General features: G+C 40.6%; 2 protein-coding genes and 1 long non-coding RNA gene across 6 annotated transcripts in view; 1 reads left to right on the plus strand and 2 right to left on the minus strand.

Moving 5' to 3' along the window:
* Positions 1-3,158: 3,158 nt before the first annotated feature.
* PRDX4 (peroxiredoxin 4) lies at positions 3,159-14,259 on the plus strand. Of its 2 annotated transcripts, XM_043459399.1 has the most exons (8): positions 3,159-3,530; positions 6,997-7,114; positions 9,376-9,492; positions 10,182-10,304; positions 12,122-12,252; positions 13,222-13,256; positions 13,891-13,941; positions 14,149-14,259. In XM_043459399.1, the coding sequence occupies exons 1-7, from the start codon at positions 3,287-3,289 to the stop codon at positions 13,939-13,941; spliced, it is 819 nt and encodes a 272-aa protein (XP_043315334.1). In that variant the 5' UTR covers positions 3,159-3,286; the 3' UTR covers positions 14,149-14,259. The 2 variants fall into 2 exon arrangements, with proteins under 2 accessions (XP_043315334.1, XP_043315332.1); XM_043459397.1 differs by lacking the exon at positions 13,891-13,941 and having other exon boundaries at positions 3,160-3,530.
* An 11,668-nt stretch (positions 14,260-25,927) lies between these two features.
* Positions 25,928-56,248, minus strand: ACOT9 (acyl-CoA thioesterase 9). The gene is made up of 15 exons (XM_043457960.1): positions 56,059-56,248; positions 51,717-51,808; positions 49,644-49,689; positions 47,664-47,834; positions 47,383-47,420; positions 42,139-42,222; positions 41,638-41,741; positions 35,646-35,719; positions 29,039-29,106; positions 28,473-28,584; positions 28,230-28,320; positions 27,969-28,054; positions 26,969-27,056; positions 26,671-26,821; positions 25,928-26,231 (listed from the first exon to the last, which is right to left on the minus strand). Exons 1-15 carry the CDS (start codon positions 56,076-56,078, stop codon positions 26,143-26,145), a joined length of 1,314 nt encoding a protein of 437 aa, XP_043313895.1. The 5' UTR covers positions 56,079-56,248; the 3' UTR covers positions 25,928-26,142.
* An 8,774-nt stretch (positions 56,249-65,022) lies between these two features.
* Positions 65,023-72,089, minus strand: part of LOC122434521 — a 26,171-nt gene continuing 19,104 nt past the window's right edge. For all 3 annotated transcript variants that reach the window (XR_006267395.1, XR_006267396.1, XR_006267394.1), the window contains 2 exons: positions 68,012-68,198; positions 65,023-65,591 (listed from right to left, as the gene is read on the minus strand). This is a non-coding gene — a long non-coding RNA (uncharacterized LOC122434521). The remainder of the gene's footprint in view (positions 65,592-68,011; positions 68,199-72,089) is intronic.

Below are 72,089 nucleotides of genomic sequence, written 5' to 3' on the forward strand. Positions count from 1 at the left end.
GGATTCAGAGCAACCGCCACCCAGAATGTCAGCTACCAGGGGGTTCCGGTGAGGGGAGCACAGTTTGTGGCTGGGAGCTGGCCTACCTGGCCACTCTCGCCAGTGGGCAGGAGGTTCACTGGGGCCCCCTTTGGTGGGCAGCCCTTGTTGCCAACTTGGGCACCTCGGCTCAGGCCATAACAGAGGTGTCAGGAAATAACACTATCCCCAGGCTTTCTCTCCCAGTTTCTAATTTAAGAGAGCCAGCTCAAGGCCTAGAATTCACTAAGGCTTTGTGGCTGTTTGTCCAACGGTCAGCATGGAACACCGAAGCCGACCTCGGGGCATTGGTCTGAGCCGAGTCCCTGGAACTCAGCCCCGAACTCCCCGGGCCCCAATCCCCTTCCATGTGGAACAGGAGGCCAGAGGAGAAGATGAATTGGAGGTTCGAGAGCTACCTCGTCCGAGAACACCTACTCCTGTCTACAGACCACCTCAAAGTGAAGAAATGACAGACAACGTTATTATGGGTAAGGAGATGCTCCCCACTAACCCCCTCTACCACCCTCAGCAAAAGAGAGGTGACTTCCTCCTTTGCCCACAGGAAACAGGTCAGGAAACAAAAAGCAGAGCATATAATGGGTGGGACTGGGGAGAGGGATGAGTTTGTTTCCTATTTGCATCAAAAGGTTGTCTGGAGGGGTACAATATGTGAAAGCAACCTTAAACTATGGCAGGCTATCGGGAACAATAGAAGCTATTTACAAAATCAAGTGTATACAATAGCAAATGCTCAGCTGCACCAGGCGCCTTGGGAATCCACGTAGATTTTGACCCCAGGGAGCTGACAGTCTGAGGAAATAGAAACTGCTGGATGGCTTCTGTGGGATTCAGAAAGATGACAAGAGCTCACAGGAAAATAGAAGGGAGACATAAAAGTTACCGGTGGCTTACCTCTTTCTGGTGTGCACATTGTGGGTCTCCCCTCAGTTCTCATCTGCCATCTTAGCTAATAGGTGAGTGATGGGGTTACTTGTCAGATGGAACAATACCATGCCTGGGAGAAAGGGTTTTGTGGGAATGTAGCAAGTCTTGGTTTTAAAAGAGTAATACACACCTTGAGACAGTCTCAAATCACCAAACTGTGACTTTTCTGCTTGAGATTCTTTCCCACTGAAAGACAATAATTGACCTCAAGATACTGCTTTTCAGGTTAGACCTTTCTTATCCAAATTCTCCCAGGACTTAAGAGGGCTTACAACTGGAGTCATGGTGCCAATTCACCCAGCTCACTGCAGGAAAAGGAGAATAAGTATCTTTTGTGAAGTGAAAGTTGCTCAGTAGTGTCCAACTCTTTGTGACCCCATGGACTATACAGTCCATGGAATTCTCCAGGTCAGAATACTGGAGTGGGTAACCTGTCCCTTCTCCAGGGGATCTTCCCAACCCAGGGATCGAACTCAGGTCTGCCACATTGCAGGCGGATTCTATACCAGCTGAGCCACCAGGGAAGCCCTAAGTATCTGTTAGAGGTATAAAATCAGCTTCCCAGTTGGCTCAGTGATAAAGAATCCACCTGCCAATGCAGGAGACGTGGGTCCTATCCCTAGATCGGGAATAGTCCCTAGAGGAGGAAATGGCAGCCCATTCCAATATTCTTGCCTGGGACAAGAATTCTGTCCATGGACAGAGGAGCCTAGCAGGCGACAGTCCATAGAGTCACAAAGAGTCTGACAGGACCGTGCAACTGAGTGCATCGCGCCCGCGCGCACACACAGGCACACACACACACACACACAAAGGCATAAAATTTCAGAGGCATAAAGGTTACTTTGGGGAGGGGGTGACGGATGGTAGTGAGGCTCCCGTAGGAGAGATGGGCGCGGAAGAATAAGAGGGTCTAAGACAGTGCTGATCAGTCACCTGCAATGGCGGGAGCGCAGTCTCCCTCAAAGCTTTGTGGAAGAGATGGGCCTGGAAAGATGAGGAGCACCTAAAACACTGCTGAGGGCGAACAGGGATGGCTGGGAGAGGGGAGGGTGGTCTAGGAGGGCAGGAAACCCGCCGCGGCCATCACAAAATCACAAACTAAGTTGGGCTTCGCGGTGCGGCTTCGCTGAGCACACTAGGCTTGCCCGCAGGGCGCAGGCGCAAATGCCTCCAGGTGAGGGTGGAGAGTCGCGACGAGGGGCTGACAGACTGTAGGGGCCAAGGGCCTTCAGCACCTAGCCCATTGCTCTTTCTGGACAGAACTAGTTTGGAAAGGGTTGTCACAGGGAGTAAGGATATAACATGTGAAAGCAACTTAAAACTGGCAGTTGGAAACATTAGGTGTTATTCGCAAAATCAAAAGCTTACAGTGGCAAATGCTCACCTTGTGCCAGATGCCTTGGGAAACAAAGCTGAATTCCACATCGATTTTGACCCCCAGGGAGCTGACAGTCTAACAGAGGAAAGAGAAACTGTCGGATGGCTTCTGTGGGATTCAGAAAGAAGACAAGAGCTCGCAGGAGGCTAGAAGGGACCCCGGGGGGCGGGGGGGGGGGCATGAAGAGTGCGGAAGACTCCTGTAAAATGATGGGGTAATTGTCAGACGATGGAACTATACTGCGCTGGAAAAAAGTCTGGTTTTCCGGGAACTTTTCAAGTTAAAAAATAAGACACCTTTGAGGCAGGCTTAAGTCACCAAACTGCCTGTTTGCCTTGCCTGCTGGAGAAGAGTAAATGGTTAGGCCTTTCTTCTCCAAGTTTTCCCAGGATTTACAAACTTACAAGGGCTTCAACTAGGGGCGGGGGTGGGGGGAGTCGTGGCGTTGTTGGCAGATCACTTCAAGGAAAAAAACAGTACCTGTTAGAAATATAAAGTGCAACCCATTCAGAGATAAGTTAATTTCACTTTTTGAGGGGCGGGGGGGAATGGTGTGCAGTGGTGAGGCTTTGTGGAAGAGACAAGCGTAAAAGGATGTCTGAAGACGTGTGAGGGCGGAAGCGCGTGAGACCAGTCACGGCAGCTGTCGCTTCTCAGAGTTAGGCAAAGCGCCCTGCCTGGGCCTGCCCCAGGGCGCATGCGCAAACCCACGCAGGGGGATGAGTGGGCGGGGCTAGCGACCACGTGGCTGGGCCGGCTCCTGGAGAGCCCGGGAAGCGGGCGACTGGGGGAGCGGAGGGGCGGGGGGGTGAGGAGGCGGGGCTGGTCTCGCGAGGCCGCGCTTGGGCTCGAACGGGCGTTGAGCGCGCGGTTGTAGCTGCCTGGCGGCGGGAGAAGTAGCGTTCGAGCCAAGGGACGTGCGACTACACTCGCGTGGTCATGGAGGCACCGCCCCCGCCGCTACCCGCGATGACTCTGGCCCCTGGCCGGAGCCGAAAGCTGCTGCTGCTGCCTCTGCTGCTGTTTTTGCTGCGGGCCGAAGCTGTGCGGGGCTTGGAGGCTGAGGAGAGGCCCCGAACCCGCGAAGAGGAGTGCCACTTCTATGCGGGTGGCCAAGTGTACCCGGGAGAGGTGTCCCGGGTTTCGGTCGCCGACCACTCCCTGCACCTCAGCAAAGCCAAAAGTAGGTGGTGCCCCACCACGGCGGGATGACCGGTGGCACCCGGAGGTGGGGAGGGCCAGGGGACACATGTACCCTGGTTACGGTGGCTACCCGGGGGCCTGGCTTGGGCGGCACCTCCTGGGCTACCTCCGGTCCCGAAGGGGGAGCTTGGTTTTCCTGGGGGGGTGGAGGGATGGAGGGGGTTCCAGAGGTGTGAAGAAAGGGGTGGGTTCCACTGATCAGATTTTGGAGGAATTAGTGGTTACCCCAAAAGCCGCAGATGAGGGAGAGGGTGGCCCTGGTCCTGGGCTTGCAGGCGAAGAGGATGTTGTGTAAACTAGAACACTTCCTCAAACATCGCGAAGTGCCTGCAGCGCATCGCGTCTGTTTTCAAGTACGATTTCGGAGAATAATGCGCTGAAAAGTTGAATAACGATTCACAGAAAGTTTGGATAAACAGAAAAGTGGCTAAACAACGTTTGGCTCAGGAGAGGAAACGTTTCATTTTGTTGTTGCATCTTACAAAGAAAACTGTTAAAAGCCACCTTCCCAGAGACCTATAGAGTTAATGGGCATCCTTTGTGTTTCTCAGAAATGAAGAGCTTGTTACAGGGTGTATCTTGGAGGCTCTTTGTAGGGAAATGCGGAAAAGGAGGTTAGAAGTAATGCATTTGGGTTGATGATAAACCTCGTGGCAAATTTGTGTCCTGCCAGTTTGGCTTTTGATTATTTGCATTTCTGTCCAGTGTACACAACTAATGGCCACTTTCAGAAAAGACACGTCAGACTAAGTGGATACTGAGAAAATTGTGGCCTGCTGCATCTGGATGTTAAGATCAGCCAAAAAGAAGTGGGTAGGGACTAAAGGATAAAGAGCGTCCCTTGCTTGCTTTTAAATAACCTGCTTTTCCTACTGACCATCTGGCATTCTGAAGATGTGTATTTGGCTTTTGTGGTCCAGTTACAGCATGTTCCTTGGCCATGTTCAGTGAAAAAAAGCAATGCTTCGCAGTTATGCATCCCCAGTGTTAAATGGAATGTTGATATGCCTTAGGATGGAGTGGGAGTGATAAATGAGAAAAACTGTTGCCTCCTTAAACATCTGCAGTTCTTTCCTACTGCAAGTTATCTTTAGGTTTTTGTTTTTTAAAAAGCTAGTGTTACACATTCTTTTTTGTGTGTATGTGTTACACTTTCAAAATCATATTTCCAAGTCTCATTGCTTTTACTTGCCTCGGAAGATATTTTGAAATATGGCAGCCAGTTAAAGTGGCATTTACTGGCATTACATATATTTCCCATAACATGCCATCCAAGTCTGCTCATGGAACCTAATGGTAGTAATAAGACTTCCCTCTACCAGCAGACCTTTTCAAATTTTAGGTATTTGCTACATTTCTCTAATGTGTAGGCTCATCTAGAATTACAGGTACAAGGACCTTCACTCAAAACAGAATATTATGGAGCTATTAAGTTCATACTTTCAGATATTTTTAGTAACATGAATAATTATTCATGATCTAATGCTTACTTTTTTCACAAGTGGGATGCAACAAGATCCAAATTTGTGTTTAAAAAGACTAGGAGGAAGGACATCAAAATGTTAACAGTAGTTAAACAGATGGGTTATGGGGAAAGGGAATTTAAATATACTTTATACTGCTTTCCTTTTGCTTTGTTAATTATATGATTTGTATTTGGGACAATTTTGGGGTTTTGTTTGTAAGAACATTATTTTTTATTTTTATTTTTATTGGAGGCTAATTACAATATTGTGGTGGTTTTGCCATACATTCACATGAATCAGCCATGGGTTTACATGTGTTCCCCATCCTGACATGCGAATGGTTCCTTTGGGAATTCCATTTATAGATCTTAGCAAACTGAATTCTCTTTGCTCTATAAACTGATGACAGTTTTTTTTAACTAACACTGCAGTTCGTAAATCAAGAACCCAAAATTTCCCTCCCAAAAAAGAAAAAGAAAAGCCATATCTAGGTACAGTCAAGGATATGAAGGCATGCCTTTCTACCACCTCGCCAACACTGTTACCATTTAACAAACCTTTACCAATTTGTTAAGATAATAAAGCATTCCATCAGTGTCTGTAAAAAAGAAAGATCCCAAAAATCAAAATTTTCAGAGCAAAATTTTTCTGTTTTATTGGTTTTCCCAATATGCTAAAATCACTATGGACTATCATTGTAACACATTATTACAACTATAACCTCACACTTGAGTAATATTTTTAAGTAATATATATAAAGCATATATAGTTCCATATCCTTCTGCTATCTAATTCTCCCTCCTGGCCTTTACCTAATCAGATCAGGATGCTTTTGTGAGATAGGCTGCTGGCTCAAGATAAGTAATCACCTGTTATACATTAACTCCACAGAGAAATTAATCTTAAGTGTTTCTCTGTTTTCAGAGTTATCAAAAATGCTGGCTAGTATACAAAATATAATAAATTCTATTATAACCCTTACTTCCTAGGAACCTTAGTCAAACTTGGAAGCAAGTATTGACATTAATGTATGTAATGGTTCTGAAATTTTAAGTGCTATCTAAATGTGTTAACAGAATATCAAGGTACATTATTATCAGAGCATGTTGGCTAGACTTCCAAGCATACACTGACAAGAGAGCAGCATGAACTATTCAGTTTCCATTAGGTCACTTGTTCAAGAGGGTCTCCTCTTTCAAAGCCTGGAAAATAATCCTATGGTCTAGGATTTTACACTTCTGTCCTGACATATTTGCAGATTTCCTATTCCTTAAATGTAGCAGCAGGTCCTCTGTGTATATTCAAGAAACTGGACAAACACTTAAATTAATACATCTGGAAGACTGCCATTAGAGAACGGAAAATCTAACTGTTTGAAATGTGGGAAGCTGATTAACTTGGAGGAACTATAGCGAAGTATCCTGTAGGGTTTAGTGCAGGGATAGAATGTAGGGGGTCTGTGAGCATGAATAGGAAAAAGAATCTTTATTTTCACTGATCTCCAGCTGAAATATAGCAGTTCTTTCCATTATGAACATCAGCAGCAAACCACCTTAGCCTCAGTAGTACTCGTTGTCGCCAAGTAGAATCACATATATTTCATACCATTATTATGGATGCTGCAGGTATCCTGAAACATCATTTACACTCATTACAATCTTGAATAGTTACTAGATCACTGCCAAGTCTCAGAGCTTTAACGTGTTAAGAAAAAGGACACAAATATTAATATATCACCAGTTTTTTTATAGTTTTGATGATTGCACTTCAATGTAATATATTTCCTTTGAAATTCTAAATATTCTAAATATTTTACGCATTCAATAAAACTGCAGAAGTCCATCTGCATCACCAGACTGCTAAAAGAGGTCCAAAGATTCCCTCCGAAGCCTTGGTTTTTAGTGATGTCCTAAAGATGTCCTTCTGTCATCCCACCAACCTTCTCATCGTTTAAGAACATCATATATTTTTCTTTTTTAGTTTCCAAGCCAGCACCTTATTGGGAAGGAACAGCTGTGATAAATGGAGAATTTAAGGAGCTCAAGTTAACTGATTATCGTGGGAAGTACCTGGTTTTTTTCTTCTACCCACTTGATTTGTAAGTAATCCATATCATAGCAGCTAGTAATACCTCAGTCATTATTCATCTTTGCTCAGGAGCATCATATAGTTAGAAATTTCTTAGCACTTGTTCATAAAGGGCAACCTGAGATGAGTTTTTTTCAAGAAAGTAACATCTTGAATATATTTCAGAATCATAACCCATTGACCCCAATGTTGTATACTTATATATATATGATTGTGTTAACGTAGTCATTAGACAAAAACCACAGTTATATTCATTAAACTCTACTTACTAAGGCAAGGAAATGGACTGAGAATATTTTAGAAAGCATTTAAATAGCAAGACTTAGACCACAAATCTGTTTCTCTGTTAACGTGAATATTTATAAGGCTTTTTCTCTGGTGATAGCACTTAACTTTGGTTTTATTATTTTTGTTCTTTGCTGCATGTTACTTTCCTGTGATTTGAACATTTTCCTGAAAATATTGGATATGTTTAAGGAATAACACCTATTAACATAAAGTATGATTATGGAGGGGGTTCTCTTTAATTCTGACAGCACTTTTATAGGTAGAAAGTTGACTCAAAGTAAAGATTCTTGGAGTTTTAGTCACACTGAGGATTTAATTTTGAATTTTTCAAATTCCATGAAAATGCAAAGATACCAAAGAAAGTTATCCCAACTTTGATCTTTTCTGTTTGAATATGTTTTTTGGTTATAAAAAGTAAATAGATTATTCTGTCTGTGCCACTGTATACTAAGTTCCTTTCTCCATTAGGAGTAATCTAGAACTATGTAAATATATTTTAAATTTGTAGGGAGGATATACTTAAGCTCATATCTTTATGTCTATAGACTGGGGGCAGCAAACTTCTTCTGTACAGGGCCAGATAGTAAAAATTTTAGTCTTGAAGTGATCTTCATTGCAACTACTCAACTTTGCCATTATAGCATAAAATAGCCACAGACAATAATAAAGGGGTCTTGTACGCCATTGAAAGTTTATTTTAAAAAAACAAGATACACTAGATTTTGGCCTGTGGGCTGACGTTTGCTGACTCCTACTCTAATCCAAATAGAATTCTCATAAAAATGTGTACATTGAGACTGAAACAAACCATGAATCTGCATAATATGTAATCTTTTAAATTAGTAAGAACTTCCTTCTAGATTCTAATCAATTTGTACTATGGCTTGACTAACTAAAATGTGTACTATAACTTAACTTCTAATAGAAACCTGAAGTAGACATTTTAATATATATAAAATGATAGGCCTTCTAAATTCATGTTGCTGTAAAACCAAAAGGCAGCACACATATTAAATATATATGATGCTAAACCTGAATTTTGAAATTAGCCTAACATAGCACACAAATAAGCTATTTCTCCAGTATTATTTAAAACTCCCCAATGAATAAGACCTATCTTATTAAAGCATGATGTTAGCAATGGTCTTCTGGAGCAAGGAGCTAAGAGAGTTTCTGCTGTTTGCATGTAAAGCCAGCCAAACTGGACCTGGTTAGAGAAAGAAGAATCCTGGGACATTTGCCACAGTCTAGAAGGAAGAAAATCAGAATTGTAACCCTTCAGGTTTCTGCCAAAACTTTTATGTTGGGCCAGTAAGAGAAGGAAGTGGCAACCCACTCCAGTATTCTTGCCTAGAGAATCCCACGCACAGAAGAGCCTGGTGGGCTACAATCCATGGGGTCACAAAGAGTCGGACATGACTGAGCAACTAACACACAGTATATCTCTAGGTAACATTTCTTGGGATAACAGAAAGGAGGACAAGGGCCAATCATTCTTACCTTTTGGAAAATATTAAAAGTTCATTTTATAGGCCAGATTTCCAAGGACATAATCTGGATTAGAACTGTCTTCTTGCATGTGGCAGTCCTCCACTCGAACAACTGAAACATTTGAAAAGCCTATATTGGACTGTGGTAGGAACCTGTCCCCCTAAGTCTATGTTTTTCAAACCTTCTTGACCATGACACACAGCAGGAAGTCCATTTTTCATTGCTGCCCTGTATACTTACACATACATACAAGGTAACATTCAGTTTGTATGCACCAATATAAAGTTTATCAAGACATAATTGAGGACTCTATATTTTTAAATTAAATGATATTTGATCCAGTGACCATTTTTTAGACTCCTCCATCTTGAGAAGGTTCATATATAAAATTGTTCTTAATGTACATTTTTATATACTAAAGTGTTTATAAAAACAAAATCATTTGAAACTAAGGATGTGTGTTTTTTGAGAATAATGACTTTTTTTTTCCAGCACTTTTGTGTGTCCAACTGAAATCATCGCCTTTGGTGATAGAATTGACGAATTCAGATCAATCAACACTGAAGTGGTAGCCTGCTCTGTTGATTCACAGTTCACCCATTTGGCCTGGTCAGTATCTTAAACTTAACATTTATAGGGAACGAATAGACATACTCTTAAATTATGGGCAGACAACTCTTAACATGACAGGAATATAATTATTTATCAGACAGTTCAGGAATAAATTTATCTGAGAGCTGCTAGTTCAATGAAAGTAAAGTAAAAATGTTTAAAGATTTTATAGAACATTTCAAATTTTGGGAAAAGTTAAATTCAAAAGATACAGGGACTTCCCTGGCAGTCCAGTGGTGAAGAATTCACCTTCCAGTGCAGCAGGTACCAGTTCATTCGCTGATCAGGGAGCTAAGACTCCACATGCCTCACAGCCAAAAACCCAAAACATAAACAACAGAAACAATATTGTAACAAATTCAATAAAGATTTAAAAAATTGTCTGTACCAAATAATTATTTGTTTAAAAGATGTAATATCCACAGCAAAAACCACTGAATTCTATGATTATTATGATAAAGTGGATAACCTTAATCTGGAGAAATAAAATTTTTTTATATTTATTTTCTTAGCAATGATTAAATAATTTTTAGTTCATTAATCATGAAAAGATGTTCCACCTAATTGCACAAAATTTAAAATGACAAGAGATGCCATGCACATGTTTGTGTGCATATGCAAGGAGTGTGGACTATTTTAATATATGCTGTTTACTTAACCCTGAAAGGTACATTTTCTGTTAACAGGATTAATACTCCTCGAAGACAAGGAGGACTTGGGTCAATAAGGATTCCACTTCTTGCAGATTTGAACCATCAGATCTCAAAGGACTATGGCGTGTATCTGGAAGACTCAGGCCACACTCTTAGGTACCTTTCAGTAGTTGTACATGATGACAAATACAAATATATTTGTAATCCTACTTGAAATGGAATTAGAAGATACAAGGTTTGATCAAGAAATATTTGTTCTACTTGCAAAAATGTTGTAGATACCATTAAAAATAATTGGTGAGTCCTGACTGAAACTATGTGAGTGTCAAAGACTGTTAGAACTGGAAAATTCTAGAGGCCTTCAACCCTGTCATTTTACATAAAAACGGATTCAGCATTCCAAGAACTTAGCCAAAGTGACTATAGTTAATTGCAGAACCCAGACATGAACCCAGGTCCCCAAACTTTCTGTCCATTTCTTTCTCTTTTCCAAACTGACTCGAGTAATAGTTTTTCTAAATACAAGTATCATAGTATTTAGCAAACCTGTGCCTCTGGAGTAGGAAAAATTAAGGATATATTTTATTAACAGCTCTCATTGAGTTACTTGAGCTAATAACTGCTGATAGAATTCTTAGAAACAAGGGCAGCTTCAGCTTGAAATACTTGTAATTTTCTTATAATCATATTGATTTGCTTTGTAGTGCTAATAGTTCTTTTAATGTTTTATGTAAAGGTGTCAGTATTTTATAATCTTGTGGTTTTTTAGAACAGCTTTATTGAGATAAAATTCACATACGATACAACTCACCCATTTAAAGCATACAATTTAGTAATTTTTAGTATTTCACAGTTGTACAACCATCACCACAATCCATGTTAGAACATTTTCATTGCTCCAAAAAGAAATCCCATACCCATTAGCAGTTACTCCCCATTTCACCCAGTCCCCCTCCCCTAGCCCTACACAACCACTAATCTACTTTATGTCTTAATAGTGGCCTATTCTGGACATTTCATATAGATGGAATCCTACAGTATCTGCTCTTTTATTACTAGCCTCTTTTCACTTACTGTAATATTTTCAAGGTTCATCCATATTGAATCAATGTATCCCTGCCAATTTTCTTTTTGTTTTGTACTTGTCAAGTCCATAATGGTTTCTGCCTAGCGATTATTATTAACTCCCAAAGAATAAATATGCCACTAAAGACTGAGGCACTTTTCAAATTGAGAATTATTTGAACATTAACCAAGTAAATTATCTAATATTAGCAAGCACAGCAAATGTCTTAGTCTCATAGTCTACCAAAGAAGCAGTTCACAAAATCAAAAGAGAAAACAAAAGCTACAGTTTGCTACCAAAAAACAGGCAGCTTTTGTTTTTATGTGGAGTATATGGCTATGATGAGTGTTACAGAGGCAAGGTCAAAATTTCCAGTCAGGCTCGCTTACTTCAAAACAGACTTGATCACCTTTTATGAGGATTTTCAATTGTGAAAGTAGTATGTGAAAGAACACAAATATGAATAGTAATTAACAATTTTACCTAAGTTTGACCAAGTTGATCTGGTCTAAGGAGACTGAGCCCTAGTAGGTTCAGAGGTTGAGTTACTCATTCAAAAAAAAATTTTAAGTATTGTAGAATAAGGCTTTGCTATGCAGTTTCATCATTTATAGTACAGTCCCAAATCTAGTACACATGAAGATTCAACTGATAATACTACAGTACATTTCAAAGACAAAAACAAAATTTTAATGCTACTATTTAACAGTGATAATCCCAAAATACACAGTAGATAGGTGTGGGTATAGGGGTGTGTGCATGCACATACCAGTCAAGTAGGTAGGTAGTTATGTTTTTGGTTCTGCATAACATCTTTCTGTTTGAGCGGTACAGGGATTCAAAGTAACTAATATTTGTCTTAACTGAGAACAAATGTCCTCATCTTTCCCATTCTTCTGTTTTACAGAGGTCTCTTCATTATTGATGACAAGGGAATCCTAAGACAGATTACTCTGAATGACCTTCCCGTGGGTAGATCCGTGGATGAGACACTACGTTTGGTTCAGGCATTCCAGTACACTGACAGACATGGAGAAGGTGCCCTTTCCTTCTTTTATAGCCTTTGGATTTTTTAGTTTGAGAGATAGTAGCATAATATGGTTTCTTACCTTAAAAGTAATTTTCATGGTTCCAGAGTCTTCCAATTATTTTCAAATTATTAGATCTTTTAAGCAAATCAAATTTTAATTATTAATATGAAAGTGCTTTTAACAAAATGTCACTAATATATTCTACCTACTGAATAGGATAGAAAAAATATTATTTTCGTAGCCCTTTTGGATATCTCAGAGAAAAGTTTCTGCTACTGTAATTTTTCCCATTATGTTTCTATTAACTTAAAATGTGCCAACCAATCTGGCCATATCTAGTAATGTAGGTTTTATTTGCATGTTTTACATTATTTAATTTAGCTTTTTTCTTCAAGGTAATTCAGAAATCTTTGAGGTTATTCAGTAACACACTAGTAATCTATTAGTTCACCCTTTCACTCCAAGTTTTTGCAGTAGCCAAATGGTAAACATCAGATTCTTCTTAAAATAGAACATATGTTATATATTCCTTTCAAAAGTATAACTTAGTGCCTGGGTCAGGGTGCTAAAACAAACAGTGAACCATGGCATCAGGACCAAATACTGCAGGGCACAGAAGATAAGCTTAAGGGAATGTACATTTGAGGAATTTTGCTGTACCCAGATCTTTCAATTCACCAGATTCCCAAACTTTCCAACTTTACTAAAGGAACACTCAATTTGATTTCTTCTGTTATAAATGTAACTAAACATGACTGAGAAAACTGAAAAACAGCTATCTGCTGATAAGCTCCAGGACTAAAATTTCTTGTTGCAAGCCAGTAAGCTAACAGAAGTCAAGTGTTAGGTGGCCTAGAAATGTTCTCATTAATATAGGTTCTATTTTCAGTATCATTTGGAAAAAGAAAAGCTGAGAGTTGCTAGAGAGAATTGAACAGTTTCTAAATTGTCTTTTGCCAATTTTTGTTCCTTTCAGTCTGCCCTGCTGGTTGGAAACCTGGTAGTGAAACAGTAAGTCAAGTTCATCTTCCTGTTAAGGGGATGGCTGGGGCCAAAAAGCAGCAGCCAACCCTAGGATAAGCTCTGTTTGTAACAGACCTGCCTTGATTTTGTAAATGAAGTAAACATTGCTAGGCAGAACTCCTAAAAGAAGTACAGGCATTCTTTGGACTGTAGGGAGAGTAGCTGAAACTGGGAAAGTAGAATATGGGACTTGATGCTCTGGATTTTAAAGCCAAGTATTCAGAGAATTATATCATTTAAAAAGCAGGAGGAGGGAAGCGGTGGAGACTTGTTCAAATAAATTCAGGACAAAGAGAACGGTCACAAGAAAAATTTTTCAGTGTATATATTAAAAGCTTTAGAGAAAATCTGGCTTAACTGACAATGAAGCTAATGATTCTCTCCTTGTCATATGAAGGAAAATGAGACTGAAACACATTCTTTCATCTAGGGAGGCTATATAGGGTGTTTCTTTTACTTTGCAGTTTGAGATGAAAAGGTTATACCCTAGACTGCCAAAAAATCCATTTGAGCTCTCTGCCCCCTTTTCAGGTTGTAGCATACCATCACTTCATTAGCAGATTATTTTACAAATGCATTAACATCTGTAGCCATGCTCCCTTAATGTGTTTGATTTAATTAGATCAAACCTGAAGATGCCATGCAAGCCTGGTGGCCAAGAGAAGAGTTATAAGTAAGTTTGGGAGTGTTTAAGTACAGATGTTAATTCACTAGCAGATCACCTGCCTTCTAAAATAGCTGAGATTAAAATTAGCAGGTAGGACAAATCCAGTTTTCCCTAAATATATATAATTTGGTACAGGAAAATAATCTTGACCCAAGAGATGGGCAACTATTATCAGACTACTGATGATGTACATTGTCTTCTTTTCTTCAACAGATAATCCCAGATCCAGCCGGAAAACTGAAGTATTTCGATAAAATGAACTGAAAATACTTCCTCAGGTCACAGTGCTTGAAACTTCTCAATAAAACTCACTGTGTATTACCACACTGTGTTACAGTAGTAGTTTCTCAAATAATACAAAAATCCATGTCAGGAGCCAGATACTTAGTGTCATTAGACACTGATGCCAAAAGATAGGCAATTATTCTCTATCTTTCCAAAACAGGAAATGTCAGATTGACTCAAACTAGTAACAAGAGTACTAACTGACATTTATGGAGTACATGCCATGTGCCAGGCATTGTTAGGAGTTTAGGTGCATTTTTTTTTTCACTTAACTCTCACAGTAACTCTTTTTTGAGTTTTTTATTTCATAGATGAGGAAACAGCTTGCAAAGGTAGAATCAGTCTTTGAACCCAGACAGGCTACTTCTAGTTTCTGGGCTCTTTACATTCCTCTGTGGCTCACCTCTGAGGGCAGCAGGAAAGAACAGGTTGTGAGCACAGTCAGCTTCCACTGCGTCTGGTAGAGACAGTGAACCCCAGACTCTGCTCTGTACCCAGCATAAAGCCCTTTGGTTCTCTCTTTTATCTAAATTTACATTTTCAGCTTGTACCAAAATTATAAGTAAGAAATATTTGTATTTAGTTTACCATGAGAGTTCCCTGGTGGTTAGAATTCCAGCCTTTCCCTGCAATGGCCCAAGTTCTATCCCTGGTTGGGAAACTGACATCCTGCAAGCTGCACAGCATGGCCAAAAACAAAAAAAGACATATAGTTTAACAAAAGTTGAATCTCTAAATATAATGTAACCAGCTATTCACAAATGACCACATATAAAGCTGAACTCCAGTGCTACTTCATCACCTGAATATGGCAATGGCTTTTTTTTTTTTTAGCTTTTTTTTGGGTTCCTCCAACCTCTCAAGCAAGGGGCAGAGTTTAAAATTATATTTCTTCACTTGTTTACTTTTTTATAGTAAGTTTTAGGGGCCATTGTTATTTAAAGAATATTGTATCTGGGTCTTCAAATTAAAATTATACATGAATGAAGCTGTTTCTATACCTAAAGGATATATGTGTACACTGACTCTCTGCTTGTATTTGTTTTTTTTTTAATAGAAAGTGGAAATTTCTGTAATAGAAACTGGAAATTATTTTCTATATTTAGCCTATCATAAGGAGTTGATCTATATGTTAAGTATGTGATTTGAACTATGGTTGATTTACAAGTGTCACAACTTTTTAGAAAACATAACCCCTAATACATGTTAAACACCGTTCACAAAGCCCAGATGTGTCAGTGGGCCTGCAGTTTGTGTAGAGATGGAAAAGGCAGGGCAATCCATCATTCCTCTTGGGTGGACAATTTACTATTATAATAAGGGAAGCACAGGAGACCTATTCCCAAACATGCAACTTCACAGTCTACAGCTAGTGGTTCTCAACTGGGCACAGTCTCCCAGAGCAGACTGACGTCTGGGGATGTATTTGGTTGTCAACTGTCAGAGTGCTACTGGCATCTAGTGGGTAGACTCAAGGATGCTGCTACGCATCCTACAGCGCACAGGACACTATCTGGTCCAAGGTGTCAATAGTAGCAAGGCTGAGAAACCATTCTCTAGGGACAGTTGCCAACAGATTAAGGAAAGGAGACCAGTAATAGTTTAGCTGCCTATGCGGCAGGAGGATAGACCATGCCACGACAGTAGAAGATTATCCAAAATAATAGGTCAAGAGGTAGCCCAAAGTTTCTATGAAGCACTAGGCAAAGTCTTTTCTGTGTATGTATGTGTATACACACATATACACACACATACATACGTACACCATGTAGGCTTCCCAGATTGCACTAGTGGTAAAGAACCCACCAGCCAATGCAGGAGATGCAGGTTCAATCCCTGAGTCAGAAAGATCCCCTGGAAAAGGGCATGGCAACCCACTCCAGCATTCTTGCCTGTAGGATCCCACAGACCGAGGAACCTGGTGGGCCCCAGTCCATGGAGTCACAAAGAGACACGACTGAAGTAACTTAGCACACAGGCAGGCACAGACGTCACATAGGGCTTCCCAGGTGGCGCGGTGGTCAAGAATCCACCTGCAGCGCGGGAGACCCAGGTTTGATCCCTGGCTTGGGAAGATGCCCTGAAGAAGGGAATGGCTACCCACTCCAGTCTTCTTGCCTGGAGGATTCCATGGACCGAGGAACCTGGCAGGCTACAGTCCGTGGAGGTCTCAAAAGAGTCAGACACGACTGAGCAATTAACACTTGCACTGTTTTCATATACCACATATATGAACAACATATATATATATGTATATATATATTTATGAATAACAACTGTAATTCCCTGCTTCTCCCTCAAATCTCTGATCTTCTGTTGGCTATTCCCCAGTTGAGCCTAGCCAGTGTTCTGACCTCTGAAGTGCTCATGGTGGCCTGCCCTTTCAGGAATTTCTTAGTCCCCAGAAGCTCATGCAAGGAATCATTCCTCATTCCCATCATTTCTTCCATATCCAAGGATACATCTAATCCAACATAGTAAAACTTTGCATCTGTCAGGAGACTTCCAGTTTCTATATTTTGTTCTTAAATATATTAACCACTATTTTATTAATGATATTTTTGTACCTTACCCTCCCCATGTGATGTTATGGAATACATTCTTGTATTTTGTTACCTATGAATTATGTCACTAAAATATATCTGAATAGAGGTATTAACATGAATGTGAAGAAACATATACTGCAGGCAAATAGCTCCATAAAGGTCTCGTCTCCATGCCAGTGGTGGTGGGGGTGTATAAATATGTTTGTGTGTATACATACATATACATACACATGTGCATATATATACATACACACTTCTATAAAATCATTAAATTTTTTACTTAGCCTTTAAAAGGAAATAAAATATTTATCATAGCAGTATAGTATACTACTGTGTATTTAGTCCAAGATAGCAAAGCAACCTTTTTTTTTTTTACATATCTCTGGAAAATTTAATTTGGACCATATTTTCTTTTGCTGAAAACATCAAATATTTCCATACATTTTAGGTTCCACAACTTACAAATGGGCAGTGGGTTTACTGCAGTTACATACTGTACCCAACTTTCTATAGAAAGATCAGACATTTTCTAACCTTGCTTTTGAATATTGTCTTTAAAATACTGCAAAGCAACTTCTAAGAGTTCCACTGTTAACATAATTTGTGCATAATATTGTACACTTAGGTAAATTCCTTAAAAAACTTTTTTTAAAGATTCACCATAATTTAAGCTTATAATTTTTTAATTTAATTATAAATTTTAATTATAAATTAGGCTTAAGCTTATACTTTTTTAAATTAACAAATTAAAAAGCCAAGTCAAATATCCAAATTCACCGAAATCATGCATATTCATTCACATGGAAATTATGACCTGCATACGTGCAAGGTACTTTGCTAGGTAATACGAATAAAAAGATACGGCACAATCCCTTCCATCAAGAAGCCCAGTTTCCCAAATAAGCATGTAAAAAATCAATCGGTGAATAAATCAGTGAATCAGTGAAAAAGCAGAATAAATACTAAAAATGCTGACACTTGTGTTGGCTCCAAGGCCGGCATGAACAACAACAGGGAAGATAGGGATGAGAGAAGGCATCACAGAGGAGGGGAAGTGTAAGCCCATTTCCTCTTCCTCCACTGAAAGCAGAATCCACTGCCAGTATACTGTCCTTATTTAAAAAGGCAGTACATGTGACCCAACCTCGAGAGACTAAGCGCTGACTGGTCTCATGATCATCCTCTCTCATGACTGGCTAGAGTTACGGGTCGAGTGTGAGGCCAAGGATAAACGAAGGTAAGAACTGAATCTTCAGACGGGTTTAACTTCAAGCGCTGGCAATTTGTACAGCTCAGCCAGGACATCAGGAAAACGATTCGCAAGTTCTCTATCAAAGGGAGTTACGTTGCACTGTAACCTAAAGGCCACGAGATGGCGCCCAGCACACCAAAAGCCCCCTGTCCTGAGGTTTCCGCCCGTGACCCCCACCCCACCCACTTTCAGGATAAACTATTCAGAGCAACAACTAACCCAAACGATTTTTGGAACGCTTTTCTTGTACTTGGCCAGGCAGCACAGCATGTGGGATCTCCGTTTCCTAACAGGGATCAAAGCACCCCCTGCACTGGAAGTGTGAAGTCTGAACCACTGGACCACCAGGGAAGTCCTCGATTTTTGTTTTTTGTTTTTTAACCAATCTAAGAAAAAAAGAGTATCCCTGTGGCTCAGATGGTAAAGAATCTGCCTCCAATGCAGGAGACCGAGGTTTGATCCCTGGGTCAGGAAGATCCCCTGGAAAAACGGAATGGCAAACCACTCCAGTATTCTTGCCTGGAGAATTCTATGGACAGAGGAGCCTGGCGGGCTACAGTCCATGGAGTCGCAAACGGTCTGACACGACTAAGTGACTAGCACACACAAGAAAAAAGATGGGGCGGGGGGAAACCTTAAAATTCAGACCAATTCAAAACTGAGTACAACTCAAGGAAGCATCTTAATCCGTACTGAGTACCCCTCCCATCAATGACCACGACCCAGGTAGAAGTACATTTTATACTGTGATCTAGCACAACCATGTGTGTGTGTGCACTATGCACATATATAGCAAGTTTCACATGAACTATGTGTGACGCATTATTTTTGTAATGTTGGCTACAACCCACTAAATTACATGACCTATTAATGGGTCACTTTTTTTTAACAAATGCATATATATACAATATAGATCAAACCAGTCCATCCTAAAGGAAATCAGTCCTGAATATTCATTGGATGGACTGATGCTTAAGCTGAAACTCCAATACTTTGACCACCTGATGTGAAGAACTGACTCATTGGAAAAGACCCTGATGTTGGGAAAGACTGAAGGCAGGAGGAGAAGGGGACGACAGAGGATAAGATGGTTGGATGGCATCATCAACTCAATGGACATGAGTTTGAGCAAGTTCCAGGAGTTGGTGATGGACAGGGAAGCCTGGTGTGCTGCAGTCCATGGGGTCGCAAAGAGTTGGACACAACTGAGTGACTGAACTGAACTGAAATGTGTGTATATATACAAATAAAATCAGGATACAATAAAGCCTGGCATATCAATACTGTGTCATATGTGATTTTCCTTCCATTATGGTTTTGTTCATTTGTTTTAGTCATACTATTCCCTCTATCAAAGGTACATAATTTCCGTGACACAGAAATAAAAATATCCTACCCTTTCTTTCATTCACTATAATCCTTTCTCTGAGGTATTACTTTATCAATGCCTCTGGCTTACTGAATGGTTTTGAGAAGGTCTTGGTTTATTCTGAAGCTCCATGTTTTTTAGCTTACACATCTTAAATGGAACCTGATTTTTTACATTATGTGCAGTACAGGCATTCAAATTTTTCACTAACCCAACAGCCAAATCAAGTGGAGGAAAATAGGCCTAAATCAGAAACTGTGGATGAGAAAACTGCCTCTCCTTTTATGAAGAAGGAAACAGAACCCAGAAAGATGAACCCCCCCACCCACCCACCCTATCCTCTGAACAGGCTGGTTGCAGACACAGGCAAGAATGCATAGGTATGGACATTTGGGCCAGCACCCCTCCTCCCACATCACACTGCCTGCCTGAAACCCCCACTGGACCAAAGGACGCCAAATCCACCTCAGATTGATCCCCTTAGACCAAAACAATCCCATGACACAACAGTTTTATCTAGAAGCAGTGACTCTTCAAGGGTCCTTAAATCTGTTTTTGAACTTGCCAAATCCCTATTTTTAATCTCTCTACTATTACCTATTTTAAAATAGTTCATTATTTGTTGCCAAGGGAGGGAGAGAAAACATTCACAAGTCACTTTAGAGAGTCAATCACAACTGTACCAAAAGTTTGTCTCTAAGAGCAAGTTAAATGCCCAGGGGCTCAGTTATAAAGAATCCACCTGCCAAGGCAGAAGACATGGGTCCGATCACTGATCCGGGAAGATCTCACATGCCACAAAGCAACTAAGCCCGTGTACCACAGCTACTCAGCCTATACTCTAGAGTATCAGGAACCACCAGTACTGAAGCCCACACACCCTAGAGCCCATTCTCAGCAAGAGAAGTTACCGCAATGAGAAGCCCATGCTCTCCAACTAGAGAGTAGCCTCGGCTCGCTGCAACTAGAGAAAAGCCTGCTCAGCAATGAAGACCCAGCACAGCCAAAAATAAATACTTCTTTTAAATGTCCCAGATAAGTCAACCATCCTCATCTCTTATGGTTGAGGCCCAATTATATTCCAATGCATATTTACATATATATAAATCACAAGTTAACTCTTATCACACTAGCTGAGAAAATGTTATGTGGTAAAGCTTCTAGACATAGTGTGGGTCTACAGCACCTACTCCTACCTCTATATAGTTATAAGATATGCTGTGGCAAGTTACTTTCCTCTCTATGTCTCGCTTTCCTCATCTGAAAAAGTGGGTAATAATGGTGTTGACCTCAAAAGCTGATTGTAAGGATTAAGTGAGAAAATACATTTTGATGTCATTAGCACAGTGCTAAGAATCCAGTATGTATTAGCCGTATATAAAAATTTTATTTTATGATGATTACATCTTGTGACTGGTATTTTGCCACAATGCACATTAGTATTAATATGTTAATACAAGTTGCCATGGGGTTCTGTATAACCAAATAAAGAATCCGTGCATGCATGCTCAGTCGTGTCCGACTCTTTGTGACCCCATGGACTGTAGCCCACCAGGCTCCTCTGTCCATGGGATTTCCCAGGCAAGAATACTGGAGTGGGTTGTTAGTTCCTCCTCCAGGGGATGTTCCTGACCCAGGGATCAAACCCATGTCTCCAGTTTAGCAGGCAGCTTCTTCACCACTCAGCCACTGGGGAGGCCCCTAAAGAATTGGTAATTATTTCCAAATGTTTTCACATTAAAGCATACATCATTGAACCTGAGGCTCTTGTACAGAAACTGAAAAACACAAACTTGTATTCTCTGTATCAGAATGGATGCAAATACCTTATAAACTAACCTTTACCAGCTTCCTAATGTATTTCCTTCTGCCTTCCTCTTCACATCAGTAAATGGGGCATAATGCTAGAAGATTGTGTGTATGCATGCTTAGTCACTCAGTTGTGTCTGACTCTTTGCAACCCCATGGACAGCAGCCCACCAGGCTCCTCTGTCCATGGGGATTCTTCAGGCAAGAATACTGGAGTGGGTGGTCATGCCCTCCTCCACGGGATCTTCCCAACCCAGGGATCAAACCCATGTTTCCCACATTGCAGATGGATTCTTTACTGTCTGAGCCACCTGGGAAGTCCAAGAATACTGGAGCGGGTAGCCTATCCCTTCTTCAGAAGATCTTGCCAACCCAGGAATCAAACCAGGGTTCTTTACCAGCTGAGCTACTCAGAATTTTTTAAGTTAAATGCACTGTTACGTGTTAATGTTTTATAAAATATCAGCAGTGACAGCAAGAAATTACACTCCTGCTCAGCTGGTAAAGAATCCACCTGCAATGAGGGAGACCTGGGTTCAACCCCTGGGTTGGGAAGGTCCCCTGGTAAAGGGAAAGGCTACCCACTCCAGTATTCTGGCCCAGAGAATTCCATGGACTGTATAGTCCACGGGGTCACAAAGAGTCAAACATGACTGAGTGACTTTCACTTTCAAGATAAAAAACTTATAACCAAGACTGGGGATTCCCTGGGGGTCCAGTCATTAGGACTCCCCATTTTCATTGCTGAGGGCATGGATTCGACCCCTGGTTAGAGAACTAAGATCCTGCTAGTCATGTGGCGAGGCCAAAGATCAAAATAACTAAATAAGTAAACATAAAAAAAAAAAAGCAAGACTGCCAACACTGGAAAGTGATAGATCTAAAATGCTGCTCTAAATTTGTTTTTAAGATACATGTACATGTATGGCTAAGTCCCTTTGCTGTTCACCCGAAAGTACCAAAACACCGTTAATTGGCTAAATCCCAATACAAAATGAGGGAGACCAGGGTTTGATCCCTGAGTCGGGAAGATACCCTGGAGAAGGAAATGGCAACCCACTCCAGTACTATTGCCTGGAAAATCCCATGGACGGAGGAACCTGATAGACTACAGTCCATGGGGTCGCAAAGAGTCGGACACAACTGAGCAACTTCACTGTCACTTTCTTTCAATACAAAATGTTTCTGGTGTTAAAAAAAAAACAAAAATTATAAAAATAAATTTGTTAAGAAACATAATACTAATACTTGATTCTCCATAGCAGAAAAGGGCATAATATTTTCCCCCTTGGACAATATACATACACCTTTTCAGGTTAAAAAATAGAGAGTATAATCACAGCTTTGTAAAAGCTATTAAAACACCTAATATGTTCCATTTATTCATAGGTATTAACAACGACAACAAAGTCCTTAATCAAATAAGCTTCACAAAAGCTGATTTAAAAAGTTAAAAGAGTCGTTCTAATGGCCCTACTTTTCAAAGCCTTTTGTAAGTTAATATGTATTATAAACTACCACAGAAGGGGTATCTGATGCTGTGCCTCCCGATGTTTCTTGTAAATAAAATATTAATAGGAAATTTTATAAAATCTCATAAATTGTACTGTTTATAATATAAACATATAAAATGTTTATCAAAGAGCATCTCACCAGAGTTCAAGGACTTCACCCAGGAAAGAGAGCTGGATGCTTGGAATTACTCAGCCTCATTCCACCCAACCCCAGACACCATTGCTTTTTGAAACCATTTTTTTTCTTACCAGTGACCTCTCAATCATTTAACTGGTAGCTTCTTTCCAGTGCTCACCTTTGGGAACTTCCATGACACCATGATCACTCTTCACAGAAATGACTTTGAGAGGCAGGATGATGACACAGTTAGGATCTAGGAATCTGGTTGGTTGCTCATGGAGCCCATAAGACACCATATAAGAAATTCAACTAGCCTGCTCAGAGAGGCCTGGCTAGCCCCCACCCATTCCAGCAGCCCCAGCTGATGGGCCAGCTGTTCTAGCCCCAGATGAGCTCCTGATTGAACACAGCTGCATGAGTGATGCCAGCCAACACCGCAAAGAGCAGAAGAAACTCCCAGATGAGCCCAGCCACACCACAGAATCAAATGTGTCTACTGAAAGATGACAAGTCTTTTACTCTGCCCAAACTCATAGAAATGAAAAATAAAATGGTGAATTTCCTGGGGTGGGGGTGGAGGGCAACCTTCAGTTCTTCAGGAATCAAGTTACTGACTATTAACAGAGAGGAGAAAGAGCAGAAGATACAGAGGTATCTTTGCTACCTTGCAAAGGGAACACATAGCCACGTAGAACACTCTGGTTACCACGACAAATGGAGCCACAGCTTCATGTGGACACACACAACACAGTGCAGAGCACACTAATGTGAAGTGAACTCTTTCAAGAAAACTAACAATAAAGACATCATCCTTGAAGACTTCCCAGTGAAGAACTACCTGAGCAAAAAGTAAGAACACGGTAATAAATGTCTGATGTAAAATGGGGATATTTCCACATGGACTAGTCAATATAAAACTATGTCCCACCCATTTTAGGAAGTTCTGCACTAGACCAGCAGCAGGGCTGGTACTGGCTGAAAGTCCGCTATTCCTTACAGAAGAGGGACAAAACACTGAACACCGAGAACGTACTATGCATCCTTCAGAGTTTGCTTCATCTCATCTTCTTAAAGTCCTGTATTAAAAATAAAAATCTCTAGCTCTTATAATATTAAAACTGTTATTGGTAGACAACATAATTTGACTTAAAATCTGATATCCAAAGTTACTCAAGTTATTTAACTGAAAAAAAAAGCGATACTTAAAAGTTCAATCTCAGTAAAATTCAAATAAAGCAATTAACAAATGTCATTTTTCACCTATTGAAATGGCAAAGATGTCTTTAAAACTAAAGGATAGGGACTTCCCTGGTGGCCTAGTGGTTGAAACTTCACCTTCCAAAGCAGGGGTGCAGGTCTGATCCCTAGTTGGGGAGCAAAGATTCCCACATGCCAAGTGGCCAAAAAAATAAAACATAAAAAACAACAGAAGCAATATTGTAACAAATTGAATAAAGACTTTAAAAATGGTCCCTATCCAAAAAAAAAAAACTTTAAGAAAAATAAAAGTAAAGGTTAAAATTCAGCCAAATCCAGGAAAATTGCTAATAAGTTAAATGAATGTATACAACTGCTCGAGAGTTACTTGAAATACATATTCAAAGTCTTGTGCATACTATTTTGACATACAGATCACTTATCAACAGTTTTCCAAAGAAAACAACTTAAGAATTAAATGTTTTAGCTTTAGGATATTAACTGCAACATTTCTCACAACAGGAAGAAAACTTCTCGCAAAAGCTTCAGCAATAAGAGCTTAAGTGCATAATGTACAATCTATATATCAGCATGCAGTGGGTCTCTCAACTGAACTCTGCTTATTAACACATTCAGACAACTCTGCAGGGCTGTCCCTTCTTCCCGCCAGGCAGCTCAGGGACCCCACCAGGTTATAGGCAGACCTGCAAAATGCAGAACTGAAGGGCCAGGTGAAACTCAGAATGGTAGTACAGATAATACAGCTCAGGGGGCCATGGGCAGGGGAAGGAAGATAGATGCAAGCAAGCTTACAATGGGCACACACTGGGGGCCATGAGTCCAACTGCCCACCTCCAGAGCAGCTGTTTGTTCCCATGACTATTTATGCCAGAAGTACTCATTCTTGTAACTGTAGTTTCAATAAACATTACATTAATAGAATTTTTTTTTTAAGTACTACAGCCGATTCAGAAGCAGATAGCCAAGTTTGCGACAGCCATTCTAGAACCCACACTGTTTCTTTTGTGGGAACATCTTTTCAGAAGTGACTTTTTACCCCTCTGTGCAGCCTGGTTTTCTCTCTTCTGTACTTGATCAACTTCACATCAAAGAAGAAACTGGATCTTGGCCACATACTCATGGGAATACGTCCCTTTGGGTTCCCAGGTGGCTCTGTGATACTGGGCATAGCGTCCCTTGCTACAATACCAGAAAGCAGTACCAAGCCCCACACTCCCTGGTTATGAATCCCAGCAGCACCATCGACCAGCTGAAGGAGCCTGATCAGGTTATGAACCTCTCTGGGCTTCAGATTCCTAAGTGCCTGAACCCAGTAAGTGAGTTACACAGCCTACCTCATAGTGTCGGTGATCTAGCACAGGGCAAGTGCTCCATAAGCATAAGCAGCTGTTATTAGCATTACTGTTCATATTTTTTCATCAGATATAAGATTCCCAGCCCCTAGCAAAGTGTACTGAAGAGCTGTCAGGTGAGTGGAAGAAGGAACATTTGGTCCTGCATCTCCTGACCTAGACCATCTGTGAACTCCTCCTCTTGGTATGGTTTCCGATCTAAAGTGTCCCACAGGTTCTTACAAATGCTGTGTCTTTTGTTGAATCCCTTCACTTCAACTTTTCATCTGTCCTCTGCTAACAACAAAAGCTGGGAACTAGAAAGAGGTAAAATTACAAAGGAATCACATAGGGTAGACAGGATTTAAACAACAAAGGGGAACTGCAGTACAGGTCAGGTTTAACAAATGCCCTCCAAATGCCTGGGCAGGAAACCATGTAGATTGACAGTTGCAATATGTGTAAAAAAAGAATGTGTCCAGCCACATAAAAAGGCATTCTGCCCTCATTTCCTAAGCAGACAGGAGGCAACATGGTAGCTTCACAATTTAAATTCTTAAAAGTATTTATTATTCAATAATTCTTTCTCCCTCTGCCCCACCCAGCCATTTCTCGTTCCTCTTTTCTGACCATCGTAAAAGCCGAATACATCCTTCATCTCCATGGAAGATGAGAATAAACACTAAAACCGATACACTTGCTCAGGCCTTCATCCGGCACTGTGTCACTGCGGGGTGCTGGCCTTCAACAAGCGCAGTCTTCCTAGGGCTCGACCACGTAGTCCCTTTTCAAGGTCACTGGTGCACTCATAGATTTGAAATGCCGTTGCCCATCTAAATACAACATGGACTCTGGAACACAAGAGAGTGAGAGAGCCCTGGAGAAACCTAAGAAAATTATTGTACAAACACAAGACCACCTGGGAACCCTGGGACAGCAATGGGAATGCAAACTTGACATGAGGCATGCAATGCTGGGCCAGAGAACGGGCCACATACCCCAGGGAGTGGGCCTCAACTCCAGCCCTTTGGCAGGACCAGTCCTAACCACCAGCAGCTGCTTGCACTGGCACCAGCCCTTCAGACCATGGCCAGGCAGGCAGAACAGCAACGACCACCTAAGGGCCATGAGGCACCCTGACTTTCAGGGCTGCAGAATCTCAAAAGCACAATCCCTTAAAGACATGCACTCGGGCGGATGGGCATCAGAGTACTTCTTAAAACAATCTAAAAGGAGAAAAATATCTTTGAAAGTTCCCCTTGTTAGGGACAAGCAGTCATTGTCACTTACCTCCATATGTTCTAGGGAAAACCAAGGGCACTTCTTTTTCCGACATGAACGTGAAATGAAAGACATTGGTGGTCATGTGCTCTTTATCCTGAAGAGAGGCCACCTCACTGTGAACTCTGACTTGAATGTAATTCCCCTGAGTAAAGCAGACCTAAGTGATTAGGGACATGATAGTTAGTTGCATCAGAAAGAGGGAAGAAAGCAGTCATAAGACAAATGGTGGCTTTAGAATATAAAAGCCTCTCTTTTAGGCCCAAATAATAAAAGATTATATTTCCCTGTCTCATCACATACCTACCTGCGCGGAAAGAAACAGCAACGATCCCACCTCAACAGGTTTCTGAAACATGATATCATCCACGGCAACTATAAACGGTCGGGAACCACTATCAGGGAAAGATAATACTTGGGGTCAACTGCAAAATTCAGATGATCTCTAGTTTTTCCCTAATAATCCTCCAAAGCAAACTTTAAAAGATCAAAGAATAAACCTAGAGGAGGAGGAAATAATCACACCAGTAAGGAATGGTAAGAGATGACACTATGACCAGATCAGTGCCAAAATCATCTTTTCCCTGCTTCATGTCATCACCCCTTTTTCTCAGCAGGTCTTTAATGTACTAACTGACAGCATCAGAGCAAGAGCCTTCTAAAATGAAGATCAGGGGGAAGGAGAGGGTGGGACGAATTGGAAGAGTAGCACTGACATATATACACTACCACATGTAAAATAACAGCTAGTAAGAAACTGCTTATGACACAAGGATCTCAGCTAGGTGCTCTGCGATGACCTAGAGGGGGAGTAGGGGAGTGGAGTGGGAGGCTTAAGAGGGAGGGGATATATGTATACTTATAGCTAATTCATGTCATTGTACAGCAGAAACCAATGCAATATTGTAAAGCAATTACATTCCAATAAAAAAATTTAAATAAAAAACAAACCCATCTGGAACCAGTGTAGCATTTATTTAAAAACACCACATATTACCAAACACAGTCAGACTGGTCCAAAACGTTTCCCTGAGTGTGGTAGTATAAACGACTTCTCAGGAGTTAAAGTGAAAGTGAATGTGAAGTCGCTTAGTCGTGTCCAACTCTTTGCGACCCTGTGGACTGTAGCCCACCAGGCTCCTCCATCCATGGGATTCTCCAGGCAAGAATACTGGAGTGGGTTGCCATTTCCTTCTCCAGGGTATCTTCCCAACCCAGGGATCAAACCCAGGTCTCCCTCATTGCAGGCAGACGCTTTAACCTGTGAGCCACCAGAGAAGCCCAAGACTACCTTAAATCTAACTCACCCAAAGTTACAAGCAGTAGCCCATCCAAGTTCATATGCTTTCCTCATAAGGAAACCACCAAAGATTCGATTGAAAATGTTCCGCTCCTATAGGACATAAGATAAATATTAATAAATACAGGCTTGTGACTATACAAATCTACAGAATAAGGAATTAACAATGCCATAGAACAGAGGACAGTTAAAAAGCGGGTCAAATCTTAGATTAGTGTCATGAGTCCTAGTTATCCTGTTTAGAAGATTCTTCACCAAGTTCCAATACCTGAGGGTGGCAAATATCCAAGCTCTTGAGTTTTGAATTCTCCATCCACACTGCATTAGGAGGCAAAACTCGACTTCGAAAACTTATAGTCCTGTACAAATGGAGATTGAGGAAACCCTGTCAATGCCATGGCTCTGCTGCAGAAAAGTAAAATATTTACAAACACCACCCAATATGTTCGAGCAAGTGTGGCTCTGGAGAAGGCCTACTTTCCCAACCCAGAATCTCACCATCCTAACTTACTTTGGATCCAGCGTGCTAAGAAACATCTCATGTATGGTTGTCCTCTCCTCGGCAGTGGGGGCCATTTTCAGTAATGACGTGGAGCTGAAGGCGACCCTTCTCCCCTTGTTCACTGCAACAGGGGAGCTATGATCAGAAGGGCCACATTACAGCACAAGCTTCCTGTCCAGGGCTGCCTAGAACCCTATAAACACAGGATTTCCAGATGTGGAAAAGCCGACTGGAAATTATACATTTATCCCAGAGAAGGCTGCTGAGGCTACATAAAACTTCCAGTGATTTCTTGCTTTCAGATGGAAATCATATCAACTCAGTGTGAGATCACTTATAATCACTTTGACCTACAGCCCCAACCAGCAGTTATTTCATTAAGAGACAACTCGCATTTCATCAAAGGTGAGAAAACAAATTACTTAATATTGTATGATCAATAAAATTGTCCCAAGAATGGACTCTTTGGACACTTGACTGGTATGAGGAGTTCATACATACTCTTAAATAATTTCCTCTGCAACAGAGTTAATATGTTTTTAAAATTATATCTTATTATGAACAAATTAATATACATTCTCCCTGTTGAAAGAGCTCTTCTTCCTCTGGGCTTTCAACAGTGAGTGGATTTACAAAGGCTGGCCTAAAGAGAAAAAAGAAAAAAATTTTAAGACATGTCATTACCAAAAAAAAAAAAAAACTGAAGATTTTCATTTTACATAATGCTACTAACAGTTTCACATAAGAGCTCTGGAACAGTTAGGGGAGCCTTCTGGACAGACTTATCTGCACAGTAGACAGTTCACATTGTAAAAAAGGATATGGCCACTTGTCAAAATGTTTCACCTGACTCTAATTATGAGGAAATAGCCAAAAACAGGTTGCAAAAATTCTGTAAGACAACTGGCCTGGACTCTTCAAAGCTTCTCTTTACCATCAGTGGTTTTTTGTTTTTGTATTTGGGGTTTTGTTTTGCTTCCTTGTTTGTTTTTCCTTGAAGCTTTGAAGGGAATTAATCTTGGAAGAGAAGCAGAAATTTTGTTTTGGTTTAAAAAAATCAGAACTGCTATAATGCTTTTTGCAGTAGTTTATTTCCTTGACTATTTGAAACTATTAGGAAGAATAGCTAGGTCCTAACCCTGGGTCGGGAAGATCCCCTGGAGAAGAAAATGGCAACCCACTCCAGTATTCTTGCCTCAAAAATGTTAACGTTTTTTTCAAGGCAATCAACATATTCAATTCAATCCCTATCAAATCACCATGACATTTTTCACAGAATCAGAACAAAAATATTTTAAACTTGTATGCAAACACAAAAACTCTGACTAATTATACCAATTCTGAGAAAGAAAAACAGAGCTGGAGGAATCAGGCTCCTCAACTTCAGACCATACTACAAAGCTGCAGTAATCAAAACCATATGGTACAGGCATAAAAACAGACATATAGATCAATGGATCAGTATACAAAGCCCAGAAATAAACCCACACACTTATGGTTAATTAATCTACCACAAAGGAGGCAAGAATATATCATTCATGGAGAAAAGACAGTCTCTTCAATAAGTAGTACTGGAAAAACTGGACAGCTACATGTTAAAAAATGAAATTAGAACATTCTCTAATATCGTACATAAAAATAAACTCAAAATGGATTAAAGACCTAAATGTAAGGCAAAGTACTAAAGAATTCCTAGAGGAAAATATAGGCAAGATATTCTTTGACATAAATAGCAGCAATATCTTTTTGGATCTGTCTCCTAGAGTAGTGGAAATAAAAACAAACAAAAAAGAAACAAATGGGACCTAACCACCCTATGGCAGAAAGTGAAGAACTAAAGAGCCTCTTGATGAAAGTGAAGGAGGAGAGTGAAAAAGTTGGCTTAAGGCTCAACATTCAGAAAACTAAGATCATGGCATCTGGTCCCATCACTTCATGGCAAATAGATGGGAAAACAGTGGAAACAGTGGCTGACTTTATTTTTGGGGGCTCCAAAATCACTGCAGATGGTGATTGCAGCCATGAAATTAAAAGATGCTTACTCCTTGGGAAGTTAAGACCAACCTAGACAGCATATTAAAAAGCAGAGACATTACTTTGTCAACAAAGGTCCATCTAGTCAAGGCTATGGTTTTTCCAGTAGCCATGTACAGATGTGAGAGTTGGACTATAAAGAAAGCTGAGCGCTGAAGAATTGATGCTTTTGAACGGTGGTGTTAGAGAAGACTCTTGAGAGTCCCTTGGACTGCAAGGAGATCCAACCAGCCCATCTTAAAGGAAATCAGTCCTGGGTGTTCATTTGGAAGGACTGATGTTGAAGCTGAAACTACAATACTTTGGCCAGCTGATGCGAAAAGCTGACTCATTTGAAAAGACCCTGATGTTGGGAAAGATTGAAGGCAGGAGGAGAAGGGGACGACAGAGGATGACACGGTTAGATGGCATCACCGACTCAATGGACATGAGTCTGGGTAAACTCCGGGAGTTGGTGATGGACAGGGAGGTCTGGCATGCTGCGGTTCATGGGGTCACAAAGAGTCGGACACGACTGAGTGACTGAACTGAACTGAATGGAATCAAATTTAAAAGCTTTCACACAGCAAAGGAAACCATAAACAAAATGAAAAGACAACCTACATACTGGGAGAAAATATTTGCAAATGATACAACTGACAAAGGATTAATCTCCAAAATATACAAACAGCTCATACAGCTCAATATCAAAACAAACAATCCAACAAAACAAGGGCTGAAGATGTAAATAAACATTTCTCCAAAGAAGACACACAGATGGCCAAAAGGCACAAGAAAAGATGCTCAACACTGCTAATTATTAAAGAAATGCAAATCAAAACTACAACGAGGTCATCACCTCACCCGGGTCAGAATGGGCATCGTCAAAAAGTATACAAATAGTAAATGCTGGAAAGGGTGTGGAGAAAAGGGAACCCTCCTACACTGTTGGCAGGAATGTAAATTGGTGCAACCACTATGGAAAACAGTATGGAGGTTCCTTAAAAAACTAAAAACAGAGCTACCATATGATCCAATGATCCCACTCCTGGGCATACACCTAAAGAAAACCATAATTCAAAAAGATACATTCACCCCAATGTTCACTGCAGCACTATTTACAATAACCAAGACATGGAAGCAACTTAAGTATCCATCAACAGAGGAATGGACAAAGACAATGTGCAAAGAAATAGAGGAAAACAACAGGATGAAATATTATTTAGCCATAAAAAAGAATGAAATAATGCCATCTGAAGCAACATGGAGAGACCTAGAGATTATCATACTAAGTGAAATAAGCCAAAGACAAGTATATGATATCCCTTGTATGTGGAATCTAAAAAAATGATACAAATAAACTCATTTACAAAACAGAAATAGACTCACAAACAGAACACAAACTTATGGTTACCAAAGGGGAAAGGGGGGAGATAAATTAGGAGTTTTGGATTTACATACACACGTCACTCTATGTAAAATAGATAAACAGCAAGGACTTAGTATACAATTCAAGGAATTATAGTCAATATTTTATAATAATTATATGGGAAAAGAATCTGGAAAAGTGTATCTATAGAGAGAGATACATAACTGAATCACTTTGCTGTATACCTGAAACTAACACAGTATTGTACATCAACTATACTTCAGTAAAAAATTTTAAAAAGTCCATGTCTTAAAAGACAGAAAGTGCCAGGGGGATTGTTTTAAGGGGAATTACTTAAAGAAACATGATAATAACATATAATGTGTGCTTAGTCGCTCAGTTGTGTCTGACTCTTTGTGACCCCATGGACTGTAGCCCACCAGGTCCCTCTGTCCATGGGGATTCTCCAGGCATGAATACCAGCTTGGGTTGCCATACCCTACTCCAGGGGCTCTTCCCAACCCAGGGATCAAACCCAGGTCTCCCACATTGCAGATAGATTCTTTACCATCTGAACCATCGGGGAAGCCCCAACAGCATATAATACATGGCCCTTAATCAGACCCTGACTCAAGAGAAACGGTTATAAAGAATATTTTAGGGACAACTGGCATGGTTTGAATATGGATCAAATATTAGAAACAATAATTGTATAACTTAAATTTCCTGGATATAATAAAGTTGCTGATGTTATATAGGAGAATCACCTTATTCTTAGGAGATACATGTTGAATTATTTATGGGTAAAGTAGTCTCAACTTTACTCTGAAACAATTACATGAGGAAAAGTGTGTATATTTGTATTTACTGAGAAAAGGCAAGAGTAAGGTAAAAGCGGTAAAATGTTAATTTGAGAATTTAGGTGAAGGGTATATGGGTGCTCATTACATTATTCTTTCTACATTCCTGTAGGTGTCAAATTTTTCAAATTAAAACACGGAGAAAAAGGATAACCCTTCACTATGGTAGAATCCAAAAGTTGGACGAAACAAAAATGGAAACAAAAGTACTGAGATAGCAGCTTGGAAAATTAGAATGCATCAGCTGGGTGAGAAACTTTAAGTAATGCCTTCAGTGCTGGAAAAGAAGCCCCAGGTCAGCCACTAGGAGCAGCATGTCAGCTGGAAGTGGCTAGAGGAGACAGAGAAGACAGGTGGATACTTCACTCAGATAAGAGTCGCCAAGGGATTTTTGGCTCTTAACTTGGGTCTCCAAGTCAGTTTTCCAGGCAGCAAAAGAGATTTCTCACTGAAGACTCCTAACTCAAATTTCTGAAACAAATCAGACTTCTCATAGGCCTCCAGACTCCATCCTGTACAATAGCAATCCTATAACATTCCCTCCTACCCCACTCCCACACACGTAATAGTTTTTCCCAGTTTGAATGCCTTGGGTGTAACTGGCATTAGGAACCAAGAATTCAATGTAAGAAAGAAAAGATAAGGCATAAAGTTTTAAAGTATGTATAGCTAAACTTGACTTGGAAATGACAGTGTAAATTTATGAGGTTTTTTTGTTTTCTTTTTAACATACATTCAAGCTCTGTCCACTGAAAAAGCCAAGAAACAATGACAAACTAATAAAAACATATAGTTCTAGTGCCCAGATTTTGGTGTCTAACTACCAGCTTCCCATTAAAAGGAACCTGAGGACTCCTTGGAGAAATAGCTGATACCAGGCCTGGGGCAGGAAATGTATAGGATAAGTTCAAGGTATCTCATTGTATCAGAGAGCAGAAAGTTATTAAAGACTGCTGCTGCTGCTGCTAAGTCACTTCAGTCGTTTCTGACTCTGTGCGACCCCATCCCTGGGATTCTCCAGGCAAGAACACTGGAGTGGGTTGCCATTTCCTTCTCCAATGCATAAAAGTGAAAAGTGAAAGAGAAGTCACTCAGTCGTGTCCGACTCTTCATGGCCCCATGGACTGCAGCCTACCAGGCTCCTCCATCCATGGGATTTTCCAGGCAAGAGTACTGGAGTGGGGTGCCAATGCCTTCTCTGTATCAAAGACTAGGAAATGTAAAAATAGCTCATCACAGGAGGCAGCTTAAAGGAGTTCCCACTGACCAAAGATGTTCATTCCACGGAACAGGAAGAACAATGGCTGCAATTTACTGAAACATATTTACTATATTAAAATCCATGAACTCACAGTGATACTTTCTTAAAAAGCAAAAAAAGCAGAAAAACTGTCATCATTAGCTAGTAAATGTGTAAATAAAGGAAAGAATGAAACATTGATCCTGACTTTCCTTGACAAACCAAACTGCCCTAGCTGGTAAAGGAAGTCTTCTTTACAGATCTCTGGCTAACAAATACAGAAACAATGTCAGAATTTGAGAATCATTTTATATCCTCTAATGAAAATGATTAAACTCCAAAGGAGATTAAAAGCACTGAAGGAAGACTGATGGGAAACTAGCTATTTGTAAGATGTACATGGGAGACACCTTGTACTGTACTACACCTGCAGATCATTATTGATCATAAGAGGATAACCTGAAGTGCATAATGGAAAGATCAGTCTGTTGCTACTTGAACCCACACACTAATCTTACCTTTACAATGAGTGGGAAAATCTGACATGATACAGTACAGAGACAGCATCAACTAGGAAGTGCTCTCACCAAATACACTGAATTCAAATCTAACTAAGCTTTTAGATCTAACTCTTCAATTTACAGAAAATACAAGGAATAGTGAAACAAGTTAAAAAAAATACCATGAAGAAGCAATGAGACAAATCCAGAAAGTGAGACACTGTATAGAACAATGAATCTGGGCTTTCGCCCACTTCATGAGAAGGGGTAAAGGACAGGTGGGTGCACACAACCATTCCAGATTAACACAGGCTGAAGAGATTCCACAATTTTATGAATATACTAAAAGTCATTAAACTGTACACTTTTAATCAGTGAATTGTATGATATGTGAATTATATCTCAATAAAGCTGCGAACAAAAGAAGCAGACTTAAGAGACATAAATATCAAATGCAGTAAGTGGACCTTGTTTGGATCCTGATTTATATAAATCATTAAAAAGGTAATTGGGGAAAAGTGAATATGAACTATTAGAATACATTAAGTACTTACTATTATTTGTTAGGTGTGTTAGTGGTAATGTAGTTATTTAAGAAAATATCCTCATTTTTAAAGCAATGCCTACACTAAGGTATTCAGAGGTGAAATGTCATTATATCTGGAATTGCTTTAAAATATGATAAAGAAAATAATATACCTTAAAAAAGAAGCAAATATGGCAAAATGTCAAAACTCTTAAGTCTAGATGATGGTATCCAGAAATTTATTAAAGTCTCCTCTCCAGTTTTCACATATCTCCAGATATTTGAAAAATATATTTAAAGACTTCCCTGTAGCTCAGACGGTAAAGACACTTCCTGCAATGCAGGGGCCCCATGTTCAATCCCTGGGTCCAGAAGATCCTCTGGAGAAGGGAATGGCAATCCACTCCAGTATTTTTGCCTGGAGAATCACATGGACAGAGTAGCCTAGCAGGCTATAGACCATGGGGTTGCAAAGAGTCGGACAAAACTGAGTGGAATTTACTAGATCTAGAATAAATCTAGAAATTTTATTAATTAAATATAATAATTCTGGAAATTTATTAGTTTTCTCTCCAGTTTTCAGATATCTCCAGATATTTGAAAAAATATATATTTTATATTTTTCAAAGGACAGGAAAAAAGAAGAAAGAAATAGGAAAAAAAACAGCAATTACCCTTTATTTTCAGAATCACGAGCCACCATTACAAATGTCGCATCCAAAACAGGAGAAAATTCATTGTCATGTAACTAGAGAATAAAGAAAAGAAAATGCAGATGTAAGAAATGCATTTAGTGGGAAGACCTAGTACAATCCTACCAGATACCGGAGGCTCCAAGAAAGGCTGAAAGAGCCTTAGCGAAAGAGGACGAATGCTTTCATTAGTCGCCATCTGCTGAGATGCCAGAAACATGACTAGGCTCTGGCAGGTGGCAGGGAGTGGCAGCAAGATCACAAAATCTGTGGTCTAGCAGAGAATGGAGACACCTCCAAAACCCAGACAGTGCAGAGAGTGAGAAGGGCTGGGATGGGCACGAACTATGTGGGCCTTGGAGCTGCATGACCGGGACCCAGGGCAAGGGTCGCAGAGGGACCTTATCCATCACCATCACTTAGGTGTAACCATCTTGCAGAAGACTGGCTTTCTTCAGGCCTACCTGTCCTCCCAAAGGCACACACAGCCAGGCAGACCTCCCATCACTCACCCAGACATTTAAATTTTCTGGAAACTTGAGTGTGCCAACTACTAGGACATGCCTATTTCCTTAGCCCAGCACAGGGGCTTCCAAGAAGGGATAAGATGAGTGACAATTCTGTGGATTAAGTTAAATATGTACAATGCAGAGTCCATCGAGATTTTAAGGTATTTTTTTACCCCCTAGGAGTCTGTACTTCCAGGAAAGTTATATCCTCAAGTCCTATCGTAACCTTGGGTACAGTTGGTTCCATCCTCAACAAACCTCATCACTAGTCCTCATGACCAATATCCATTCAACCCCTTATGGGCCCTCCCCTGCAATTTTGGGAAGAGTCTCCCCCATCTCACTAAGTCCCTGTCCTGTTCAAACCAAAGGGTTCCTCCTTTCTCCCAGCATCTGTGCTAAGCCTGCTGGAAAGCCTCTGCCACAGAGCCCAGATTTCTCTCCAGTTGTTCATCAAACGTTCCCCTCGTGCCTGCACCTTTTTCTCTAGCCACAGCTAACAACTTGGAGGTCCTGGAATGTCCCATTTTGTCACCTGAGCACCTCCCCTCCACATCTTTGCCTGATGCCTTCTTCAGGGCGGCATTCCTCAAGATACTCCTCCCCATCCCCAGTTCCAGCCCTACTCCCCAGTCAGAGTTGATCATTCCCTCCCTTTTTTTGCCACCTAAGTAGAAACAAAGGCCTCTTCTGACAGTGGCTCTCAACATAAGCTAGGAAGATATCACCCCTTAGGGGCATCTGGAAATGTGCAGGGCTGGTGATGGTTGCCATATGAGCTGAGGGACATTACCAGGGCAGAGCAGGTAACACTTCACAACGCAGGGGAAGGTCCTGCAGAACAAAGAATTCTCCCACGTACAATGCTAATAGTGTCCCTGTTGAGAAATAGTGCACAGTACTTAATTTGTGCTTAGTCGCTCAGTCGTGTCCAATCTTTGTGACCCTTTGAACTATACCTCACCAGGCTCCTCTATCTGTGGGATTTCTCAGGCAAGAACACTGGAATGGATTTGCCGTTTCCTCCTCCAGGGGATCTTCCCGACCCAGGGATCGAACCCACGTCTCCTATGTCTCCTGCATTGCAGGTGGATTCTTTACCACTGAGCTATCAGGGAAGCCCATTTAATTGAATATACCATAAAGATTTACTTATGTGTCTGTCTTCCTACTGCACCGAAAGCTCCTTGAGGACAAAGACCATTTTTATTCACATTTGTATCCCAGCAACTGGCACAAAGACTGGCAGACAGCAGATACCCGATCAATGATTGTCAATGAATGAACTGAGGCAGCTAACTGTTGAGCACTACTAGTGTGAACTCCAAAAGACCGGAACTTTCTGTTTTGCTCACTGCTGTATACCGAGCACAGATGGCACACCCCATAAATCACTGCAAAGTCAATGTTAAATGTTGGCCATCAGGAAGTGGGCTAGATGACTCACTCCCAGATCTCCTTGGGGATGCGCACAGTCAAAAGAAAAAACATGTGCATACAGAGCTCTGTAGAGCAGATAGCAGGAGCCAGAAGAGAGGGACGTGGGGAAGGAACAGGTACTATGAGCTGAAAGGATCAGGGACAGATTGGAGCATGAAGTGACCTGGAAGCACAGGTAGAATGGGGATATGGGGAGCCACTGCCCAAGAAATTCCAGCAAAAGGAAAATGTACACCAGGATACTCATCCACTCACCTACTATGTAATGTTCCAGTTTATTATAATTAATGTGCACTAGTGCTAAGCATCGTGGATGCAAAACAAACAACTCTACTCTTAGGATGCTCAAGGTCTCCAGTGGTGTGCTCTAAGAAGGCGTGTGAACCAGCCACCAGGTAGGTTGGTGCTATTTATGGAGCATCTTACATCCTAACTGGTGTCTCAGATGGTAAAGAATCAGCCTGCAGGAGACCCACCAGGTTTGATCCCTGGGTCAGGAAGATCCCCTGGAGAAGGAAATGGCAGCCCACTCCAGTATTCTTGCCTGGAGAATCCCACGGACAGAGGAGCCTGGTGGGCTGCAGTCTGCTAGGGTCACAAAGAGTTGGACACAACTGAGCGACTAACACTTTAGATCCTAACTAGTCAAAGGAATTTAGACTTTGAACTACAGATAATGGCCATTGAAGGGTTCTGAGAAGGGAAGTGATATGACTGAAGATCAGCTGTGGAAGATCTATCTGGTAGATATGTGTAAAATTAAGACAGAAGAGACTAAAGGCAGGCAGAATAATTAAAAGACAGCTAAGATGCTCACACAAGAGGCAGTGAGGGCTTGAATGAAACTCAGAGGTCAGGGGGAAGGGGAAGCAAGGACTCTGGTGAGAAACAGTGGGTGATGAATCTGCAAGACTTGGCAAAAGGCTGCATGGGACAGGAAAAAATTAAAGCTTTCATAAAGGTTTGGAGCTGGGAGAAACAGGAGGGTCGGAAAGGGGAAAGCGAAGGAGAATCGGGATTGGAAAGGAAGCTGACACAGTCTGGAATACACTGGACTTGGGAGACAGCAAGAGTACACATGGGAGAGAGATCTATGGGAACCCCAAAAGGCAGGTCTGAAGGTCAAGCCTAGAAGAGATCTGGAACCATCTTCATAGCAATGATGATAAATTAACATAATTGGCAACATTTGATTAGTGGCTACTGTGGTTAACAAAACAGCATCTCAGAGAGGGCGAGAAATCTGCCCACAGTCACATGGCTAACAAACAGCAGAGTTAGGATTTTTTTTTTTACCCACACCATGTGGCATGTGGGATCCTAGTCCCCCGACCAGGGATCAAACCCATGCCCCTTGCAGTTGAAGTGTGGAGTCTTAGCCACTGAACTGCCAGGGAAGTCCCAGAGCTGGGATCTGAACCTACATTTTAGCCAAACCAAAGGCAGGGTATCTATTGCCAAGCTCTCTCTCTGGAATAAAAGATCACTTAAGCCATGAGTTATTCATCAAAATGGCCAATGAGAAATGCAAATTTAAAACAAAAGTGTATTTCTGACACTGATTTTTCACTGGCTTTCTTCCTAATAATTCCTTTATCTCTTTTTCAATCTATTTGTCCAAGATTTCTTAGAAAGCAGGTCTTATGCCAGGAATCCACTGTGAATCAACCATTAGGACTAAGAAAGGAAGTGAACAAATCATAGCACTATCCCCAACAACTTCATGTTTGGTTTTAAAAGCAGTATTATTATTATTATTTAAAAGCAGCAACAAAAAAAAAAGCAGCAACAAAGGAGTTTAAAAAATTCAACTGTTTACATACAGTATCAAATTTAAAAAGTATCTATTTTGTTTATTTAACTTAAATGCAGAGTACATCATGTGAAATGCTGGGCTGGAAGAAGCACAAGCTGGAATCAAGATTGCTGGGAGAAATATCAATAACCTCAGATTTGCACATGACACCACCCTTATGGCAGAAAGCAAAGAACTAAAGAGCCTCTTGATGAAAGTGAAAGAGGAGAGTGAAAAAGCTGGCTTAAAGCTCAACATTCAGAAAACTAAGATCATGGCATCTGGTCCCATCACTTCACAGCAAATAGATGGGGAAACAATGAAAACACTAACAGACTTTATTTTCTTGGGCTCCAAAATCACTGCAGATGGTGACTGCAGCCATGATATTAAAAGACGCTTGCTCCTTGGAAGAAAAGCTATGACCAATCTAGACAGCATATTAAAAAGTAGAGACATTACTTTGCCAACAAAGGTCCATCTAGTCAAAGCTATGGTTTTTCCTGTAGTCATGTACGGATATGAGAGTTGGACTATAGAGAAAGCTGAGCACCAAAGAATTGATGCTTTTGAACTGTGGTGTTGGAGAAGACTCTTGAGAGTCTCCTGGAATGCAAGGAGATCCAACCAGTCAATTCTAAAAGAAATCAGTCCTAAAAAAAAATAAATAAATAAATAAAAAAATAAAAGAAATCAGTCCTGAATATTCATTGGAAGGACTGATGCTGAAGCTGAAACTCCAATACTTTGGCTATCTGATGCAAAGAACTGAGACTAGGAAAAAACCCTGATGCTGGGAAAGATTGAAGGTGGGAGAAGGGGACGACAGAGGATGAGATGGCTGGATGGCATCACCGACTAGATGGACATGAGTTTGAGTAAGCTTTGGGAGTTGGTGATGGACAAAGAAGCCTGCAGTGCTGCAATCCATGGGGTCACAGTCAGACACAACTGAGCGACTGAACTGATTTTGACAAAATAATTTTAATTAGTGCAGAGCAACCTTCAGACTTTTTCCAAAAGGTGAAATGCTTCATAATTTCATAACAGAGAAGAAAAATGTATCTGAATGATAGATCCATCTAATACCCTGATATAACTAAGTTGTTCTTAGATAAGTTTTCACAATGAAATCTTGAATATATTCTGAATTATTTGATTTCTGTACTATTATCTTCGAGGTATTTTTTCTTGACAAATTCCTTCATCTCTTTTTAAAAAAAACATTTATTAATTTATTTGGCTGTGCCGAGTCTTAGCAGCATTCAAACTCTTGGTTACAGCATGTAGGATCTAGTCCCCTGACAAGGGACTAAACCTGGGCCGGCCCCTGCATCAGGAGCACAGAGTCTCAGCCACTAGGCCACCAATGAAGTCCTTCTTCATTACCTTATAATAGCTGTTCTGACTTGTGCTCATAAGAGAGGCTGTTCCTAGATGCTACAGTAATCTAAGTGACTGTTATGGGTTGAACTGTGTCCCCCAATAAGATATGTTGATGTCCTAACCCTCAGTACAGGTGAAGGTGACTATATTTAGACATAGGGTTGTTGCAGATATAATCAGGTAAGATGAAGTCACACTGGAGTAGATGGGCCCTTAATCCAGTATTATTGATGCCCTTATAAGAATAGAAGAGACATAGAAACACAAGAGGAAAGTGATATGTAATGAAGAAGGAAGACAATGAGTGTTACAAGCCAAGGAATGCCAAAAAGCCAGCAAACCACTAGAAGCTAGAAAGAAGCAAAGAAGGCTTCTCCTATACAGGTTTTAGAGGGAGCATGGTCCTGCTGAGACCTTAATTTTGGATTTCTAGCCTTGCAATTATACACCAATTAATTTCTGTTGTTTTAAGCCATCTGGTTCATGGTACTTTGCTACAGCAGCCCTAAGAAACTAACAGTGATCAATTCTATTTATGTTTAACAGAACTCAGACTGTTGTGAAATTCTCTGGGGTAAAACCAGAAACAAGTACCTTAACATGGAGCCATATATGATTTGAAAATAATAAACACTAAGCATAAACACCAAATAATCTGTCAGTCTTTGTTCAGGAGGATACTAATACACCATCTGTTTGAAGTGAACTTGAATTGCTCTTCTATAAGTGGAAAACTTATAAAACTATATACCTGTCTATGGATAGACAGGTAAGTAAGCTTTTCTTTCACTGAGGCTAGCTGGCTGTATTAGAAAAAGGGGGCAGACTTTGGGCACAGACACACCTGGAACATATGCATCTTCACTTCCATGGACGTCTTCCCAACCCAACTAACATGACCGCTGAACTTGATGTCCTGTTCTGGGCTCAAACTCTTCTTACACATATCTACAAAACAGAAAATCAACCTGAGCACAAACCATACTCCAACTTTTCTGTACTGCAAATGGACATATTTCACTTGAAATTTTCATAAATTCCATTATATTCCTTTTCTGTCTTGAAAACTAAAAATATGATTCCTTTTTGACATACTGAAGACATGTGTATGTCTTTCTGAAAAATAAGGCAATGCAAAGAATATAAAAAGTGAAACCAGAATCATGCAAAACCCTTCCACTCGAAGATAATTATAAAAAACATGTTGGTACATAGCTGACATTTTCATATGCATATACATATATACATTAAAAAATTCCTCCATAAAAGGAAACTATTTCCTCTAATATCAATATTTCATAATTACTAAAAATTCTAAGTATGTCAAGAAAATACTATCACTTACCAATCTTGTCCACCAGGGCTGTAACTATTGATAAAGGAGACATCTTAGCTGAATGAATTTTGTTGTGCATGTAGCAAATAAGAACTGTAGGAAAAGAGAAGAGAAACAAATAAAGGAAAAAGCAAAATTATTTTTTAATGTTCACAATTCACTCCTTGAAATTCATAAACAGTCTTATCTGGTTTTGAAGACCCAAATCCCCATATCCCACTACTGGTCATATCCTAGAACCAAAGATTTTGATACATTAATGACATCTAGAAATCCTCTAATCTGTCTGTTGAATTTTAGCTCTGATGAGGAAACTGAAGCCCAAAGCCCAGGTCTACCAGGTGGCTTATCATCACTCAACCGAGGTATAGTGCCTAAGTCAGAAAAAGACCCCCAACACACAAGTCTGAAAACACCAAACTTCTTCAAAAAAGAGAAATAAATGACAAGGAGTCACCTACCTGTTTTCCTCTTGACTCTTCCAGAATCATGAAGCTATTATTTGGCTTAGAGCTCTCCCTCCTTCCCCATAATACCCTCGGCTCCTACACTACCCCGTGGTGATCTGTGTACTTCCCATATTTTAACAAGTATGTACAGGTGCCAAGCATGACTCAATATACCTTACAAATATCAACTCATTTAAAATTGTAGTGTACTTCTTCAATAGCATCCCTGCCTACCCTATGATTCATTCAAATTTGTATCATCAACCCTTAGGACCGGGTCTGTGCTCAGTATCTGTTGAGTAACAATAAACTCTTCCATCCATGCACCTGCTAAAGGATGTACTAGGAGGGGGATGAGGAGTGAAAGGCAAGAAACTCCATTTACAAACCTTTATGGTACCCAGAAAGGAAACTGTAAGTGTCTGGCCTACGGCACATTAGTAGAAATGAAGACAAGAGAAAAGATCCAAGAGCTAAGAAGAAGGCAGGTTTGACAAGTCTTTAATTAACTCAGGTATCTAACTTGCATGAGTGAAGATGATGTACCATTCACTGAGAAAAAGGATATACACAGGAAGAGCAGAGTGGACTATTTTCAACACACTGAATTCAGGAAGTCCATGGCAGATCCAAATGAAGACGGCCAAAAGGCAGGAGGACAAACTGGTCTGCAACTCACAAGGGCAGGCCAGGAAATGTTCCTTATGAAGCTCCCACACTAGAATTGATGCTTTTGAACCATGGTGTTGGAGAAGACTCTTGAGAGTCCCTTGGACAGCAAGAAGATCAAACCAGTCAATCCTAAAGGAAATAAACCCTGAATATTCACTGGGAGGACTGATACTGAAGCTCCAATACTTTGGCCACCTGATACAAAGAGACCCCGATGCTGGGAAAGATTGAAGGCGGAAGGAGAAGAGGACGACAGAGCTTCTCTTGTTGTGGAGCACAGGCTCCAAGCGAGTGGGCTTCAGTCATTGTGGCACGTGGGCTCAGAAGTTGTGGTGCACGGGCTTAGTTGCTCTGTGGGATGTGGGAGCTTCCCCGACCAGGGATTGAACCTGTGTCCCCTGCATTGGCAGGTGGATTCCTTATCACTGAGCCACCAGGGAAGCCCCCATTTTTGATTGGCTTCGTTATCTTTTCCTTATTCATTTGTAGTAACCCTTTTATATAGTTTATTTTCTTCATCTTTTTTGTTACTTTTTCTTGCAGACACATGCTAGGGTTTTTGTTGTTGTTAATAGTGTCTTTGGTCATATGGGAGTTTTTCAATTTAAAGTAGTCAAATTTAGCAATCCATTTTGAACTAAGACTATTACTAGGTGCAAGCAGGTTTGGAATTTTTGTATTTTCATGGTGAATTTTTCCTGTTCTCATGTTTTTGCCTCTTTATACTGGTTTTTATTTAAGTACATTTTAATGAAATAAATATAGCTAATATAGGAGGAGAAGGGGACGACAGAGGATGAGATGGTTGGATGGTATCACTGACTCAATGGACATGAGTTTAAGCAAACTCCGGGAAATGGTGAGGGACAGGGAAGTCTGGTATCCATGAGGTCGAACACTGCACAATTCAACAACAATACTGAGAACAATTGAAGCAATGGGATTCGAGATTTATAGAAAAAGTGCATCTATCAACAACAAAAAGGGGCAGAAGACAACACCCTGGAGATCAGCAACATTTAAAGGATCAACAGAGAAAGAGGAAGCTACAAAGGAGACTGGGAAGTAGCAGCCTGAGAGGTGGGAGGAAATACCACCAACGCCCACAGGTGAGTTTGACATTGTCAGGAGCTGCAAAGGGGTCATGTATGCCGAGAAGCACCTGTGAGATCACGCAGTAAGGCAGCAACAGACTGTTTGGCATGATCAGCTCAATGACATAGAGGAGCAGAAGCCAGAACACAAAGTTAGCTCTCAAGTGAGAGGGAAAGAAAACTGGAGAGTGCTATAAGGGAAGGGGATTTTACCTGTTTTTCATTGTAAGACTCAAGAGCCTTGAATATGTTTAGAAACTGAGGGAAAAGTGAAATTGAGCAAAGGCTTGAGATACGAGGGAGAAAGTGTATGTGACAAAAGGCGGGTTTCTTGAAGAAAGGGATGGAACAGTATCAAATGAACAAGTAAAAGGGACTAGCCATCTACATGAGGTGATGAAGAAAAACAGAACAGTAGTAGGGGAGTTTGTGTATTTAAGCTAAGTGTTAGTCACTCAGTCATGTCCAACTCTTTGTGACCCCCTAGACTGTAGCCCACCAGATTCTTCTGTCCATGGAATTCTCCAGGCAAGAATACTGGAGTGGGTAGCCATTCCCTTCTCCAGGGGATCTTCCCAACCCAGGTATCAAACTGGTGTGTCCTTCACTGGCAGGCATTGCAGGCAGATTCTTCATCGTCTGAGCTACCAGGGAAGTCGATTTATTTAGGGACACCTAAGTAAACCAACCAGTCCATCCTAAAGGAGATCAGTCCTGGGTGTTCACTGGAAGGACTGATACTGAAGCTGAAACTCCAATATTTTGGCCACCTCATGCGAAGAGTTGACTCATTGGAAAAGACCCTGATGCTGGGAGGGATTGGGGGCAGGAGGAGAAGGGGGCGACAGAGGATGAAATGGCTGGATGGCATCACTGACTCGATGGGCAGAGTTTGAGTAAACTCCGGGAGTTTGTGATGGACAGGGAGGCCTGGCGTGCTACGATTCATGGGGTTGCAAAGAGTTGGACACAACTGAGCGACTGAACTGAACTTAAGTAAACCAAAGTCAAGTGAGAGTGTGTGAGAGAGAGAGAGATCTTTTTTTAAGAGCCAGTAAGAAATTTTAGGGCTTCCCAGGTGGTACTAGTGGTAAAGAACTCGCCTACAATGCAGGAGACAGAGGAGACATGGGTTTGATTCCTGGGTCCAGAAGATCCCCTGGAGAAGGAAATGGCAACCCACTCCAGTATTCTTGCCTAGAGAATTCCATGGACAGAGGAGCCTGGTGGGCTACTGTCCACAGTGTCGCATAGAGTCGGACACAACTGAGCGACTAACATTAACTAACTCATGAATTTTTAAGCAAGTTTATTAATTTCAAGAAAACGTAGCTAGGTGTAAGCCCAACAATGGATTTATGTCTCTATTTTAAAGATTAACAGAGTCTTTCTTTAAATGCTTTCCCAACAGTTCAGTCCAAAGGCCCCAAATCGAGTGCAGAAGCCCAAGTGGGGTCAGGAGGACACGCAGTGAGGAAACGAGAGCCATGGCGCACCATGCTACAGCCCGAGCACAGGGAGGAGGGTGACCTGCAGAGGGTGACCTGGTACAGAGCCGCACCCCGGCGAGGTGAGGGGAGCGTCCATGAGGATTTTGAGGCAGCAGTGATATGAAACTGGATACATACCGGGGAACTGATCAAATAAGTAACTATATTCTGGATAATGGAGCCAGCTGGAGAAGGGAATTACAAATGTGAAAAGGGAGAAATAAAGAATGAACCTGTGGCTAGATTAGAATTGGGACTATCGGTATGAATCCAGGGTTCCAACAGACAGACAAACAGAGATATAGGCAGATGGAAAGAAGGAAAGAGATAGATTGGCAGGCAGGTATAAATGTAAATGAACATGTATGTGCATATATTCCCCAGCTCAGATACTAAAAGAGCATTGGAATAGTGATACCCCAGCAACAATGACCACTCTAGCACTCAGATCTTGATTTCTCCACTGAAAAGATCCAGGGCTCCTCAGAGATTTGGCTGATTCCAGGACTGGAGCACAAAAAGTAGAAATGAGCCTAGAAGATCTTGTGCCAAAAAGTGATGAAGTGCTCAGAGAATGATGGGGACACATCCAAGAAAGAAAAAACAAACACAAAAAAACCCACAGAAGTCAGCACGAAGGGACAGAAACAGTCCTGGGACAATCTGAACATCAAAACAGATGACAGAAATACATTCTAATCCATTCAGCAACATAGGAATCCCTGAGTCCCTACTGAGTTTAAAATAATTGATAAAAGTCTGATGAGGAATGGGATTTTCACAAGTCCCAACAAGGTACTTATTAATTAAAAAGGGGAAAACAGTAACTTTACAGCAAAGAAACCTGGCAGACACCACCTTCACCAAGGAATCAAAGATAACATCTCAGGAATAGGACAAATTAGAATTATGCACTATCTGCTAAGATGCAACAGAAACACAGCATCCCTTCTGTGTCACTCCAGTCAAAGATGCATGTCCCAAATCTAATCTTGGGGAAGCATCAAACAAAACCAAATTAAAAGAAATTCCACAAAAGAACTGGCGTATAACCTTCAAGAGTATCAAGGTCATGAAATTCAGGGAAAAACTGACGAACTATCTGTGACACAACAACTAAATGCAACACGTGATTCAGAAGTGGATCCTCCTGCTATAAAGGAACTCTGGCCAAAGTTGAATGGGGTCTGAGGATTAGACTGTCTAAATGTCAGTGTTAATTTCTTGATTTTGAGGGTTATCTTGTAGTGATGAAGGAGAATGTCCTTGTTTGTAGGAAACACATGTGAAAATGTTTGGGGGTGATGTGCATCGTGTCATCAACATACTCTCACATGATTCAGGGAAGAACAACTCCTTGTACTCTGTCACTTTTCAGTAAATTTAACTAAATAATTACGACAATTCAGAATTAGCAGATGCCATTCTTTTCCTGCTCTTTTAGAATATCTTCATCTGTGCAAGTTAAAGAATAAAAAGACCTTTTCCAGCCAGAGGCATCAATGTATTGATGTAAGTCCCTATTCAAAAATATTAAAATATCAGTACCTCCTAGGCTGTCAAGATCCTCAAGAATCCTACCAAACCTGTGAAATAAAGAAAACTGTGATGAAATGAAAATCATGATGATCACCCTGTAAAAAAAATAACACATCATGGGGTGATAATTATCTACTAAAATTTATTATGGTGATGGTTGTACAATTCTCTGAATATATTAAAAAACAGATAATGACACATTTTAAATAAGTGAACAGATCTCAAAATTATAACAAAGAAAGGAAATAAAATAAAAACAAATGGCACAAGCAAAAATAGTGCTGTGTTACCTTACGGTGTTTTGAACAGTCAAATATTTCTCTCGTAATTCAGGCTGACTGCCCAAAGGCAAGAGAACTTCAATGTAACTGTCTTTCATGGTCCTAGGAGGCAGTCCTTTTTGTGACTTAGCCAGGAAACTATGAAGTAGTTTTCTTTCCTCCATTGCTTTCACATGGTCTCTGAGAAGAAAGGATACAAGCTTCATGAAACACAGGAACCTGCTCTCCCACAACTTCAGTGCTATACAGGCCAGTCAGACACCATGAAAGGAGGAAAGGGCAGGTCTGGACCTACCTCATCTCCTTTTCCTTCCCTCCCTTCCCACCTGCCACTTGGTGAAATTAAAAATTTCTTTTATAATTTCTCAGCCTAGTAGATAAGAAAAATACACTTGTAAGTGATACAGATATATCCAAATGAACGATACATTCACCCTCATCAAAAAGTGTATTCAAAGAACAGAATCTTGGAAATCAAACTAAAAATACAGAAATGGACATAATAAAAATATATATATAAATATATATGTAAATGCACTAAAGAACAACATGGCCACTGAACTCCATATTCCCATTTCTCACCTGGACAAGTCTCGTTTTTTCTGTGCCCCAGCTCTCTCTCTCTCTCTCTGCCTTCAATTTCAGGAAAGAGAGACAGAGGAGGAAAAATGGAGTATATCCAAAAGAGGTTTGGAAGGCAGACCAAAAGGTAAAGAGGAAGATAATATGAAAAGAAGACAGAAAGGGAAGAAAAAGAAGAGACGATTAAGGTGGAAGAGAAGAGACACACAAGGGGATAGGGAACTAAAATGTTCACAGTATCACTCATTAAGCTGTCTTTCTAAGCTTACTTATGAAGTATAACTGCCAGAGAGGTGGAGCCTACAAATGGAACCAGGTAAGTCCAGAATATGGAACATTCAACAAGACAAATGGCTTGGCCTCTTTAAAGTTAAACTCATAGGGATAAAAAAGGAGGCAAGGGGGCAAGGGTAATTATTATTCTACATTAGGGGAGACAAGAGCGTCATAAGCATACAATCGTTTAATGGATCTTGATTTTTATTAAAAGTTATAAAAAATACGTGGGGAACAATGGAGGAATGCTGAATATGGATGAATAATATACTATTAGGGAATTACTGTCAATTTCACCACATGAGAGAACATCTTACTTACTGGAGATTTACAACTGCTTATTTTGTTACACAGGAAAGCATATTTATTTATTAGAGATGTACTGGAACATGAAGTGTCGTGAACCTATATATCCAGTATATGTAAATTGGCAAATTTGGAAAAATGTTCCTAAGTTCCCAATTCAGATGGTGGGAACAAAAGGTATTCATTTTTCCCACATTTCAGTAAATTGAAATTTTTCATACAGTGAGATAAAAAGAAGTCATTAGGTAATTTTTATACCAACAATAGATTATTATTACTGTGCTTTCTCTTTATCTCATTTTAGCCTCAAAATTCTGTGCACCAAGAGGGATACTACCCTATTTTACAACAAGGAAATACTGAGAGATAAAGATTGTATGGGAGATCTGGTTAATTGTGAACTCATAAGAAGCAATAAAGGAGTCATGCTTCATTAAACAGATGAACCAGGAAACTTGGGGTCAAGTTCCAAACCCCAGTACTCAATCGTTCAATGTCTGAGTTTCAGTCTCATCATACGCAAAAAGGAACAGAAACATATGTCATAAGCATGTTCTAAGTTTCACTGACAATCAGTGAGGTAATATACCTGAATGCACTTTGAAAAATGTAGAGTACATGTAAATTACATGATTTTATGACAACAAAGCATCAACTGATGAGTATTGCTGGAATGTTGATCTTCTCCCCCAAGTGAAAAAACCTCTCAATCCATTTCTTAACAATGGGTTTCCCCCATTCCTACAATGGGAGCATCAACTGAGCCTAAATAAGCCTGGCATACCACTCCATAGATAGAAGAAAGAATGAACACAGAGTGCATACCTCCAGTTTGTGGATGCTCCTACTATCTCCCGCAACTTATCTCGAACTGAAATAAAAACAAAGAGGTCATTCCATGAAACTAAGAATGTGAGAACTGGATTACAGCAATGAGCTCCAGAACTTCAAAAAGTGAGTCATGCATTCAAAATCTTCAAAGAGCCATGAATTTCCATTTAATGCCATAAACAAACAGCTCAGGGAAGGGATCAGGCCTCTGAGTCCCCAGAACTTGAAACAATTACTGTTTCCTTAGTGCTGCTGCTGCTGCTAAGTCACTTCAGTCGTGTCCGACTCTGTGCAACCCTATGGACAGCAGCCCACCAGGCTCCTCTGTCCACAGGATTCTCTAGGCAAGAATACTGGAGTGGGTTGCCATTTCCTTCTCCTTCCTTAGTGCAGAAAAGAATATCCTGTGTCAATCACTGGGACTTATTGGGCTGGCCAAAAAGATCGGGTTTTCCATAAGATGGAACGGAAAAACCCAAACTTTTTTCCTTATAAATAAGCAGAAAAGGGTAACTCTGATTATTCATGAGATGAGGCCATGTATCAGCGTCAGTAGGAGTCCCTTTATGATGAAGACATTATGAACAGAATCCCAGCCTATCTTCTTATAGGCAGTGGGACTAATATCAAAATTTGAGTCTCACTCTAATTGATTTCTCATACATTTATTTACATTACCCTAAATGTTAGAAAATTTGAGGCAAGGAAAATGAAGCAAAAAAGGAAAGGCAAAGAAAGCAATTTAAGTTTAGTTGATGCCCATTGCCCCAAACTGCAAGATTTACTGCAAAAAAAATTTAAGCACTTAAAAAAAGAGCTGATACCAATTACCACACACACACCGTGATTCACATGTATAGGTGAACATGCTATATGGATAAAGGGGAAATAGATTAAACAGTAGTTAGTCAACATTAAAAAATAAATCTATAGGATTTTAAATAATGTTTTGAGTTAATGCATTGTTATCTAGCATTTTAAAATATACATTCTTGTTATAGAAAATTACATACAGCAATCCTTGTTCCTTCAAAAACTAAGCGATCAAAACCAAATATGCTTAGACGAACATGCATTTTACTTTTCATGAAAAAGTGGTTGATTTTTCTATCAAACAACTGTCATAGCAAATTCCTTGGTGATCCAGTGGTTAGAACTTTGTACTTTCATTGCTGGGGCCTGAGTTCAACCTCTGATCAGGGACTAAGATCCTGCAAGCCACACAGTGTGGCCAAAAAAACCCAACTGTTATATACCATAAATTAGGTCCAAACTCTAATTACAATAAAACCATAGAGTACTGTGCCAAAAATATCCATCAGTAAATTAGTCTTATTTCTGACTTTTTTTTCCTCTCAAGTCCTTTAAATAAAAGAATGGACAGAAAGTATCCCAAATAGTACACAGATTACTGATGCTCAGTGATAAAAACTATTATTATTAGTTTATAATGAGTTTAAAAAGAGAGGCAGGTGCTGAGGGCCAAGAAAACAAAGTAAATTTTAAATATATATATATGTGTGTGTATATATATACATATATATATACACACAAAATTTTAAATATACATAAAATATACATATATATATTTGGATCCTTTAAAGAAGCCATAATTTTCATTATAATGAATATTCCTACAATGACACAGATATCCATAGTTTCCATATCGTATTAGTAACTGAAAAAACTTCGATTAACCATAGATTAATAGGATATCTCTAACAAAACTACAGGCTAGGAGTCTTTAGTTGGTACAACTGAAGGGCCTATCTCCTGCTCATGAATTACATCTTTTTTTCCATGCCTTCCCCTTCAGTACCTACACAGAGGACGTAAAAATCATTTAACTAAAAGCTCAGTCCCTAAGGCTTGCAGGAACCAAAGGTCAAGTTCTGAATGTGATTTCTATCCAAAGCTATCTTGGTCATTTTATAAATGATAAGCTTATGAAAAAGCAACCTTTACTGTGCCTCATTTGCCCTAACTGTCTATCTACATGCCTCTCAAATAAAACAGGGGTTTTTTTTTTTCCCTATATGGGCCTAAAGGGTAAGTACACATGCTTGCCTTCACTGATGTGGAAGACATTCTCCAGGTTCTGAGGTTCTTGAGTCAGTCCTCTGCTGGGAGCAAGCAGCCCCTTGCTCAGGGTACAAAGCCTATAAAACAAGAAGAAACACACTTAGAGAAGGTTCCATGGCTTCTTTACTCACAATCCCAAAGATCTGTGCCTCCTCAGGAGCACTTTGCCATTGCACACTCTTAGTAAATACTGTCTTTACAGTGTCTGCACTTGTTTCTCAAGTGTATGTATATTTGCTTATGAGGCTACACCATAAACCATCTCTCCAATAAGAGTAAATTAGGTTAACAATCTACAAAATAAATAAATAAAAGATATCGACCAGGTTTCAGGGTTCTAACTTATTAGCTTCAGGAGCCCAGAATCTATTTGGTAAACAGCTGAGTAAACAAAGAATATTTATTTGGTTATTGTCATACCATACTTCCTCAATAAATAAACTAAACCCAATTAAAAGTCAATCAACTTTGAAAACAGAATTAACCCTTTCCAGGGTTACTCAAAGAGAGTATTTATTGTACTTAAGCAGAAATTTCCTAAAATCCAAGGTATTCACCCAAATATGGTTAACCTGTTCCCCCAAAACAAGCTGTTTAACTTGATTTTGGCTAGTACATAAGTTTTGACTCCTAACCACACACTCTGCTATCAGGGATAACACACATATAGTATCAGGGACTGACAGACTGATCTGTTGAGAGCCCAGTGGACTAAGGCAAGGCATTGAAAATGTCAAAACCCCAGATATTGTTATTCATTCCAGCTCAAGTGACTAGTAAATTCTTACTACCTAACGCCAGGTTCAGTAATAACTAACTTATTTTCTTTAGAGTCCAAATCTACTATAGATTTCTCTTCTGAATTACAGCATTCACAAAGGGTCTCTAACTAAAAATATCTGGTAAAATCTCCATGTAGTTTTCAGCCATGTGCTACTAGAACAAATCCTGGTCCTTTCACCAAGTCAACTACTCTAACTGCAAAGAATACAGAAAGGAGCACATGCTCAGTGGCTAAATTAACTCCTTAGCCAGCCAGACATCACACTGTCTCTGATATGCTCCCCGCTCATCCACTAAGACCAGAATGCTTCCTAAAGGGTTCAGCTTTTGGTTTTGTGTTTATTCTCCAATCACACAGCTAACAAGACTCTATCTTACACAGTTTTGGTTTATCTTTTCCCAATAAATTTTCCATTTCTGTATTTTTATATGTGGATTAATATCACAATCTTCTTATTCTTGACCTTCTAATTTGCATTTTCTCAGAACATGAGCTGAACTTTTTCACTATTTCACTTTCTGTATTCTCTGTAGGTTCAAACCCCTCACTGAAGGAAATAGAGCATGTGGTCCTTCGTTCTGCCGTCTCAGAAACTACTATTCTGCAACTGAATATATTGGGTTTTAAAAAGCACACTGGAAAAAGCTAAAAATCTTCCATTGCCACTATTAGCTGGAAGAGCAAAAAATCATGCCCTCAATACATTAACTGGGAATAATAATAGATGCAGTAGATGATCACAATATAAGAAATGAGATCTGACTCTGAGTGGGTAAATACTTCAAATACTAATCACAAACTAACAGGAGCTATACAACTCATCTCACATATTTGGGTGAATGCACATTTATACAAGCATTCTTTCTTGTTCCTTAAAAAGCAGCATTTTCTGCAGACTGAGGAAAACCATCTCATTCTGCCTGAGTGAAGAGCGGTGTAGTACACGAGGTTAAGAGCCTGACCATGCTGCTTGTTAGCTGAGTGACCTTGAGCAAGTTACCTAACCTCTCTGAGCTTCAGTCTCCTCATATGTAAAACAGAGAAGTTAACACACATTAACCTGTGAGGGACATGCCTAGTACACTGACAAGTCCTCAAAAAATATGAGCTATTCCAGAAAGGCATGCTTCTTCAAAGTCTCCCCTAAAAGTCAAAAATGACCAGAAGTTTGGGAATAAGCCAGGCACTATAATGGACCATCTCTGAATAGAGTATCAAATGGAGATAGTAAAGAAAGGAGTTGATAAATACAGAGAAACACTTGGGTCAAATTATTTGGAAAACTGTGGTTCTGCAGCCCTGCTCTTTGCACACTGCCATAAAAAATGTGGAAATACATCCCTGTAGCACAATGAAAGCCTAATGTCAATGCTCTTTTAAAAAATCATTGATTATACTAATCACATAACCATATAACAAATTTCTATTCTGTGAATATTCAGTGTATTGTAACTTTTCACTACAATTTCATGTTGTCCCTACTGATAATCTGATGAAACCTGTGGCCCCTCATGCCTAGTAGCTGGGGTGGGGGGATATATTTTATTGATACACACAATGGTATATATTATTTCAGATGGTTCACAGACCACTCCCTTTTGACACCCCCATGGGTCCCTAGACTTAAAATATTGTGATTCAGATCAACCTCCTGGAAAAACTAAGGCCCAAAGGAATTAGATGACTTTTCCCCTGCCAGTCAACTAGCACACTGAATAGAGCCAAGTTCTTCTGATCCCTCCTCAGCCCCAACACACACCACACATGTAGGGAAGCTGCTCTTTTCATAACCCTAGGCTACTTCTCTATCTACCAGACACTGAGAAGGCGGGGATGGGGGGTGGGGGTAGTGGAATGCTTCAACCACTGCCTAACATCTCAGTACCTCAGTTACTGGTTTACTCCCCAGTAAGCCCTCTGGAGTCTTAACTACAGCAAAACCTCTAGGCCTTTAGCAGAAACTGTCAAGAGGCCTCTAGGAGAGTCAGGCCCTAGGACTCCGTTATTGAACCTTCCCAATGAAAGGAAACTAAGGAACCCAACCTCTCCATGGCTACCGAAGGGAGTCACCAAAGTCACATGCAGGTGTGAATAGAAGTCTTAACTGTTCTGGGTTCCAAGCTTAGGATGGGTGTCTGGGAAGAGTTTTCAGTACACAACCAGGCAATGACACTCACAGGCCCTCCATTTAGGAAAAATGCCTCAGTTTAGAGACTAAACAAATACAGGTGACTCTTCCACCAGTAAGGGGAAAAAAAGAAACTACAAAAACCGCCCACCAGTCAAATAACCTAAACATGCCAGACAGTCTGTACTCATTTATGTACTCTCACTAGACAGTAACAGAGTACCTGCTTGAGGTTCTACAAGAATCAGAAGAAAGGAATGGCAGCTATACAAGGAGCTCACAGCAAAAAAGGAGGACTTCTGAATGGAGGAGAGGAGAGATCAAGGCAGGCTTTCTGGGAGAAGGCACATGGACAAAACCCTGGCGATTGTACAAGGCCTGTCACATCATGTCAATACAAGCTAAAGGCAACTGTGGTTCTTCTCCTAATGACTTTCAACCTGTCTTCAAGCAGTAAAACAAAGTTAATGAGAAAATGAGAGACAGAGAGATGCAGAGAACCTTTTTCAACTGACAGCAGGGTCCACAGGGACAATGAGAGAGATTCAGGGCCCCCAAGAGAACGGCTGGGGATCTCCGTCACTCGGAACCACTGTGGGCCACACCAGGGAGGGCTGGTACACCTGTAGCAGGATGAATTCAGAAGCTCCAACAAGGGTCGGCCCCCTGGGATGCAACCAAGCAGAAAGACCTCGGAAATAGCTGGAGTGCTCCGGTGTGGCGGGTTGGGACAGAGCCAGACATGCCCTGGAGTCTAAAGTCTTAAACCGTCACTGGACAAGCTGGGATGATGACTTACACAAAAAGGCATCCTCCTTGTCCAAGTGGCCCAATCAAAGCCACTCCCCCACCTGGCCTTATGGGTCTTGCTGCTCTGTAAAGGTTAAGTTCAATCAGCACCAGGAGACCTAGTCACACAGTTCTGAGGTCCTGAGAGGCTGGAAGGTACCCTGCAATCTCTACCCACATTACAACACACTCAAGTCAGAGTCCAAGTCTGTCAAGCACTTAACCTTAAACATGCTCGGCAAAGAAGCGTAGAGGGCGGTAAAAGTAATGTGCACTTCTAAATTCGAGCCTTCCGACAAGAGGCTAACTCCACACTACACCCCAGAAGAGCTAAGAGAAAGGAATGTCAGGGAACGCCCAACTTCCTCCCTTCAAGTGTCGCTTCACTTTTATCATCAAACTCCGGCCAGGAGACGCGCAGGTGCGGGGTGCGGTGCCCCGCCCGAGGCCGGCGGGGTCACGGTACGTTAGTGCCCTTCCCTACCCAACCCTATTGTCTGCCCATAAGCCCCCGGCATTAGTTCCGCCTGCTGCGGCCCGCTCCTTCCGCCCGGGCCCGCTAGCACCGCCGAGGGAGGGAGGGGGCGCCCCTGGGTCCGCGCCCCGTCAGGCGCCCGGCTACCTACCGCAGCGCCGCTCGCCTCATCACGCTTGGCCGCCGCTGTACGCGTGACCACAGAGCCGGGCCCCACACACCGGTCGGTGGAGAGAAGTTGAAGCAATGGAAAGCGCGAAGACGAAGAGAGCGCTCCGGCGCCGGACGGGCCCTCACCCGGACCACACCCTTGTACCACGGCCGCGGAATGGGGCTGGGGGCGGGGCTACGCAGTCCGGGAGCGGAGTCTCGCTGTCCAAGGGCGGGGCCTCGTTGCCCGGGGGCGGGGCCACGCTGCGCCTGCAGCCCCACTCATTGGCGAGAAGCTGGAATCCCCCCCAGGTTCCCGCTCAATCAGCAGCGCCGGGAGTGTTGCTAACTCCGACACTGGCCTATCACATCTACTGTGGATAAAATGCACCCGGCGGCACCGGCGTGTGACGCAGAGGCTAGGTTCAGCCGCGTCCTTGGAGCGTGTCTCCGTTATCCCACTCAGGGCCCCACCCTCTGGAGATGCTGATTTAGTCAGAGGTAGAGTTAGACACGACTTGGCGACTGAACATCATCATCATCATCCCGGTGCTGTATGTCTAAAGGCGACCCAGGTGATGCTGACGTTAGCAAAGGTTGAGAACGCTGCCCTCCGGGGTAAAAAATTGTTCCTTTTCTAATCTCGGTCTGCCCCCTAGCGTTTGACAGTGGGAGATCTTGGCCCGCCCAGAGAGATTCAAGGCCAGAAAGTTAAGACGATGTTACTCTAGGCTGTGATTCTCCAATTCATTCAACAAAATCTTATACAGCTGTTTGCAGTGTGCAGGACGCTGTAGATTCTGAAGATGCAGCAAAAGAGACAATACTCCCTGCCCTTAGGAGGCTTACCTTATAATCATCAAGCAAGTTAGCAAATTGCATCGTTTCAAACGTGATAAAGCGGTCAAAGGACGAAAGAAAAGAAGGAAATGAGAGGAATCTTTCCAAAATATATGCACGTCTTGCATTGTCCTTGAAGATGGTAATTTCCTATAAGGCAGGGTCGATATTGTATGCTTTTTCTGATACCCCATGCTTACTAAAAATTTGTTAGTTTTAATTAAGCTGGCTTTAAAAAAATCAATTTATGAATTACAGATGGACCATGGTCTTCGGCTTCCTCTTTCCTCTCCACCTAACTTTCCCTGCTTTTATCAGTCCCACATCCAGATGATGGTCAACTCCTGAAATACCACTCTCCTTTGGGCCTGCGGGGATCTCGCCTTTCTTTTTGTTCATATTGTCCATACCTTTCCAGTGATGATTTTGTTTTGCTTTGTGGCAGTTCTACTGAAACAGAGCAGGACCCTATAGGGCCTTACCAGGGACCAATTACCCCCACCCCGACCATGTCCCCTGCCTCTCATTTGTAGAAAAGCTTCTCATAGCTCTGCCCCAAGTTCCATGGAGCTAATTTAATTGGAGAAGTGAGAAAATACAGAAGCAAAGGAAAACAGTCAAGCAAGACAAGATAATTTAGCCATAAAGCAAAGTCAAGGACTTTTAGTTACTCCTCAAGAGCTATTGGGGCTTCCCAGGTGGTACTAGTGATAAAGAGCCCGCCTGCCAATGCAGGAGACGTAAGAGATGCGGGTTCGATCCCTTGGTTGGGAAGATCCCCTGGAGGAGGGCATGGCAACCCACTCCAGTACTCTTGCCTAGAGAATCCCATGGACAGAGGAGCCTGCCGGGCTACTGTCCATGGGGTCACAGAGAGTCAGACACAACTGAAACAACTTAGCATATAGCACAAGAGTGACAGATAAAATCCTGAGCCATATCATTGATTTGTTTTTTGCAGATACTAAAACCCCCACCTGAATGTTGATTACAAGCACTTAGACCCCAGATCAGTTGGAACCAGAAGGCTGATGATGGTTAACTCCCAAAATACCACCGTTACCTCACTGCCAACCAATCAGAAGAATGTCCACACACTGATAAGGCACCTACAATGTCACCTACAATATGGCCTTTAAAGACCACTTTGGGCACCTTGCAATAAACACTATACTTTCCTTCACCACAACCCAATATCAGTAGATTGGCTTTACCAGGAGTCAGGTGAGCAGACTCAGGTTTGGTTTGGTAACAATACTTCTTTGTACTCTACCATACCTAACATGGTGCAATAAATATTTTATTGAATTACACTTTCTTGTTGGTTTTTACTTGAACTTTTGGTTGAGGCAATAGTAGGTTCAAGGAGAAAAATTAAGTGCAAGAGAATTTTTTAGGTTACATAGATGGTATAATGATAGGTAGGCATAGTTTATAATTTTGTGCAATCAAGTCACTTTCCAGCCAGACACATTCTCATCAGCCTGTAATCAGTGTATTGTTGTTTAGTCGTTCAGTTGTGTCTGACTCTTTGCAACCCCATGGACTGCAGCCCACCAGACTTCTCTGTTCTTGAGATTTCCCAGGCAAGAATAATGGAGTGGGTTGCCATTTCCTTCTCTAGGGGATCTTCCTGACCCAGGGATCAAACCCAAGTCTCCTACATTAGCAAATGGATTTTTTAACCACTGAGCCATCGGCGATTCAGTGTATAAATTGTGTCATTTTGGGCTGGAACAGCTAGACCCAGTGACTTGATGCCATGAAGATGCTTTTTCTCCATCACTTATCTTTGCTTTACTCTTTGCACAGACTTTGTTCTTTTTTCCCTATATAATGGCGTCCTCCACATGGTCAAAGCAGCTCCTGAATTTTACATTTTATAATCACAGCCACATCCACATGCTTGGAGACTGACCCCAAAAATCTGTAGCCCAAGTACAAAAAGTCCTGAAAGAGGTGGACCCAGGTGGGAGCAGGGCAAGGTCACATGACTGGCCCATCTGACTCACCAGGAACCTGCTCACCCAGGCCCGTGGACACATCACAGTCTTCTCATATGGCCATCTTCATAAGTAGCCATTCAAATGGGGATATGAAACTCTCCTTAGAAAAGGAGTACAGAGCAATCAACCCCATAGATGTCTCACTGCAGATGTTATTTAAAGAACAAAAAAATCATCTCATCATCGCTTAGCCCACTTACAAAACCCAGCCAGTCCAGCATTCATCCACATGTCTACAATTCTCTCAATTGGCAGCCTGTGTAAAATTCTTAAAACAGCTCAGCAACCCTGACATCTGTGTGTGTGTGGGGGGGGGGGTTGTACATTTGGTATATGCCATACCAGATTTTGGATAGCAGGGATAGAAGGCAAAGTGGTCACAAAACCAGGCCAGGAAATGGGCAACAGTTGTATAGTGGTGAGAATCACTGAAGTAACAGATGTTCTGCCCCACATTTTTGTTTCCTGTTATTCTCCACCTGGGCTTCCCAAGTAGCGCAGTAGTAAAGAACCCATCTGCCAAGCAGGAGATGCGGGTTTGATCCCTGGGTTGGGAAGATCCCTTGAAGGAGGAAATGACCACCCACTGCAGTATTCTTGCCTGGGAAATCCCATGGACAGAGGAGTCTGGCGGGCTACAGTCCGTGGGGTCACAAAGAGTCACACACAACGGAGCAACTGGACAGCAGCAGCAGCTCCAACAGAAGTAAAAGCCAGGCTAGGCAATTTCAAAACAGTGGTAGTTTTTATCACTTTTCTTACTTTTCCTGAGCTCCACTTTTACTACTGTTCATCAAATCCAAGTGTTGAAAGGTTTATGTCTTCAGCAATGCTCTTTTCCCTCTAACAGTATCCTCTAGCTTAAAAATGGCAAACATGTAAAACATGACATACTATCAGTGACATGGGATCAGAGGGTCTCTTTAGGCTAGGAAATCTTCATTTCAGAGTGTCATCTTCAATAAAGATGTCTTTCAATAAAATAGAACTTAAAAGGTAAAATTTGGCAATGGGCATCTCATCCTACCCATACCTAATCTTCTATCATTTTTCACCTTGTCATGCCCATCCTCCCACCCATTTCACCCACTTTCTCCAACAAAGTCAGTTCTCTTCCATTCATTTCTCCCTCTGCATCCTATTTATCTCCATTCTCTTGCATGCCAACTTTGCATCATTTTTTCACATCACCTCAACTGCTACCATTCCAGCTGGGAAATAGAGACTCCCTTCAGACCCCAAGGCAGTCCATTCAACTAGGCCAGTGGAGGCACCAACCCTGCCATTCCTCAGCCCAAGGAAAATCAACAAGTACCTCCGATACAATTACAGCTGCACCAGAGGCATAATATAGAGGGAACAAAGCTATAAACATACTGCACTATCTCTGCAAAAGTCCATGCTTCAGAGTGCTGGCAAGCTTTCAAAACTGCCTTTACAATGAGGATTTGTATATTTTAGAGATACTAAAAATCATGCTGTTTGAATTTACACAACATTTTTTTCCAGTATAAATGTGTATCTTGTGATATTTGGAGATGGGGCCACACAAACACAGGATGGTGCCATTAGTATTAGCTGACTTTATCTTCAGAAACAGTGATGTTATTCTAGCAGTTTATCTTTATGTGTGATCTTTATGGGATTGTTAGCCTGCTTTGGTCTGTTTATGTAAGTAACTCATTAGCACATTGCACAGGTCACCACATGTGGCTTGCGTTTGGCTTCATCTGTGGAGATGCAAAAACCATGCCTGGAGAGAGGAGAGATCCCTATTTTACTCCTAAAAAGGCTCTTCAATGGGGCCATTTCTTCCTTGACTCCAGTTCCTACTATAACCCACAATTACTCACTCCCTGTGTATTGTTCAGGCTCCTCCATCTCCCTCACCCTGTCCCTAGCAGTTCCCATAGAAATTCCCTAAGGAAATACATATATATTTCTGAGGAGGTATAGGTATAGATCAAGACATAGATATAGATACATAGATACTGTCAAATATAGCACATGTAGGGACTTCCCTGGTGGTCCTGTGGCTAAGACTACATGCTCGCGATGCAGGGGGACCAGGTTCCAACCCCAGTCAGGGAACTAGATCCTGCAAGCTGCAATTAAGAGTTCACATGCCACAAGGAAGATTGAAGATCCTGCATGCTGCAACTAAGACCTGGTGCAGCCAAATAAATAAATGTTAAAAAAAAAATAGCACAACTAAAACCACCAAATCGATAAAACAGTATTTAGTAAGACTTTGCAGTGCATATAAAAACAGTTCTCAAACTGGGAGCTTCCAAATTCAAAGACTGATATGAAGCTCATGGGAAAGTGAAAAAGAGAAAGTTATTAACATTTACAATCACTGGTTATTACACTGGGGTTATAGATGGTAGTGACTGCTTAGAAGTGATTATTTCATACCACTTTTAGGAGGATGACTTCAGTTTTGTTACAATGGCCAGAGGCATTTATAAGAAATAACCTAAGTTAAGTTGTGCTTATGTTCATGGAAAAAAGCTAGACTCAGTTTTATTTCCATGGCTTCTATGGTTTTGTCTGCTCAGGGAATCCTCAAGTCTAGTCTCCATTTTGTATTTATGTTTAGCAGTTCCCCCCTTTTTGGTCCTTATCTCAGCAAGTTAAGAGTGTGACCAACTAGTTTAGCACTGCTCTTAGTGACCACTGTTGATGCAGCCAGGCTGAGGCATCACACATTCATTGTTTGCAATAGTTGAGTCATCAGGACAGAGAGTCATGTAGTTGCTGTTACCAACAGCTGCATCATCACAGACCTGGGAAGTCAGATCACTGAGTTCTTCAAGTTGTCTAATCCTGATGGATATCATTTAGTGTATGAGAGGCTGCCAAAGGCATTTAAAACCCATAACAGCCAAGAATTTTTCAAATTCTCCAGGGCAGAGATTCCCAGGAGCTAAGATTTAACCAACTAAATTCAAATGGGTTGTAACCAACTTCAACCTTTAGCTTTCTGAGTCAATCTATCTATCTAAATTTTTTTTACATAGGCACAACATGATGTATTAGCAATCATATATCCTCATGATTACTTAGGACAGGATGAACATGAGGGTATTTTGTATTTTAGCTCAGGAGGTGGTGCTGTAGGTACACTTCCACCTAAGTTAGGCCTCTATATGATGTGAGCAATAAGGCAATTTAATACGAGGCATTTCTATGGAAATAAACGAAAAAGAAGGGTTACTAGTTCAAGCAAATTATAAATTCAGTTTGTTTGGGGATCAGTCAGTTGAGAACATTTCTAGATTTGAATCTGAAGCATCATTAGGGGGTGAAATAAGGACGGCAGTTTCAGTTGGTCGGTTTTCCTGGTTTGCAGACTGTGTTTGATGTCATCAGGTATTCCATTGAACTTTCTTGAGTGGTCCATACAGCAACAAGCATGAAGGCTGTCCTTACGTGATCTGTAGTAATGATTTCCCTGAAGCTTACAAGTAAATAACAAAACCTCAAAGACAATTAACAGGACTAGAATCTGATCATGAACACAACATACTTTTCTATACTTACCTGATAGGAGAGATACTATGATAACCATAGTTTTCTACTGAAATAATTTTTTCCATAGTCATTCCATTTTTTTCAAAGATATTTATAGTGAAACTAATTTCTTTATAAAATAAGTCATCTTGGGACTTCTCTGGCTGTCCAGTGATTAAGATTCCATACTTCTGTGCTTCCAGGGGGAACAGGTTTGATCCCTGGCTGGGGAACTAAGATCCCACATGCTGCATGGTGGGGGGGGAAACTTTAAATAGAGTCATCTCATTAAACTTGGATTGATTATTTACATAAATGTAATTCTATGCAGATTCTCAAATATGACATTTCAGTCAAAGCCTTGGTAATATCCAAGGGGCTTTACTGGCTCCAAACTCAACTTTGTTGTTGTTTAGTTGCTAAGTTGTGTCCAACTCTTTTGAAACCCCATGGACTTCAGCCTGCCAGGCTCCTCTGTCCCTGGAATTTCCCAGGCAAAAATACTAGAGTGGGTTGCCATTTCCTTCTCCAGGGACCTTCCTGACCCAGGGATTGAACCTGCGTCTCCTGTGTGGCAGGCAGATTCTTTACTACTGAGCCACGTTTGGTTCTTTAAAATTGTCTGGTAATAAGGAATTTCAGATTAGGCCTTTAAAGTCTCTTTAGGCTAAGAAGCCAAGATAAGGACTTGTCTAATTACATCCTGCTACAAGAACAAATTCTTATTGGCTTTATATAAAGACAATCAGAAAAATCAGAGGTTTTTTTTAAGTATTTATTTATTGGCTGCATCGAGTCTTAGTTGCAGCATGTGGGATCTTCATTGGGCCAGATTTGCTCTCTCGTTGTGGTACACAGGCTCCAGAGTGCCCGGAGTAGCTCTGCAGCATGTGGGATCTTAGTTCCCTGACCAGAGATTGAACCCACATCCCTTGCATTGCAAGGCAGATTCTTTAACCACTAGACCACCAGGGAAGTCCCCAAAATAGGAGTATTTTAATAAGAGTTTCTGAATTGTTGAGGGATTAGGTAAAAAGAAAAAGACAAAAGTGTTTCAATTTTTGTTTACAAAAGCATACTTTATCAAATTGCTGTCATGTTATGAATAGCTTAAAAGAGAGGAGCAAAAAGGGTCTTAAATCTAGAAAACAAAACATTAAACAACCAGCAATATTTCAAATGAAGTCATAAAAATTATAATCATCTTAATCAGTTCATTCAGTCTCCTATTTTTAATTTTTGTTTTGCTTCATCTTAGGTTAGTAGCTTTATGAATCAATCAGTTTTCCAGTAGAGTCTTAGAAATTCCTATCCAGTGCAGTGTTATTATCTTAGAGTTATCAGAAACCTGTATTCTAGAGTACTTGTTAATGTCTTTTCCAAGAATCTCTTTGAAGATGAAGCATTTTTGCTGGTAGCTGATTATAAATACTTTCAGAGAGGAATCAAGAGAAAAACAATAACTATGACTGACAGAAGACTTAAAAACAAGCATGGTTTACGATCTGGTGAGAGGCCACCAAAAAGTGATGCAATTGAGAAGCAAACTATTATTTTATGCATACATTATTATAAAATAATAACTAGAATTTTGACTGATCACATTATACCAGGACATATCAGATTTTTTGGAATTTTATATAATTTCTATAATACATATTAATAATACATACTATGTAAATATAATCTAAGAAGGACAAACATTACTTTTTATTTGACAATGTTTCCTATGGAAGTTAATATCAAGTAAGCCTAAATAAACTGAGATTTCTCTTTCATAAGAAGAAAGAGCAAATCTTCAACATCACTCATTATTAGAGAAATGCAAATCAAAACCACAATGAGGTACCATTACACGCCAGTCAGGATGGCTGCTATCCAAAAGTCTACAAGCAATAAATGCTGGAGAGGGTGTGGAGAAAAGGGAACCCTCTACACTGTTGGTGGGAATGCAAACTAGTACAGCCGCTATGGAAAACAGTGTGGAGATTTCTTAAAAAACTGGAAATAGAACTGCCATATGACCCAGCAATCCCACTTCTGGGCATACACACTGAGGAAACCAGATCTGAAAGAGACACGTGCACCCCAATGTTCATCGCAGCACTGTTTATAATAGCCAGGACATGGAAGCAACCTAGATGCCCATCAGCAGATGAATGGATAAGGAAGCTGTGGTACATATACACCATGGAATATTACTCAGCCATTAAAAAGAATTCATTTGAATCAGTTCTAATGAGATGGATGAAACTGGAGCCCCTTATACAGAGTGAAGTAAGCCAGAAAGATAAAGAACATTACAGCATACTAACACATATATATGGAATTTAGAAAGATGGTAATGATAACCCTATATGCAAAACAGAAAAAGAGACACAGAAGTACAGAACAGACTTTTGGACTCTGTGGGGAGAAGGTGAGGGTGGGATGTTTCGAAAGAACAGCATGTATATTATCTATGGTGAAACAGATCACCAGCCCAGGTTGGATGCATGAGACAAGTGCTCGGGCCTGGTGCACTGGGAAGACCCAGAGGAATCGGGTGGAGAGGGAGGTGGGAGGGGGGATCAGGATGGGGAATACGTGTAACTCTATGGCTGATTCATATCAATGTATGACAAAACCCAAAAAAAAAAAGAGCATAAAAAAAAAGTCAAAAGATTAGAAATAGTTCATCAAATAGAAGCATAAGTCACTATGAAATAATACTTAGTTATCCATTCACCAAAGTGACAACTGAAAGATTTCAAAGGCAAATATACAAAGTTAAGTAGCTGTAAAAAACAAAAACAAACAAACAAAAAAAAAAACCTTAGCTTTTAAAACTGAAAAGACTCTGTTTTCCTAATTAATCAAAGATCTGACAAAGACAATTTGGAATACAGGAAACATTTCCCATGACAGAGAATCCTTGTTTCCTAGGCAGGTTACATTAAAGGTAAAGAAAAACCTTTTATAATATTTTATTTAAAACAGACCAATAATCTAAGAAATTTTGTGATTTTAACAGAAAGAAAATTAAACTCTAGTTTTTTATTTTAAAAATCTCTGTATAAATCTATTCAATTTAGCCAGCTGTAACCTCACAACATAAAATTTCTTTTCCACAAACCTTTTGCATCTTTCTATATCCATTTAGGTTTTATCTTCTTCTTTTTCCTTTTTTATTCTGAAAAAAAAGTTTATTTTAGACATTACTCTTTCTCCTTAACAAAACTATATCCTATATTCCTCACATACTCCTCAAATAAAAATACATCCCACTATAGATCAACTATACTTCAGTTTTTTTAATTTCAAGTTCAGGCCTCATAATAAAGGTTACTTTGATGCTTCATACTCCTAGAATCAACAAAATCTTCACTATCATATTGATTTCTTCCAATCAATGTGAGAGAGAGCAATGTCAGTTTTCCTTTCTTTGAATCAAAGTAAAAAAATGCATGGGCAGAATAGTTTAACAAATAATGTTCATGTGCTGTTGGCTGTCAAAGAGTTAGAGGGAAAGAAAAAACCAGCCACCAGCTCCTCTTCCCTGCAACACACTAATCCACCAGCTCAGGTAGTTTTGTGTCCTATTCACTTGTGCAGTAACTATTGCTTGTATCCATGCCATGCAAACGCGGTCTATTATTTTCAGGATGTAGGACACACCTCTACATCCTTAGCAAGGAAATGGAAGAGCCAGTCTCATAATGAATGAGCAATTTTGCACTTGGAAGGGACTTATATACTCGAGTTTAGATAATGTGTTTAATTTCCTTATGCCAGATATTCAGGGGTTTTATGGGCAATGGATAGAAGCTGTGTTGACAGAATTAAAGGCTATGTGACTGTGACAAAATTCAGAATATCTCAATTCTACTGTGTTTTGGAATTTGAAGGGAGAAGAAAAGTATATAGAAAAAATATGCAAACACTTACTGAAAACTGTTTGCTCTTTTTTTTTTATTCAAATATTTTATGGAATTGTTTTTATGAGGAAATGGAATAAACCTGTACTGATTTTTTAAATCTGATTTTCTTCCCTTACTTTTTATACAAAGTTGTTTTCCTTCATTCTTCATTGTTTGTTGTAGCTCTAATTTTACATATTGTTTATAAATTTTAACTATGAGTAATCTTTAACTTCCCAGGGAAAATTAGGAAGCAGGCAGTAGTGAGCTATTTATCACATATTTAGCATCTCATAGTAAAATAGCAAATTTATAAAAACATAATTATGTAAATTTGTATTTTTAGAAATATGCTTTTCATAGTACAATTTTAATGTGGTTTTAATGTGACAAAAGACATATTTATTAATAGACTCAAATATCCTTTGTCTCTGTAAAAATTAAGAAAAGGAAATAAATTTAAATTTATGTTCAGTGATCAATGTCTTAGTATACTATCTTATTTGGAAATGAACTAGATATAAATATTAATTATTTAGTTTAGCTTAGTGTAAACTTTTATCTTATTTACATTTATTTAAATTACTTGTTTTTAACAATTATGCTTAGATTAGACATCAAACAGCTAGCCATCATGTTAAGTTATTTTGTAACATAAAGATAGCATGAGCTTATTTGACAAGCAAACATTTAATAATAACAATTCCAAAAATATGCTTGTTTTTATTAAACCAACAAACTTAAACTAGCTTTTTTTCATCAAGGATTTTTCTGATCATGTGAACTTGAAAACAATTGGGTTAGAGTTTCTATTTCTGAAAAGTTTTAGGAATACTTAATTTATATAAGCACTTATTTCTCTTTATGCCAACTAAATAGAATTCTTTTAAAAATATCATATATACATGGGAATTCCCTGGTGGTTCAGTGATTAGAACTTGGCACGTTCACTGCTTGGGGCCCAGGTTCAATCCCTGGTCAGGGAACTAAGATCCCATTAGTCAAGTGGTACCGCCAAAAAAAAATCATAAATACATAATACACATACATATATGGATATACCTAAACAAGTAGGCAGATACAGAGATATTACAGTTTTCATTTTTAAATTTTAGCTATGTCTCAAGTATAATAATACAAAATGCAAAAGAATCTGAATCCAAACTGTATTTCTTGCCAACAGACTAAATTAAGGTTACCTGTTCAGATGGCCAAAGTTTTTTTTAACTATAGACTGTGTGTGTGTGTGTGTATGTGTGCATGCACATTATAAAAATTCTTTAAGAAAAGCTATTTTTGGAGTCAGCTGGTCTCTTAGAAACTTCTGCATACCAATCAAAGAGTATTTTCCATTGTCTCTGAGAAGTTTGTAATCCTCTTTTCAAGGGCACCCCTTAAAGTAGACTATATTATCTAAGTTAGAGTTTCCCCAAAGTGGCCACGATAATTCCAAATTATTCTTTGTAAAGTTCACTCATTTTGCCAGAAAGGCACAAGATTATGGCCCACGGTGATTATACATACAAGAAGCAGGAATCTTTAAGCGGGGAGGAGAATGAGATTTAGACAAGATAGAATCTATCTCTGCCTTTAGATAACCTGAAACAATCCATGAGGTGCTAGTAATCCTACTGCTGCCTAAATTCCAGGGAATCACAGGTTTTCTCCCCTTACAGACAGGAGGGGGACTTACCAAGAAGCTAGAACAAACAGAATACAGGTATGCATGATAAAGTTGGCGAGTTCAACACACAAAGAAAGCAGCAAGGTCGGTGAGAACGCACTGACTCCTTGGGTCCTGTGGGGACCAGCAGGTGGTTGCTCACTGGCTTCAGAGTTGTTGAAAGTCTTATTTGGATCCCACTTCTGATGCCAGGAAACTGTCAAAAATCCAGAAATAACACAATTAAGATTCCCTGGTGGCTCTGTGGTAAAGAATCTACCTACCAATGCAGGAGATGTGGGTTTGATCCCTGGGTCAGGAAGATCCCCTGGAGGAGAAAATGGCTACCCACTCCTATTCTTGCCTGGAAAATTCCATGGACAGAGGAGCCTGGAGGGCTACAGTCACGGGGTGACAAAGAGTCAGACATGACTGAGCACACATGTACACATGTAACATAATTAAAACCACCAAATCAACAAATAGTATTTAATAAGAGTTTGTTGTATACATAAAAACAGTTCAGGGGCTTCCCTGGTGGCTCAGTTGTAAAAAAAGAAAAAAAAATCCGCTTGCCAATACAGGGGACACAGGTTCAATCCCTGATCCAGACAGATTCCACATGCTGTGGAGCAACTAAACCCATGCTCGACAACTGTGGAGCCTGTGCCCTAGAGCCCACTTGCTGCAAATACTGAAGCGTGTGTGCCCTAGAGCCCGTGCTCTGCAACAACAGAAACCACCACAATGAGAAGCCCACACACCACAACTAGAGAGTAGCCCCCACTTCCCGCAACTAGAGAAAAGCCTGCACAGCAACAAAGGCCCAGCACAGCCAAAAATAAATCAATAGTTTTTAAAAATAAAATAAAAAGTTTGGGACTGGGGGCTTCTAAATTCAAAGATGGATACGAAGCTTGGGGGCATTAAATTACAGCAGGGCTTATAAAGTGAAAATGAGAACGTTATTAACGCTTAAATGACTGGTTATTACAATGGGGGGGGTCCAAGGTGGCAGGGGATTGGTTAAAAGTGATTACCTCATACCATTTTAAAGACGATAACTCAAGTTTCTTTTATGATTGTCACAGGCATTTACAAGAAATGATCTAGGTTAAGTTTCACTTGTTTTCATGAAATAAGCTAGATTTAAGTTGAGCTTACTGGCTTAAATGGTTTTCTCTGCTCAGGGAATTCTCAAATCCCGCCTCCATTTTGTATATAATTTTAACCACACACACATGCACACGCACACACACACATACTAAGAGCAATCTGCATTAATAGACTGAAATAAATGTCTTGGACCAAGTCTGCCAGAATATGGGTTTGCTCGTAAAGGGCACATTCATGGCCCCTGGAGGTACTGCAGTCTAGTGTTGGGAAACTAGAGAAACAGTGTCACTCTCTGGAAGCCCAAATTGAATACTTCAGAGATTGGAGTTGCTCCAAGTCTAACTGAAGTCTGTGGTTTCCAGTCTGGGACTACAAGGGTTGAGAAACACTCTGAGTGAGGGATTGGGTGACAGGGAATCAGAGAGGAGTTCACTGTTGATGAGACATGCTCATCAATCATTCCTGGACCAAGAAACCCACAGAAACCAAGCTGCTTTTGGCGCTGCCTCCTCCTGCCTGCAGTGAACCTGCAGATGCTCTGCATTCCAGCACCGCCAGCCCACACCACAGAGGACTAACGTCAGCCAGAGCCAGTCTTCACCAGTTCCTGAGCTTCCCCTCCCTCGTGCTGACGCCACCATGATCACGTCTCCTCCCCATGTGCCTCCCTTCTTCCTCCTTCGTCACCAGAGACACACATAGAGAGTCAATGACATTTGAAGGACTAAGAATACAGAGATGAAAAAAGCACAGTCCTGCACAAGAAAATGCATACAGCCTAAAAGAGAGAGAATCGGAAACAAATCAATATAATATGACATTAACTCTAATGGAGGAATATGCAAAACACTCCTGGTACAGCAAGAGTGAATTGTTCCTGGGCAATGTGATGTAGGCAGTATTTTCTTCACCCACTATATTTGTTCCGTATTGCTGCTGTAACAAATTACCACAAACTATGTGAGTTAAAATAACACAAATTGATTATCTTACAGTTCTGGATGTCAGATGTCTGACACAGGACTCAGTGGACAAGCTGGGTTGGCAGGGTTGTTTTCCTTCCTGGAGATTCTAGGAGAGAATTCATTTCAGAATCCCCTGCAGTCCAATTCTGCAGATGGTTTTTAGTTGGCCAAAAGGCTCTTATAGTCTCAGTCAGAGAAAGTAAAGATAATGAACAGGAGGAATTTTTCTGATGAATTCTATCTTGCTGCTGCTGCTGCTAAGTCACTTCAGTCATGTCCAACTCTTTGCAACCCCATGGACTGTAGCCCACCAGGCTCCTCTGTCCATGGGATTCTCCAGGCAAGAATACTGGAGTGGGTCACCATGCCCTCCTCCAGGGGATCTTCCCAACCCAGGAATCGAACCCACATTTCCTGCATTGCAGGTGGGTTCTTTACTGATGAACCACCAAGGAAGCATATTCTATCTTAAGTTCCTTAAAAGTAATCAATAGAGCCAATATTAATTTAATCAATTTATTAAGCACCTACTATAGGCCAGGTGTTTTGCTGGGTGCTGAGGCTACGACAATCAAACAGAGAGAGTTCCTGACCTCCAGGAATCCACCACCCAAAGACAAAAAGTAGAAATGTTATCAAATACACTGTGACAAGTGCTCCAATGAATACTGTGCCATAAGATCTCAGAGGAAGCAATATAAATAATGCATTCTGCTGGGAGGGAGAGTTGGAGGAGTCTTGGTGAGGACATAGGCTAGTGGCCTGTAGAATCACAAGAAGAGGTGACATTTGAGAGTTCTTCCCTTAGACAAAAAGAAACTAAACTATCCAAATTGAATTTTCCAGTTTCATAAATAAACTTGATAAAGAGGTTAAGAATGTTTTCCAAGGAGTTAAATGGGAATGTTTGTTGTTTTTCTGTCTCACATTATCACACATACCTGGCTAATTAAAATACGTCATTTGAATTAAAGGTACCCACGGAGGGTGGCCAGGTATCAATGTTATCAGTGTACCCACAGCCCAGCTGCTCATTTCCCAACAATGAGTTCCCTGAGTGACCTAGCAGTGTCACCATCACGACCGACCATATGCTGGAGGCAACCAGGGCTCTGTGTCCTCACTGGAAGTGAGTTGCACAAGCAAGATAACCCTTTCGCTGCATTCTCAGAGGACTTAGTCCCACACCCAGGGAGAAGTAATGTGCCTGTCTCAGTCAGGATGGTTCTGAGCTGAGCCCCAGATTGCTGAGGGAGATTCACGGCTTGCTAACATGGACTTTGTCCCTGGGTGGACAAATCTCCAAGCCATCTCCTCCATGTGTCATGTTTGCTCAAGTCAAGATGCATCTATCAAGTGCCTACTCTATGAGAGAAATCCTGCCTGATGATAGAGCCACAAGACTGAAGACAACAGTCCGTGCTGCAGAGGAGCTCATATCTGGCTTCCTGACTCATCCCACAGATGAGGAAACTGAAACTGAACTTTCTGGTTTCTTTCTCTGGTCTGCTCATGCTGTATTCCCTTTACTGAGTACCTTACTCCCTTCCTGTATTCACAGAGCCCAACTGAAGTTCTACTTCTAAGAGGATTTCCTGACTCTGTAATCATTTACTTTCTCTACATTTCTATTTCACTAAGTCTGTATCTGGCAACTTATTATACTTTTCTCTGTATTATTTCTTTAATTATGTAAAGTGTCCATCATGGTACTCCAATGATACTGCAAGCTTCTAGAAGGCAGGAGTCATCTTTTAAATTTCAAACCTGGGCACATAATTAACTCTCAACATCTAGTCAAGATTTAACTGATTGGATGATGGAAACCAGCTCTCGAGCAGTAATAGGAGAAGAGGAATGGTAAGCAATGTTCCCACCTTTTAAAGGCTGGTTTGGTCCTAATACAGCCTTTAAAAACCAGCTGCACTGGGCTTAAAGAACGTTCCACAAGAGCATAACATAAAAATGAAGGGGTCCACATTACAGGCCATATTCACAATTTCTCCAATTAGAGATTGGGTCCACTG

The sequence above is a fragment of the Cervus canadensis genome, chromosome X (genome assembly GCF_019320065.1).
Source record: "Cervus canadensis isolate Bull #8, Minnesota chromosome X, ASM1932006v1, whole genome shotgun sequence".
NCBI lineage: Eukaryota > Metazoa > Chordata > Mammalia > Artiodactyla > Cervidae > Cervus > Cervus canadensis.

Excerpts from the sequence above, each read along its gene's own strand:
- PRDX4 (XM_043459399.1), top strand. The coding sequence starts at position 3,287 with ATGGAGGCACCGCCCCCGCCGCTACCCGCGATGACTCTGGCCCCTGGC. Across the intron at positions 12,253-13,221 it reads CACTGACAGACATGGAGAAG|TCTGCCCTGCTGGTTGGAAA; the intron begins GTGCCCTTTCCT and ends TGTTCCTTTCAG. Across the intron at positions 13,257-13,890 it reads GGAAACCTGGTAGTGAAACA|ATCAAACCTGAAGATGCCAT; the intron begins GTAAGTCAAGTT and ends TGATTTAATTAG.
- ACOT9 (XM_043457960.1), bottom strand. The coding sequence starts at position 56,078 with ATGAGGCGAGCGGCGCTGCG. Across the intron at positions 47,421-47,663 it reads ACTGTTCAAAACACCGTAAG|GTTTGGTAGGATTCTTGAGG; the intron begins GTAACACAGCAC and ends TTTATTTCACAG. Across the intron at positions 27,057-27,968 it reads GCTACTGCTTGTAACTTTGG|TGGTTCCCGACCGTTTATAG; the intron begins GTGAGTTAGATT and ends TTTCCCTGATAG.